The sequence below is a fragment of the Myiozetetes cayanensis genome, unplaced genomic scaffold (genome assembly GCF_022539395.1).
Source record: "Myiozetetes cayanensis isolate MyiCay16 unplaced genomic scaffold, myiCay2020 scf15, whole genome shotgun sequence".
Taxonomy (NCBI): Eukaryota; Metazoa; Chordata; class Aves; order Passeriformes; family Tyrannidae; genus Myiozetetes; species Myiozetetes cayanensis.
This window is the reverse complement of record NW_026087159.1, coordinates 2,200,009-2,272,097: the sequence shown is the minus strand read 5'-3', so window position 1 is coordinate 2,272,097 and position 72,089 is coordinate 2,200,009. Positions and strand designations below refer to the sequence as shown.

At 36.7% G+C, this 72,089-nt stretch overlaps 1 long non-coding RNA gene across 1 annotated transcript; it reads left to right on the top strand.

Moving 5' to 3' along the window:
- Positions 1-35,118: 35,118 nt before the first annotated feature.
- Positions 35,119-66,282, top strand: LOC126637425 (uncharacterized). The gene is made up of 4 exons (XR_007628322.1): positions 35,119-35,217; positions 47,910-48,018; positions 48,813-48,862; positions 66,157-66,282. It is a non-coding gene; the product is annotated as an uncharacterized LOC126637425 (long non-coding RNA).
- The last annotated feature ends 5,807 nt before the right edge of the window (positions 66,283-72,089 follow it).

Below are 72,089 nucleotides of genomic sequence, written 5' to 3'. Positions count from 1 at the left end.
ACTGAATAAATGCTTGGGGTTTGTCCCTAATACATTGTCCCTTCAACTGTTTCACCTGTTCCTTTGAAGAATTTAGATTTTTTTTTTTCCTGAAGATACTTTTATAACATTTGTTCAAAACGGTCTTAACTTTGTATCTGATGCTCTTAAGAGAATCTTTTTTTATTCCTTTTGGTTCTTACTCCTAGTGTCATAATTCCTGTAATTGTTATGAAAGTTATAACAAGTGGTTAAAAAAGGGAAAAATGTGTGAAAAGAAGGTTTCTGTTGTTGTGTGTCTGAATATTAAAGCAGTGTTTACTCAACAAGATTTTTTGAAAGTTATATTAGTGAATAGAAGGCTTATGACCTGTCCAATAAGGAGATGACAACTGTGTGTCTACTGCTGCATATACTTGTATTTTAGTCACTTCAGGATTAAACTGATGAACTGGTAATATGTGGAATTTGGTGTGACAAAACTCGTGATTGGTTTAATATTAATAAAAATGAAATTAAAACTAGAAATTAAAAGTTTTGCAACAATTTACCAACAATTATTCTTTGCAGCTAAAGTGTAACTTTGCTAATCAGTGGAGATGAAATAATGGGATAATAAAGGCATAGCACTGGGGTGTAAATGATTGATTAACAAAGGAAAAAAACCAAAATACAGACTTAAAAGGTATTTTTTAAATTGAATTCTAAGTTTGAGTGGAACAGTATTTGACAGAAGGATGTGGATGAATTTTTCCATTGATTTTAGGCAAGGGGGAGTCATAAGCCTAAATGCTTATACATAATGAATCCTATTTCTGTTTTAATGGCATTGTCACATCATTTTAGCAAATAAAATTATCCTGGTGCAAACTGGAAGTAGGCAGCAGTGAGTCATACATATTGATTCTACAAATTGGACTGGAATAGAACTGGTGAAAAGTAGGTTTACACTGGTAAATCAACTCTTCTATCTGCAGTATGCAGCTTCAGGCAGCATCTTTAGTGTTGTAGTAGACTTAGTAGCTCATGTTTGTGAGATGTAGTTTATCCAAAACTGGGTATTGTTTTGTCTCCTTGTCCTAAATCACTTATGCATAGCAGTTTATTCTGATTCTTTCAGCTCCTCTTACTTCTCACTGCATGTTAAGTATCCACAGCTCAAATACTCTTTCTCTCACTTTAAGAAATTGTGAGATACAGCATTTTGGTCAGGACTTGCATTCCCATGAGTATGGAATTGTGATTGAATAATTATTGATTTCTAAATTTCGAGTGACAAACCATTGTAATTTCTAATGCCCCTGCACATTTGCAGATCCATTCCTTAAAGATTCTTTTTTCGCTTCTAGTGTTTAAATGTCGAGAATATTCTGCTTTGGTATCCCTATTCATGTTGATTATACAGTACATGTAACCAAAACTGCAGGAGGAAGAATTGCTTTGTCCAGCAGTAGAAGTGGCCATCAGAATGAGCCGCCCAAAGTGAGGATTGTCTTTAAATCCATTCTGTGGAGCAGTGTAACTTTTTCATGTGCAGTATTTATTGTATTTCCATTCTGATGAACAAAACTGTGATTGCACAGTTGAATGACCTTGAAATAATAGAATCTGCACCCTTCCTCCCCTGGAACTGGCATATTTCTATCAAGCAATACCAGAAGCAAATAGATTGACCTTTTTTTTTTTTTTTATGTGCTCTGTAAATATAGAGTTTTCTGTTTCAACTTAATTTCTTCTACAACGTTTCAAAATATTTAAAACTTAGTTTTTACTTCACAGTCTGAAGTGAAATCATTTTATCAGATTTTTTGTTATAAATGGAAGCATAGACTGATCCAAATCTAGTTTTCAGGGTCCAGTTCTCCCATCTGCTACCAGTCCTGTGTTCCTGCCTGGTGCTGCACTGACACTTATGTCATCATGTGCTAAGAGGGCTCAGGAAAAAAATTATTTAAAAACCAATCCTATGGAAAAAAGATACCATTCTTGGGGATAATTCAGCTTCCTAAAATGGTTTATTAGGGCTTGTACAAATAGTAAGGCACAAGCAAAGGCTCTTCAATGCCTTAGAAAGGGCAAGGGAAATGTCAGTAGTAAGCCTGGATTAGTGACTCAAAAAGACTTCTAGACTTCAGTTCACCCCTGCAAAATATCTGTAAAATATCCAGAAACATCCACAACATGCTGACTGAGTTCATTTAGTCTATGACTTTGGAGTCCCTCTTGGTGGTCACTCAGGACAGGAGAGGTGCTGTACTGTGAGGAGCTCCTGGGCACCAAAGCCAGCTCAGGTCTGGTCATGGCTGCACTTGCAGAGTCACATCAGGCTTGTCCTCCACTGCTTCAGGTGAGCTTCCAGACCCCAGTTCTGAAAATTGGTGACTGAAAACTCACCAGCTGGGTGCTTGTCTGAATGAAATCTAGACTGTGAATGTACCAAAGTTACACTCCTTGTAGGTTACATGGCAAACCAGTCAAATCTTTTGGAAAGCAATATAAGCTGTGGCTGCCCCATCCCTGCAAGTGTCCAAGGCCAGGTTGGATGGGGCTTGGAGCAACCTGGTCTAGTGGAAGGTGTCCCTTTCCATGGCAGAGGGGCTGGAAATGGGTGAATTTTAAAGTCCCTTCCAACACAAACTGTTCTGTGGTTATACAACTTAAACACAAGGTAATTAAAACTCATTTCCAGAGCTATTGATATTGAAATAGCTTATTTAAAATACAGCTGTTTTTGTAAAATAAATAATTATGACCAGAAAACTGTAACCTGCTTGTGATGTAATATGTAATCCCTTGAATTTTCAAATCCCTTTTTTCATCTGAAAGTTGTGGTTTATGACACTTAGGTATTCTATTATATATTTAGAGACTTATGAAATAAAGTTTTAAGAAACTGAAGAAAACTTTTTAATAAGTTGTACCTGAAATGCAACCTATTTGCAGCTGTCTTTGCAAGCCTTTCTTGTAAAATATGAAAGCTAAATGCTATCTGTTCTGAAGGAACACTGAGCAAGACAAACTATTTGATGTGACACATTCATGCTTTGCTTGTCAGCCAAAACTGTTTTCACTATTATTCACTGCCCTCTGTATATTGAAGAACATATCTAAAGTAAGCTGAACGTTCTTGTGTTTTGTGATAGTGTGTTACTGGGAAAATAAAACAGCTACAATTATCTGCTCAACAAATGGAACTTGTCAGCTGGCAGGCTGACAGAGCTAATGCAGATGGCCAGCTCAGGAAAGCTGTCAGAAAGAAAGACTGAAGTAAAATATATATTCTTCATATTCTCTAGACTTTCTAAAATGATAATTTTTTTATGAAGTCAGTACAGAAGATTTTACTGCTTTTCCATAGCTCAGGTGTTTTTCCAACTTCTGAAGAATAAAAAGATCAGTTTTAGGGGCAGAGGTATTACCAACATAGTTGAGAGGTATCTTTTGATGTCACGTTGGTACTGTGGAGAGGATCTTTGCATGCAGGTGTTCCTCTACTTGGAATAAAAGAAGAGGGTTTATGTCTACTATATGTAGAAATTTTGGGTACATAGAGATTTTGTATAATCTAGGACAGGTAGGTGATTTCCTTCTTCGAAGGAAAGTCCTGTTTTCCTCTGCTTTGAGATAAATGTTGGTAACACCTCAGAGAAACAGTCTTTTATTGGAGAGTATTTTTATTTTTTGCTGCTCTGTCTGTTATTTTATTCTTTACAGGTAATAAAAAGTACTCCTTTGGATTTATTCATCCTCACGAGGTGTTATGTCTCCGTGCAGCATAGAGATGTAACAGATACTGCAAAATGTCAGACTAAAGTAAAAAGTACTCTTAACCTGGGAATTGTTGTACATATTGAGATAAAAATCATCACTTATTTATTAATGCATGGTTTCACTGCCATGCATGGTAATGGTATGAAGAGAAGATTTGTCTAAAAAATTTCAGTCCATCTGAGGTGTGTAGGACTTTCACAGGTAACTGTTAAACTATTTTAGTGTTGTGGCATTTGATCTCCAATTATTCTGTCTTTTGCTTGTTTGTTTTTTAATTTAATTGATAATATTCAGAGGGGGTTTTTGATCAGTTTTGTTCTGTTTTTTGGTTTTTCTTTTGTTTGTTTTTTTTTCCAATCTTTTTCCTGTTGTTTGCAAACAAAGGGAACGTACTATAACAATAAAAGAAAATAAATTGAAAGCAAATAGAAGGAAGCTCAGAAGTGCCAATCTCTATACTGAAACTGTGGAATGTACAGCCAGAAGCATGCAGTCAATCAGGATGGACTTTTCAAAGGACTCCTGTGTGAAAGTACAGTTGGTCAGATGTGTATTCTGTGGTGGCATCAGTCTCCTTGGGAGGATCACACCCTTCCATGGTCTGATCCAAGGAACTGCATCCTTTGATCTGGAATTACAAGAAGCCACCCATGTGCCTGTATAAACTTAGCTGATAGCACTGGCTCTTGTTATTTCCCTTTGCTCTGTGGCATTCTCTTAGTACAAAGCTAAACTGGAAGATTAATATTCACTTTTGTATCCTCTGTTGTTCCGTCTTAAAGAGAAAAGTGTTAAGAAACCCTTATTTATTTTTAATAGAAACCCTAAAGTTCCCTGTATCTTTCTGCAGTTCAAACCTCTCCACATCCCAGGCTGGTGTGAGGCAGGTTGTTCATCCCTCTTTGCTTAAATTCTTACAGTAGAAGTAGCTCGAGGCTGTGTCAAAGATTAACCTGCTCACGGGACTCAGGAGATATAGAGCTGGAAAGGGTGAAAAGCAGCTGGCTTTTTGGTGTGGGTTTTTTTAATGTCTCCATTATCTTTTATATTAAAGGCTTCTAGCACCTGCTGTCTTTAAAAGATCTTTTGATCTTAAATTCTAGGAACCTGGGGGCTTTAGGAACATAGGCTGCCAAAGTGCCACTTATGGGAACTCAAGGGAGTTTTACAAACAAATAAAAAAAGGCACAGGAGTGTAGTGCTCCATTACAACCTTGGTTTCTTTAAAATTTTAACATGTTTCCAAATATTTACATAAGAGTTATAAATATCCTTAAATTTCTTGTTATTTTTGTTAAGATGTCGCGTCCTGTATGTAAGAATAGCATATAATGTGCATTTACTGAATTTGCAATTCATTAGATCTTTTTCCTTTAAGTAAGTGGTTGCTGAATGCTAAACTTCAAGAAGAATTATAAAGTTATCAAAAGAGCCTTTCTGGATACACATTATGTATCTGTACATGTTCCTTCAGAGACCAGATGAATCATAGAATGGTTTGGGTTTGTAGAGAATTTAAAGGTCAATTAGTTCCAACCCCCTTGCCATGGGCAGGGGTACAAATACTTGTTTGCATGTACAAATATGTGTTTACTTTAAGGGACTGTGTGTATATGTATATATATATATATATATATACACATATATATATGTATATATATATGTAGCTACATAATCAAATGTATATCCCATATAAACAATTTATTTGTAGGTTGGTGAGTGTGTACATATATATATATATATGTATGTATATTTATATATACACACACATATACATTTCCACACTAGTTTTGAAGCATCTCCAATTTAACTGGGAGTAATGTTTTATCTCACATTGAAAAGCTGAGTCGAATTTGTTTCTAAGAGTAAAGCCTGAAGAATCTCTTTCAAACTATAGAGCAGAAATTGGATCAAAAGTGTTGTCTTCTGTACAGACCAGTTGTTTCTGGTTTCTAGTTTGTCAGGGCCTTCACACCACCCCCACACTCTCCAGCCTTTTTCTTCTGCTTAGTTCCACAAGGCTTTTGAGTGTTTTTAAAAAATAGCTTGGATTACTGTTGGAAGTTCCCCCCCTTATTCTGTGCCTTTATTATTTGTCTGTATTTTTCTTGCATTTTGATCATTTCGGTCATATAGTGCTGACAATGTAACTTTTCTCTGCTCACAATCAATTTGTGTTGAAATGTGGGTGTTAGAGATGTTTGACTTATGTTCTTCCAGATGTATGAGCAGAATTTTCAGTGTGCCATATGGGAAGAGAGAAACATGAGACATGAAGGTTTATTAACCTTTCAAAGAAAAATTCAAGTTGTTATTGAACATTTTGTCATCCAAGAAACCCTAACTACAACATTTTTTTGCAAGAAAGTCCACTATAGAAGAAATAATTCCAGGCAGTCATTTAAGTTTTATTTGTGTGATATAATAACCATGATTTTTGACCTCTGTGAGCTCCTGTGAAGCATTCTGGGTTTAGCATTGGTTTTGCTCCAGTTACTCCAACAGACATTAAAAAAAAAAAAAAAAATCAGAGAGAGAGAAGAACCCTATGAAGAGAGATTCTCATCAGTAGCACCAAACCCATACTTGTGTACATGCACAGCACTTTATTGTCACCCTGTAGGAAAGAGGGAAGACAAGAAAAAGCAAATTGATTTTGTGTATAAATACATTCATAGTTTGGTTGCTCCACCACAGTAGTTACTGCACAGTCACTGGTGCTTCAATGAGCCAAGCATTCAAATTGCACATATTGAATTTACTCCAGTGGATCTTATGTAGAATTGTAAAAGCAGAGCTCCACACCTCTTATATCGATTTCCCAGCATTATGATATTGTCAGGCCTTCTTTTACTGCCATCAACATCTTTTTAAGACTAGCTGTGTTGGGTAATTCTTAAGTCTATCATGGATTTACTCCAAAAAGAGAGATTTATTATTTCATTGTAGTCAACTGTTAAAGTCAAATCACTTATGCCCAGTGCCTGACTTTGAAAATGGTGTCCCAGCACTTACATTACCAAGCAGAAGGCTTTGATAAGATTGCTGAAAGCAAAAATTAATATCAAGACTTTGTCCCCCAGTGGTAAAACACACTGTACCTGGATTTTGATACCACATATTCCTGTCATCATTTTGTTATTTGATCCAGTTATTTCAGCAGAACAACAGACATGAAAAATACACCAAGGACTCCATAAATGGCTCTTGTACCACGGCCAGAATATCTTGGGAAAGATATATTTCATTTTGCTTTTGACTGTTTCATTTGTAAGTACAGAACTTGCCAAAAAATGGTCAGACCTTAAACAAAATGTAAAACGAGGCTTAGATGTGGCCAATTGGAAATGCATATTTAGCATCAAAACAAAGACAATGTGGAGAAATTAATATCCTTTGACAAAAACTGATAGTCTAGAGAAAGGCTGTTAATAGATGTTGCTGGTCATTGTAGCACCACACATAAACATTAAGATCACTACTAAGTATCAAAATGATTTTTGGTAATTAAATCATGAAAGATAATTTCTTGGAAAGTTGTTTATAAAGACAACAGGAAAACAGAGGACATTCTATATACAATTGACAGAGGTAATGTCTGCTTTTTGATTTTATTTATTTACTCTTTTCCTCCCCTCACTGCAACTCATGAGAAAATACAGTATATCCAGCAGCACAAATCCCAGTGAAAAATGTTGATATTGACTACATTCCAGAGCAGGCAAAGCATGCTGTAAATAATGGTCTTCCTTTTTCCCCACCTCTTTATTAGCTTCTCTCCAGTGCTGACTCTATCAGTGCACTTTTATATTGGTATCTATAAATTATCAGCACACACTATTGATCTGATAGTGAGGACAACAATGATGTATTTAAATCTCAGCTTTGATTTAGAAGTTTGTGCTGGATGATTTTACTGCCAGAATTCCCTTACTGGGAGGCTGAATTCAGTGAAGAACAGAGAGACTAGAAATCCTGTGCTTGGATTCTTCCCCTTTCTCCCTCTTTCCTCATAACTATTCCAGCAAATGTTTTCATAAATGAGATTCATCTTTAGTAGCAATTTTATGATTGATGTGAAAGCTCCCCAAGTGTTCTGCAGGAGCAGGGCTTCTGATACAGAGCACGGAGATGGAGATAAAGCAGGAGTGCCACTACCTCCAGATAGATTTTAGGATAAGGGCTTAACTCTAGCTTTCTCAACCTAAAGATACTTTCTGGGCAATGTTTGGATATTTCGGCTTGGTTTTGAATTATTTATTTATATACTGTGGCACTTACTGTCCTTTGGTTTTGCTTAATCCTTTGCTAATTGTTTGACTTGGAAGGGACTTTCTCTAAGGGTCCTGAGGTCAGTCTTTGTAAATGCTACTGGTTTCTGGCCATAGCTCATTAAATGAAGGTATTACAGAGGTTGTCAGACCTTGTCTTTGACTTTGACACCCAAGGAGAAAACATGCATAAAATGTCAAAAGAGTTATTTTTGACTTTGTGTGCACACACAACCTCTCATTGTTATGCTTCAGAAGAAAACTCAAAACACTTCAGTGGTTCAGACATATTATTTTGTCAAGTCCTTACTCTGTCTTGTTGACAGAATACATTTTCTCAAAAGCTGAAATCATTCTGTCAAGGAAACTTATTTTGTGCAATAATCCTGCTTGTTGACAAATGTTCAAAAGGGAAAAAAATGTTCAATTATTCTGGGAATGTTCTGCCTGGTATCTCCAGGTTTATTTATTTTGCCATGGGAAAGAATGGTTATTAGTTTGTAGGTGAACTATCCAGGCCTTGATGTAATGAAAGAAAAACGTATCTTCCTTATAGGTACGTGAATGTGCTTTAGGGGAAGCTTTTCTCAAAGAATGTTGTTCAATTTTAGGTCACATTCCAAATGACTGATCAGCAGGGGAGGACAGGCAGCATGTGCATCAAGGGAGTGCAGGAAGGATGAGCAGAAACCAGACATATCTGTCATTTGTGTCAAGCAACCCTGACAAAGAAATGAGGACACGTTTTCTAGTGGACTCATGCTAATAGTTGCATATACAAACAGAAAAGTATAAGAATGAGGAAAAATGTTTGCAGTGGGCTATTTCTACTTGTTTTCCCTCTACAGCCTCTAAATTAAATCAGTTCCAGTTTACAAAGGGTAATTCCTGGTCAGACCTTAAACAAAATGTAAAACAAAAATTGTTTTGGTTTGGTTTCTTTTTCAACTGAAGGAATCCTGAAATCACATCAGATTTCTCTGCTGAGTGACAGGAATTGTATGAACACCTCAATGTTAAAATTGAGGTGTACTGGACCCTCTGCAGGGATCCTCCATGAGATCTCAGTAAGGATATATATGCCAGGGCCCATGAAGAACATGTTTCTGTGCTTGTTTTTGTTTCTAGGTGGCATCACTGACAAATGTTCACTAATTAGAATGGATTAGAAATAGGCTTTTAGGTCTCCAGTGGCTTTTAATGGAATTTAAACTTTTGAGTTTTTTAAGGTACTTTGAAAAAAACCACACCACTTTTTTGGTCTTTGAAAGATGTCAGGGAAGAATTTTAAGCTGGTTTTTATGGTATTTTGTGCGCTTTAGTTCAAGTCTTCTGTTTAAAATTTAGTCTAACAAGTTGTTGTTATGTTTTAATAGTTAACCTTTATAAGCTCTCACTGCTTATAATGCTGTCCTCTCCACTATACATTAGCAAGGGACAGTGATGTCTGTGTGTTTGTGCTCCATATTTTATTCAGTTTCTACCAATAAACCTTAACTCAGTCCTAAAATCTAGTCCTACATCAACCTATTTTTTTTATTTTTAGATATGTTCAGGTTTCTTTTCTTCTCTAGACTCCCATAAGTAAAATAAACACAGCGATTTAGTTTTGGATAATGATCCTTGTCCATTAATTGATACCCACAAAGGTTTTCACCCTTTAATAGTGCAGACACTTTTTGAATGCATTTTGGCCTATTCTATTGTTCCCTCCTGTATTGTCTGCCACGTTAGTTTAAGTAGAAGAGTGGATTTTTTTTTTCCTTTTCATACCTTTCATTCATCCTATTGATTTACCAGTCCTTTGTAGTCTTACTGTCAATTGTCTTGATCTCTTTAATTCCTAATATACAGCATTTTTGTCATACATTAAAAAAGGTGTCAGTCTATCTGATTTTACATTCAAAGGAAATTCAGATTTTTGAAATAATAAGCAGTGTGTTAGAACGTCTGCTTCTTTGACACCTCTAGATCAAAAAGAAAAGCAATAGGGTTTTTAATAGATACTTTAGATGTAAATCATTTTGAAAGTGTAAGCAAAAGTAGAACAGTCCTGACTTTTCCTTTCAGACAGGCGGCCTTTCTATTTAATTGTTTCATCTCAAATCATGCTTTCACACCTGAACAGGTTCAGCAAAGTGTCTGACCAACATCATGAAGTTTCTACATCTCTGATGTTCTCACCTGCACCCGTGAAGTTGGAGAATGTATTTGTATAGAATTCATCAGGTATGAGACATTTTTGAATTCTTTGAGCTGGGGTGAGATTTTACCAAAACCAGAGTAATGAGGGCTACTGACTGGCAGTTACAGATTTTAAGCCTCAGGTAACTTCATTGCAGTCAGCCAGCAGATGCAATATATTTCTGGGGTGACTAAAGTACATTCCTGGGTGAGAGAAACTTCACCTGGAGTTTTCCAGTATCAACACATTTCTGTGTGCATTTGTGCTTTGGCATCTCTTTTCCAATTATGCCATTCTCAAAGCTGATAATATCTGGACTGAAGTTTGTTATTATACCTCTTTTAACTCAGCACTTTTTAGCCTTATTCATGTTTCTCTAATAAGATGAGCTGCTGATTTTTTGTGCTCTCGAGGTGCTCATAGTAGAGGAAAAGCCTTTATTGCCAGTGGCATTAAGTTATGTTGGTGTATCATTTAGAGTACCCTGGAAAATTGAAGTCTTCTATTTCTGGTTTGTTTTCCAAAGTAACAAAAGATTAAAACAAACTTAATAATTTAAAATAGTTGCTGTTAAATTTGTTTGGTCAATTGAGTGTCTACAGAGAAACAAAGACAACTTTTTAGAACGTCAGAGAAACATGAACATGCCTACATAGTCCTAAATTATCATAATAATTCATTCTAAAATATCATTCTAAGTCATCATAGTGTTTTGTAAATGTTATCAGTTTCCATTATTTTAAACACCTACAGAAATCTCCATCCTCTTTCACAAGGTCGTTAAAGCAGAGTTGTGGTTCTGTTGGAGTGCTGGGGAACCTGTAAATGGACATTTCTCAGCTTAATGGTCCTGAAGTTGCTGTAGCTCTAATGCATTGTGATCTATTCATTCTATTTTTTTCTGCCACTTCATTCTCCAGGAACTTGCCATTAGTATTTCATTCCATTTCTCTACTCAGTCTTATAAATTTGATATTACGTAGAATCTTTTTTTCCTGAGAGTTATTAAATCATAAGATCATCAGATTGAAAGAAACCTCCAGTCCAATATACTGCTCAGAGGAGGGTCAGCTAGCAATTACTCATCAGGAATTTTAAATATCAGGACATGATTTAAGGGTTTTGGTGGTTCTTGGGTTTTTTTGTAGTGTTTTTTGTTGTGTGTTTGTTTGTTTGTTTGTTTTTGGTTTTGTGTTTGATTGTTTTTTTAATTAAGTGAACTCTATGGAATACAATGGGTTCACTAAAAATACCAAACTGTTAGTGGTTATTTGCCATGTTGCATTATGAAATTTAGTTGCTGTACTGTTTTCACACCATATTTCTATTTTCTGAATGCAGTCTCATAAGCCAGCAAAGCAGAATTGGTTTGTAATATTATAAAAACAAATAATTCCTCAATTGTAATTGACTATTGCATCATTCAAAAAAGATATAAAGTAGTTGTCTATCCAAACTTTTTTTAACTTCAAAGTGCTTTCTATTCTGTGCTTTTTTACATTCTATATGAGACATTCAAGGCAAGATAGCTCTTATGAAATAAGGTGTTTGCTCAGACAATTTGTTAAACCCTCTTTTTCTCTTCAGACATAAACCACTTCTTTTTCTTTCATCATAAAAATACATGAAAATTGGGTTAAAGGTTTAACTTAAGACTAGTAGAGCAGGAAAATTACCTTCTTGGGATTGCATTTTTCTACCAAGCCACAGCAGGTCAGAGTTGCATATTAATAAGTTTCCACTTTTTCTTGACCTTGCAGTGGGTCCTGATTCTCATCATTAGCTGTGAATTTGCATGTTTTGCATAACTGAAGTCTTTATTATTGCTGTAATTAAGCACAAATGTGTATGAATTGTTTCTGTTGATATTTTGCTGATTAGTTGGCTGTAACTGTAGCTGCTGTGTTGGGTTTGAAGCAATGTTATGAAAAGATCAAGCTAAGTACCACAGAAGTGCTGATAATGATAGCAAGAGGAAGTCTTATTCTTTTTAGCATGTTGAAAGCTTTAAGTGGGAAGTGCAGCACCTCTCAAATCCTGTTTCGAGGGAATGTGGAGTGTACCAAGGATGTGTCTGATCTCTGATTTCTGTACCTCTGCTGGACCTCCAGTTGTCATGACATCTCTGTATTATACGCCACAGCTGTGGATTGATATATTCATCTGAGTTCTGGAGTTGGCAGATCTTTATTATCCCTTTCATCTCAGTAATATCATTAAAGTGGTAGGTTAGCTGTGAGAGGGAAATCTGAGGATGGATGCCATTGCCATAAATGCCAGGAAGGTCACAGAGAGCCCGGTACTCACCATACTCACAGGATGTGTTCACTCCTGTGGATTCATTTAGGCTCAATGTCTTTTGATTCATCAAGAAACTATGAAGAAAAGCTCTAGGTTGATGATGGTTTTTATCAGCTCTTCAATTGGTGTATTGCAGTTGGAAAAGTGCAGTAAATGTTCACAACAACAAGAGGTTGTTACCTGGAATTATCTGAGTCTGTAGAGGCTAAATGTGTTCTTTGCAAAGGGAGCTGTAGCACTTCAGGTCTCTTATTGCTTCCTCAGGTATAAATCTTGAGTTCTTTTCCTCTGTTCCTTACTGCATCTGAGCTGTGCCATCAGGCTGTTTAAGAGGGAGCTGAAGCCAAGCAGTTCATGTGCACAAGGGAGCTGGAGATTCACAGATAAACTAACCAAGGGATTCGATAATTTTTTTTTTCCTTAGCCAGACTCAGTTCAATCATGCAGACCACATGACTGTCTCCTTATCTTCTCCATAACTAATTAATGCTCATTACAATAGTTCTGAGAGAAGTCACGTGTTTAAAATAATACACCAAAGTCATAAATTTGAATTTCAGACGAAACATTTCTGGATTCAGACTAAGAACCATTTATGTGTACCATACTCTCAGAAAACTGATTTACATCATATACCTCATCAGGACCTCCTATGCCACTTGGAAAACTTGTAAACCTCAGCTGAACCATTTCTAGGTTAACTTAAAGGCATATTTCACTTTATGCTTAATTTTCTCATGCCTTGGTTCTAAATGCTCACCTCATCTATTTTATTGTATTTCTTCCATCATAAGAAAAATGCACATCATTTTCCATAATTTAAGTTCTGAATTTGTAAAACAAAATAAGGGGAAGATGATACAAACTCGTTTGAGATGAGAGGTGACCTGTGTCTTAAAGAACTGTTTTCCAAATTACCCAATATTTGGGCCACCACCTCGAAGCACAATAATTCTAAAGCATTTGAGTCAGCAGCTGGAGAGTTTAGAATATCCTTGCATTAAACAGTAAGCAATTTCCAACCATAACTATAGTGAACTGCTATTCAGCTGTAATATATGGAAAATAAGTAAAATAATTCACTTGTGTAATACCTGCATTGCATTTTAAAGTTTAACATCTCAGCAGTTTTTATGAGAAGGGAAGTATTACATGACAAATCGTATACCCTGTGGTAATTAGATGTGCTTAACTAGCATTAGATCAACTTTCTTCTTTAGAAGCTTCCTACTCCAAACTTATGTATTTAGTGATAAAAATTCAAGTCATCTTGTTCCAACCCTCCTGCCATGGGCAGAGACACCTTCCACTATTCCAGGTTGCTCCAAGCCTGGTCCAACCTGGCCTTGGCACTTCCAGGGATGGGGCAGCCACAGCTTCTCTGGGCAACCTGTGCCAGGGCCCCACCACAGTGAAGAAAAACTGAGGGTTGTAAATTGCAAAACTTCACTGAAAAAAATTAACCTGAAATACAACAGATTTTGGTAGAGAAAATAGGACTCATCAGTAGATTCTCAGAATTTATGGAACATTGTCAGATTTAATAGAGAATTAGATTTCTGTTGCAGAACTTTATATGATGGTAACAAAAAAGTATTTCACCAGGAAAATTCTGAAGATGCCGTTCCCTATATGTTGTAGATGACCATAAGTGATGCTGAACTTAAATGTTGAAGCAGATTATCCAGCCCTATGGCTCTTCTAATGACTTTAGTTCCTTCTTAACTCTCAGAGATGAAAATTTAAAGCCCATAAATAATCATCCTGTGAAGGTATTCTTCAAAAAGCTTCCTCGGCAATTTTCCTTTCCCAGTCTACCTATAGGTGTTGTAAAAAAAGTAAATAATTTAGGCATATTTATTCTGTGCACTTTGAAGGTTTCCAGAGAAATTTGTACAAAGGAAGACATGCTCAAAATAATTTAATGGTATCTGGATTTCCCTGATGCTGAACTGCTACAGATGTCATTCCAATGTGTGTGGAAAACAGGTTTCTTGACAGGTGTGCTTTTTTCTCTCACATAGCAAGGAAATGCACATTAGCAAATTAGACAATCTTTGTATGAGACATCAGACACAATTTGGGGGCTTCTGAGGATGATAAACTTCTTTTTGGTCTAACATCTGGATCTTGTTATTTCAATAGCTTTTCCTCAGTGGTGGAAACATCGTCTAATGTGCACCTTCTGTCATATTGATTGGTTTAAATGTTTTATTTGGGAGAAGAAAGGATAACCTTTTTACTATTATCTTTCTGCAGCTTGAATATGTAATAGTTTTACCTACATAGGAAGCAGAAGTGTTTTTAAATTCCAGGGAGCAGATGGTTTTCAAACTTTTAGGCAATGTACTTTTCCACTAATTTTAGGCCAAGTGCAAGTATTTTTGCCTCGTGGTGTAAAAAAACTTCAATTAAAAATAAAGAAATAGTCAAATGAAAAAAAAAAATTCCCCAAATAGTGGCCTGAAGTTGTGTCAGGAGAGGTTTAGGTTGGGTATTAGGAAAAGGTTCTTCCCCCAGAGGGTGTTTGGGCACTGAGCAGGCTCCCCAGGGCAGTGGGCACGGCCCCAAGGCTGCCAGAGCTCAAGGAGTGTTTGGACAACACTCTCAGGGATGAGGTGGGTTTGTTGGAATCTCCTGTGCAGGGCCAGGAGTTGGATTTTAATGATACTTGTGGGTCTCTTCCAACCCAGGATATTCTATGATTCTATGGAATATATAGTATATCATATGGCTACTTCAGTGTTAGTTTTGCTGAAAGGTCATTCCTTTTTTTTAGCAAGTTTAAGTTTAATTCACAGAAACCCAGAATATGCTGAATTGGAAGGGAGCCACAAGGATCATTCAGTCCAACCCTTAGCCCTGCAGAGGACCATCCCCAAGAGTCACCATGTTCCTGAGAATATGATCCAAATGCTTCTTGAATTCTTCGAATTTAAAGCTCTATTCTCACAGTTACTCTGGGTTCCCTTTGAACTTTGTGTCTCATACACTTTTCTAATTTCTTTCTTTTTTTTTTTTTTTTTTTCTGAAGGAATTCTGTATCACCTGCTGCTATCTGGTTGGTTAAAGATACAATATTCTATATGATTAGAACTTATGCTCCAAGTACTGATAAGAGAAAATTGACCTAATTCTTGCCAATATTGTAGCAAACATAAATTATGTTTGGAATTATCAGAAAAAAAGAACTGGCTGGATGATTGCTTGGATGCTTTAGAAAGGCCATCAGGTTTAAATGCCAAGTAACAGTGTGTTCATGAGTCACTAAAATTTTTTAAAGCAACTTCTGAGAGGACGTAATTTCAGATACAGACTTTCTGAAGGAAATAAACCAATGAATGATGTATTACTGAAATTATATTATAGTCCTGTTGGTTTACTGATTGATTTAACACTTCTGGAAGGTTCCAATGTGCTTAACAGAATCACGAGCTCTATCTCTGGCATCCATTTAACTTCTGTCACCATTGCAGTGTTGGCACTGTAGCACTGGCATACAAAGCCATAATTTCACAGTGGTAGCTGGAGAATGAAACAACTGAAAATGCCTTCACCATTTAAAGCAGAAGGGATGTTTTAGGGTGAGGGTGGTGGGTTCATTAGTATTTATTTGATTTATTTGAATTGGAAAGAGACCGCTCACTAAATCAGGCTGACAGCAGGATCTCCCTCCCCTCCCAAACAAGCAAGGCAGCTTCTGCAGAAGGGGAGGAGTGTCACTGCTTGTTGCTTAGTCAGAAACATTGGAATGGGTTTATAATAATAGTCTTTTAAAAACAGAACTATTTTTTAAAATAGCATTTAAAATAAATGGAGTAGCTGAGACACAAAGCTGAAAATGAGGCCATGATCGCCGTCTCTTCAGATGCTGTAGGTATGTTGCTTCATTTTATGCCTATAGAGCAGCTAATCCTGTGTTGAATCTTTTTTAAAGATACTACTGTTTTTATAAAACATAGAAATGCAATTTTCACAACTGGCCAAAATCTTGTGATATTTAGGATGACAGCAAGTGTAAGTTCAGATTTCAACATAGTATCCCAACACGTTTAATACGTCACTTGAGGAATCCCAAGGACTCCTTATACCTAACATTTTAAATATTATTACAAGGTACTGAATTAAGCTGTTGCAGAGAACACCTAAACTCAAGTGTTAATAGATATTACATCTAGCAAAGATGTATGCAGATTTACTATTTAGATAGAAGGGCTTTCCAAGTGAGAATATAATTTAGTCTGTAGTAGCTACATGAATGGTTATTTCCTAGTCTCTAATTTTTAAACATCTTCCAGTAAAAGACATTTGATAGTTAAATATTAATAGTAGCATATAAGAAGGAAGATGATAAGGCAGATGATATGGGAAAGTGACATGGAAGAACAGCATGTAATTAAGTCTAAGAATGTTATGATCAGACTGATGCTGCCTGCAGTATTCTTACTATGTGACTTTTATTTAATTTTAATTATTTATTTTTCATTTAGATGAAAGATCACAATAAGAAATTGTGTTTTCCAGTTTGTATTTTCCAGGGTTTGTATTGCTGATATTTTATAAGTCGTGTCAAACCTGATAGGTGATATTTTGATGAAAAATGTAAGCCTGAAAAGATGACTTCAGCAGTAAAAATAAATTTAGAAAATATTACATTTGTAATAGCAGCTCACATTTAATTTTGTAAGTTGAAACAAAAGAAATAAGAGAAAAAAAATTCCGCTAAGTTGCAAGACAGATAAAAATTCTCCTTTATTAAAGGAAAAAGTAATTCTAAGTTCGTTTTTCCAAAACTAACCCTGATTTTAAAAATATCTTTAAAAGAAATATTTGTTTATGTAAGATGCAAAGACTGATGGCCGTGAGCAGCTCAGTGATAGATTATGCAGCCAGAAGGGAGCATTGTTGTCAGCCAGTCTGACTTCATGAATTAATTTTTGTTTGTATTGGTGCAGATCTCCTAGAAAAAAAAAGAAACCAACACATCTTTGAGATGATTAGTGTTGAAAAATTTTCTGTTTGCCCCTATGCTGGCACTGTCACAATATTGAACCTGCTTTCTGACTGGTTTTAATTTATCTTCCAGCCATTTAATCCCATATTTCTGTCTGGTAGACTGAGCCGATTGCCAAATTTTTCATCTAAGGAGCAAGAGTTGATCTTAAAGGCTTGACCTTAGGCTTTTTGATAAATAAAGGGTAGTGATCTACTACACCCTCCTCTGCATATTGGCCTGGCATTTAACTGTTCTCATGGAATTCATCTGAACCCTCTTGAAGTTTGGGGTTTAGTGGTTGGTCAGAACATATTCAGAACAGCTGTGCTTACTTAATTTTTTTTCTCTGTTATCTCTGAGTATTAGACCTTTTGTATCCTGCTGAAATCTCACCTCCTGATTCCAGGGCTGATTATCCCTGGAACTGGATCAACTTTTTCAGGGGCTGTGGCTTTGTAGGACAATTTCAATTGTGGTATAATTATTACTCTTTTGATCCCAAAGTTGTGACTATATTTGGCTTTATCAAAGAAAACATTACATGACTGTATGTACCTTCCTGGGCTGTCCTGATTGCTTTGGTTTCAGGGACTGTCCACTTCAGAGCTCAAAGCCTTTTGATCCTTGTGGCTCTGTGACATTTAGCAAAGAACAGATTAGATGTTTGGTTTTTGTTTTCCAATTAACCAGATAAAATTGAGGCAATGTAAGGCCAAGAATGAATCCTTTTGGGCTGTTGCTAGAAAGACATATTGGTGAGAATTCTACTTCTACAGCTATGATTGAAAACCCTCCAATTAGTTACTTTATTCAATTTAGCTTGAGCCTTCTTTATTTTGTATTATTCTTTCTCTTTGTTTGAAGTATGAAGGATTAATTTTCATAAAATTTATAATCCACTGGGTTGTATATCAGCTGTTCCATAATTCTGTTTGGGATTAGATCTTATTAGATGTGGATCTCCCGAGCATGATGTCTCCCTAAAATCCATCTTGTACCAACAGATCTGCTGTGATCCAACAGAATGTGAGTTCATGTAAACAGTTATCCATAGACCGTGTTTCATGTACCTGTAGCTATTTTTAGTATTTTAACAACCTCACTTTAGCATCTTTCTCTGTTGAAGTTAATTGGAACTGGCAGATAATCATCACAGGTGAGACAGTCAGAGAGGAACACCTTAATTCAGGAAAGAACTGGTTTATATATTGTCTGTACCACAATGTTTGATGCAATTGCTGGTGAACTGAATGATAAATATGTTTTCAGTTTCTTTTTGGTTTTTTTTTTTGATTGGATTTGCTATAATCAGATATCATCTGTGAAATTTTTGAATTATACCTTTCTATCTTATTTCTACCAGATCTTTACAGGTACACAGCTTAGAGTAAAATTAGAATACCTCAGCAATATTCAATTCTCAGTAATTTTGTATTGGGTTTTTTGACCATTTCTTTTCCCTTTGCTAAGGCTTTCTTAAAATATATTCAGGAAATTTCTTCTACTTTCACTAAACAAGTTTGAGACTATTTGCAGTTCACTTTTGGTACAAAGTGTTTCCTTTGATCAGAACCACTCAGCAATTTGAGTTTAATAATCTGAATGTACCTTTCACATTGTGCTGCATTCATTGTGCCAGAGTCCAATGGGAGTCGATGGCTTTCCTAATGGGTCCTTAGTTCTGGGATTTAGGCACAACCTTTCCTCTTCCTTTGGCTTCTTCCCTGTGGAACTTTGTTCCCAGCTGAATTCACAGGACGTGCTGCTGATATTGTTGCTGTTGTTGTTGAACTGATACCCTGAATGTCAAAACATCACCACAGTTCATTATCAGAGGCCAAAGAACCCATTTCGTACAGGAGGATAAGGCAAATAAATTACAGCTCTTACAGGGCACTGTGGCTGCTTGTCAAGAGAGGTTAATGTTAAATTGAATTGTAATGAAGTGCTTTGATTTTTGAATGGTTAAACTTTTCATTTTGATTTAAAAAGTCAAAGTTTTACAGAAGTTACGAATGGTCCTTTATCTGTTCAGGGCAACGTGCTTTGGCATTTGCTGTTAAATAGCAATGTTGAAAATATCTTGGTATAACACCTTGATTAACATAATCAACCTGAAAAAAAATTCTGATTTTGAAAATAAATTGAGAGACTCTTTTTATGACTAGGTTCTTACTTAACTAGCTTATATGTTCAGTATGATATTTAGAATAATACATTTGTATTTATTAGTAAAATATAGAAGGCAGTTCTAGCTCTGAAGTGGTATAGTTTTAATTATATGTGACACAGGGCCCCTTTGAAGCTTTTCCATTGATTTATTTTTTGAAGCTGATATCAATCCAGATTATGTGCTACAAACATATTCCAAAAGGAAATCATGCTGCTTGTCTTTGCATTGGAGCTCAGAGAGGACACTAAACCTGTGATTTCTTCTTTGAAATGGTGTTATTACAACCTTTAAGATGACAAAAAGCAAAACCAACAACAACAACAACAACAAACCACAACAAAATAAAAAGTTAAATTATATGCAACAACTGGGCACTTAAATATGGACTATTGCTGCAGGCTGATGTATGGACTGTTAGGAGTCAGTGAACAAACTGAAACACTGTTCAAGTAAAATCTTAATGGTCCTGACCCTTCCCCCTACTCAGTTCTCATATTAGACATTTGCTTTACCAGAAAAAACACCAGGATACTTTCTAGGGAGTTTATTCGATTTCTTGAACTGACCTGAGTGGTGGCAAAGTAAGTTTTAATATTTAATAGTTGCAAGAAGTGCACAACTGGGGAAAAAAATAAAATATGTATTTGATGATTGAAGCTTCTGTAAAGCTTCTTGCGGAGTATATTTATGGTTGGTTGCTATAATAGAATTTTAAATCTACTAGGAATAAGACCACTGTTGTGGATAGGAGAGAGTTTCCAATGGGAAACAAAAAACTTTGCAGAGATTTCTTACTTGCTGCAGCTGGCTTGCAGCCAAAAGATTTTACTTTTCATTGAAATGGAAATTTATGGCCTCCTTCAGCTTGTGTTTAAGAAACATGCAAAGGGAGAAGCTGATTATCAGACTGGGGATGAAGTGCTGGAGGATTCCTCAATCACAGTTGGTGTTTCTGTTGGCTTAGGAATCAGAGAAGCACTTATCAAATTGCCACTTAGAGCAAATGTGCCACAGCAATGAGGGGCAGCAGCTTGGGCCTCCCCTGACACCTCTTGTTCCCCAGGCAAGCTGCAGCCTTGGGGAGATGGAGCTCTCCCAGCCAGGAGGGACAGCATCATAACCACACTCTGGGACGTGGAAAGCTCCCAGCTCTTTCCCTCTTATACAAAAATATCTTACTGGAATTAAGGGTGTGCTGGTGATTGTGCTGCTAGTACATGAGAAAGCACATAATTCATCTCTGAAAACTCCTTGATGATGCCAAGTGGCTGCAAAATGGAACAGTTTTCTTGTATTCTTACACAAGAAGAACTTCATTTCTAAGCACCACTGAAATTTAGCTCCTTCTAAATACCTTGCAATTATCACATGACATTGCAGCACACACAAAATACTGGAAATATTTCTTGTTTACTTTTTAATACTGCAGAAGTGATCACTTCTACAGACAAATACATTGTTTTGGGGAAACTTAGGGTTTTGTGTATGCACTGATCAGAATGTTTCCCTTTCAATGTGTTTTAAAGCCTGAGAAGGATCTCTTTTTTAAAATTATCTTGCAAGAATTCTTCCACGACCTTACCCAAATAGAATGTGGCTATAATGAAGAATTGTATGACAAAGAGGTAGTGACAACTGATATGTGATGTGTCTCATAATTTACAATGAGGTTTCTGCATTAAGACAGGGCATTCTTTCAGCCAAACTCTCCCACACCTGGCTACAAGCCAGTGAGCCTTCCTGGCCATCACCACTCACAGAAACACTCATGTACTGACTCATCAACTCATCATCTGCCCTATCAACCCCACACCTGTGCACATTTCACCAGGACAGGCTCTGGAGAATGTGCTGGACAGGCAGGGACTTCCTGGTGCCTGAGCTTTGAACACTGACAGTGACAGAGCCAGTCCCAAGAGGCCACTTTCCTCCATTCTGGCTTCAAGTGACAACTCCCAGACTCTTAAATTGGTGTGAAATTACTGGGAGTCAGTTGTGTTTTCATTCCTAACTCTGGCTTAGTAAACAAGCTAAGTCAGAGTTATGCTTTAGTTGCTGTATATTAAAGCATTGAGTTTGGCCATTTACTGTATAAACTTCCTCATGTAGTGTGGGAAAAAGATCAGCAAAGAGAAATAATGATTTTAGACTTGCACAACTGTTTGAACAAACCTAAGCAGTTCTGATGACACTAGCATTTAACATCAGTCCTTTCCAACTGCATTTCACGTGTAAATATTTTCCCATCGGAAGGACCATATGATTCTCCAGGAAAAATACCAGTTTCCTGAGGTTTTGCTCATTTAAATTCAGAATCAGATGGCATCAGGCAGAAAACAAGTCATTCCCCTTATCCTGTTCTTATTCTGACATTTCAGAAAAGGAACTTTCTTCTAGGGTGTAGCCCTATATGAACTTAAATAAGAAGCACAGCCTAAGGTAACATCCACTTTTCACATTACATAAAGCAGAAATCTGCTTGTGGAAGATGCTATTGCTGTTGAAGGCTCATATTTAAAATGCTAGTGTTTTGAAGGTTTCATAACCTTAAAAAGCAAGCTGTAAATAAGCTTTCCAGCCCCCATCCCTACAAAACTCTAGGTCAGGCTTTAACCAAGTTGGGATGTGACTTTTAACATGAAAATTGGATGAAATTATAGAACCTTAAAATCAAACCCTCATAATTAATAATAAAAATTATTTATCAAATTTTCCTATACAGTCAGTTAACTGGCTACAAAATAAGCTGATTTCTTTGCAATACCAAAAGTACAGTCACAAATAAATAATTGTCAGAGATAAGAGAAGGTTGAAAAAAAGAAGGCTCAAAAATGTGTTGAGGAGAGGTAGAAGGATGAAAATTTTTTTTTTCAATAAGGAAACAAAGGGAAAACATACATTATTGTCTCCTAGAAAGGAAAATAATCAATGGTTTGTTTGCTTTCCTACACATGCACTGCAATAAGTTTTCTACTATGTCATCTATTGTCATGATGGATATCCCACAAGTGATGGATATATGGGAGGGAGGTTGGTGGTGTTTGGTCTCTGAGTGACCTCAATGAGAGGAATTATTTCATCACAGAGCTCTAGCAAGCAGCCTTCTGTCTGAAAGATATTCTCTGAATATTCATAACAGTTTCCTGATTTAAAACCTTCTCAAAGTAAGTAATTTCTATAGAATTTTTAAAATACTATAAGCATGAAATCAATTTAACAATTTAGGATGGCAGAAAGCAAATATTTAAAATATCGAGTAACAGCTTTCTGGGGATGCTAAAAATGTTTTTATTAAAACTAGCAAGCAATGGTATCAACTAGATACAAACCCTGTCCGAGACTGTCTGAGTAAAGTGGGGAAGGCAGATGTTGAGGGGTCTTTGCATTAAGTGGTTGTTCAATCAAGGAACAACCTGCTTTCAGCTGAAGTCTCCTGTGTGACTTATATACCTTAGTTGCTCATACACCAGGGTTCCCAATGTGTGAAACGAGGATGATAGCAATTCTATTTTAAATCCTACTCCGGCAGTATTCCCAGTGAATACTTGCTCATGTCAGTCATTTCCATGATAATCACAGGGGATGTAAGGGATATCTTTTTATTTCATCTAGAAAACAAAATCCTGAAGTGAATGCCTGCAGATGAAACTCTATGATCCTTGTACCAGTGCTATATTTAAGGTTATAGAACTGCATGTCTTGAGAGCTTTGAGGGATATATGTGAGATTTTTCCTAATTCAGTAGAGGTATTGGGAGAGTTGTCGTACAGAATTTTGTCATAATTTGCTTCATTTGATTATGATAATTCAAAATGAATGTGTAATTACAATGTAACATTTTGACTTTATCAATTTTGCCTACATTCAGGTTTGACATTTCATTTCAAACATATAATATATGCTGCAATTAGTTTATCTTGGTAACTTAAGGGAACAGAAATGGCAAAAACTATCAGCCTTCTAAATTCCCTAATGTCTACATTTTGGTTCTGCATCTGAAACACACCTTCATGAGAACAAGTACACATGTCTTGTCCTCCTTTCCATACTTTAATCGTAAAGTTTAGTGATTCCTGACTACTAACGATCTCCAAATTAATTTTCTGTGCAGGACAGTATAATTTCCACGGGCATCTTAGAAGTATCAGGAATGTTTATTTCTTGTTTGAGGTCATAGATTTTATTCTTGTCTACTGAGAGCTGCTGAGTGCTGTTACAAATCATATATATGATGTTTCTTTAAATAAACAAATGTAAATCATGTACTAAAATCCCATTAAGTGCAAGAGAAACATGCACTGGGTGTTATTTCTCAAGATGCTGCATTCTGTGGATATGTATTATGCAGAGAACTTTGACACTAGACTTTGATCTACATTAAGCAGGATCCTGAATGGCTGCAAATGTTGCTCTGAGACATTCTCATACAAAATATATCCTGTGTTTGGCTGTAAGACAAAATGAATATACAGGCTGAACTGCATACTTCAACTCTTGTTGCCAGTTCTGCATTCAGAGGTTCTCATTTGCCTTCTGTGGTTGTTGTTTGCTCACTGAAAGCAGCATTGATAGAGAAACGTTATTTAAGAAAAAGTATGCTGTACAAGGGGTGACCCTCTGTAGCTTGTCCTAGCTTAACTCAGATTTTTGTTGGAATATATATGTGGCCCAATTTTTGTGCTGTGCATTTTGAAGGACACGTTCAAGGTCTACAATATCACCCAGACAGAACACATAATTCCACAGGTCAAATTTAGAAATCAATAATCTTCAGCTGTTGCATACAGTCTATAGGTACCTTCAGTTTACTGTTATGCATTTGTTTGTAATGTTGGCACACTAACAAGCCCTCTCTCATGGTGTTCTGTAGTCTAGATGCTCATCTATACTTTTGCTTGATCTGATACCCATTCCTGAGGCAAATGAAGCAGAATAAACTTCAGATAAAAGATGCCTCTCAGTCTCATTATGAAATAGCTGAGAGTTTAGAATGATATGAGAGGCTGCACTGGTTCAGTTCTTTCCTCTGCTTGAAGAGAGAGGAGCATCCTCTCTGTGCCTGATCCAACCACAAAGCTGGAGGGTGTCTTGGCATTCTGTATTGATCTACTTGTGTGGAACTGCTGCATAACTCATAGGATAAGAAAAAAAAAGGTGGGAATGGTCATGCTGTGGTTTGAGGATAGCAGGTAGAGGATGTATTTAACTTCCAACTCTGAGAATTCTGGTGTTCTGTGTTCACAGAGGACATTTCAATGTTTCCCCATGCTTTTATCTCAGTTGGTAAATGGACAGATATGGTTGCTCAATTTTTATTACAGGAAAGGTTTCTGTGGATTGTCAGCCTCAAATCTCAGGGCTTCTCAGTGCTGGAATTGCAGCTTGTCATGCTGGTGAAAGGAGGATGTCTCTCAGGAAGCCAAGGAAGGTTGGTAATGATCAACCACACACTCCTCCATATTCAGGACTGTTATTCATGTGTCAGTTCTTCATTTCACTGCATCACCCTCTGCCTCTGATATCTGCAATTCTTTAAGTAATTTTAAGTTTTTCCCTCTACTTCTACAGTACTTTGTCCTATAACTAAAGCAGAAGCACAGCCTTCAGTTCAGGAATATTAATTGCAAAGCAAACCTCACTTTTTCAATGCTTTGTTACAAGAAAAAGACAACACTGATGGTTTAATATCACACTCCCTTTCGCAGTGTCTTTCTTCGCATGACGCTAGAAGACAAAAATTAGTCCACTAAAAATAAGAAGCTACTTTGGAAGTTAAAAAAATCAAAAAGGAAATGGTCAAATGTTAACAATACTTCTCATCTGTTTGTTGTTTATCTCTTGAAATTATGGATAGCTAAATTAAACAGGCTGTAAATATAAACAAAAGTCCAGTCATTTAGTGGACACCCTACTGTTCTGACAAGGCCACCAGCATTCAGGGTTCCAGACAATATCATATTTCTTCTTACTTCTATTAAAAAAAAAAAGTTAATTTTAATAATGACATGTTCATTTTCAGAGTAAGGGAACCTGTCCATCTTTTGGATGGTGTTTATAAGAGTCATGTGCAAGCACCTCAAAAGACGCCTGTACTGTCCAAGGAGCTAAACTTGCTGCCACTCTTCCTAAATAATTCCCCATATATCTGGGAATGTTTGTCCATCAGCTCCTGAAGGAAAAACTTGTTATCACCAGTTGGTCAAACGTGACCTTGGCTGTATCAACACTGAATCCTGATGCATTAGGAAATGTGTGTTTTGGTCAGCTGTGATCTCTTACCTTCCTGTGTCTGATAGAGTGCATCCATCCTTCTGTTCAGTATTTCCTCAAAACCTGAAATTTATGCTTTAAGTAAGAGATGTAATTAGTCCTCATACCTAGTTACAGTCAAAACCAAAGAATGCATCAAACCCTCTCTCATTAGTATTCACACAAAGTGAATTGCTCCTTTCAGTTCTCGCTCATCATTATTTAACTGTTAATCCAGAAGTTTATGGGCTCACGTTACAATGTTGATTATTTTTTTGGTGGGTGTCCAAGGGGTCATTTTGAAAGAGGCTTGTTTCAGAAGGGTTGCAAAGGATGTAGTTTTGCAGGAGCATTTAATGTGTTTTGCTTCCAGTCTTTCCCTGGCTGGGCAACAGGCCAGGAACTGTCTGAGGTTTGCTTTGTAAGTACTGAATCACTAATGCAAAGGCACTGGAAGTACAGAGCCATCATCCCCATCTGTCCAATATTACTGCACATGGAACTGACCCCATTGAACATATTGAATTAATTCCACTGCAGCGTTGCCCATCAAATTACTTGACTCTTTACATCACCCTTCTTTTGCTCCCTAATGCAAAACATCCATTTTATTTGACAAGCCCTTCTTTGGCTTTGGCCTAAACAGAGAATGGGGATGATCTTGGCTCACTTCACTCTAAATAATCGTTCTTTAATTACACTAGAGGTGGTATCATCTGCAGTAATTACTGAAAAGATGTCAGCTCTCAGATAATGGAGTAAAACATTAATGGAACTGAGCTGGCCCAGACATTGGCTCACAGAAAGCAGCCACTTGTTATGCAGTGGCTTGGCATCATTCTTAGCCCCACGTCAGTCCTAGTTAAGGTCTCAACTGAGTACCTGACTTAGGACCTTTCAGAAGTTCCATATATCACAATGCTTATGTGTTGTTGTTTGTTTGCTTGCTTGTTTTTAAAAATGAGTCTTGCTTTTTTCTTCAGAAAACAAAGTAATTTATGGCTTAAGATGGATTTTTACAGCTGTCTACCTGAGTTAAATCTCTCAAACTTCCTCATAAGTACCCAAATATTTTTATAGAGGCCCATTTTATCTTGAAATGGACAGATCATACTGATACATGCAGAACTTTTTCAAGTTGATTAGCAGCAGCAGTAAAATCTTGACCTGAAAAGACTGTTCTTCTCTAGCAGATATTACTGGATTATGCACTTGCAGGTCTGGAGGCTGGAGGGCTCTGCTGGTAGATTTATTAGCAGTAGACTTTCAGTCAATTCAGAGCATTCACATAAAGTATCTAAAAGCTACTGTGCTTTGAGGTGTAGAGTTGTGACTTTCTAAATGGATATCTTTGATTATACATCTTTTGGCCTTGCTGAAGCTGTGTGATCCTTTGAACCTAAAGACCCAGTGAAATTATAACATATAATATTCCATGGCTTATATGTGTTTAATAGTGTATAGTCTTCAGTCCCCTTTTCTAGCAGTTATTTTAGCTACTTAAGGGTCTAACTTTCATATTCAAGAAAATAGACTCCAAATCTGTCAATCTGTAGCTGACAGTAATATTAGTGAAGCAACAACTGTCATTTGCTATTAAGTTAGATAGAAAATCTAATATCATTCCAATTAAAAATAACCCAGATGAAAACTTCAGAAAGGACTTCTGCATCTCCTCACATATGTTACTTTTCAAATGAAAAAAAGTAACATATGTGGAGAGCACTTTGATCCATATGGTATACTCCCCTTGATATTTTTCCTATTAAAAAACTCTATACTGATAAGTCAACCTTTTGATTTATATAGTGGCTTTTTCCTCAGTATAGAATATTGAAGGCTGTTTTTCTTCCCTTTCCTACCTCTTGTTCTTCTTCCTGGATTTATCGCTATTTTCAGTGTCAGGAGTAAGTTTCAAACTGTAAGTTTCAAGTAAGGAGGAGGTGTCACAAGTGTTAGTTTGCCCTTTCTTGTCCACAGTTTGCAGTGAAACCCCCAGTTGCAGTTGTCCCACATGAGACCTGAAATGAGTTTTCTTCCCCGTGAAGCACAGGAACAGTCTGTAATGCACAGAATTCAACACATGTTTAAATGGTACAGTGTTCATTCAGTGGCTACCAAGTCTTATTTCCTGAGATTGTCTTTTCAGTTCATTTTTCTTCTGGAAATTAGCCTTTTTTCTGGACCTTATTAAATGCAAAGTCTCAAAGGTTTCTTGTTGTTCAAACCCCAATTTAATTCCAGTTCAGACTTGGTTGTGCAGTGTTTGTTTGTGGTTTTTTAGTGATTTTTAACAAAACATTTTATCAAGTTTAATTTTTTTTATTTATTGATTGATTGGATTAGCAGTTCATACATTATGTAAATGTTGGTCGACAGGAAAATTCATTTATTAAAGAGTGTTGGAGTGAGGTATCTGATTTTGCAGAAATTAATGAATGAGTTATTTCTTCCTACATGACTCTTTAGTGCAATCAACAGGATTTCACCTGCATTTTTTCACCTGGAATTCACACAGCAGGATTTTACACTTTAGGTGTTTGTAGTTCCATCTCTTTGTTTTTGGCTTTTACTTTTCCCCCTCTGTGTGTAAGATCCAGCAGCATACAGAGCTGTGTCTTTTCTCTGCTAAGTTTGATGTTCCTTGTGTTCCCATCACCAGACTGTGACGAGTTTTGGGACTAGAAGCAAAAAGAAATGGGAATGTCTGGTGTGCCTGTGTTTCCCCAGCCCTTTGGCTGGAAGAGTGGTTCATCCGTGTGCAGCTTTCTGTCAAACTGATACCAGGAAGAGTTAATCAAACACTCCAAAAATCTGTTTTACTGGAGGTCTCAGAAGTGTGAGAAAAAGGTTTCAAGAACTCTTCAGTGTCCTTTAATGTCCTGGGTACATTTTCTGCTGCAGAAGTGAATCCTGTCTGGATAAGATTGTCTGATATTCTTAGAAAATTCAGAAGCTTTTCCTAAATTTTTGACGATATTACAACATACATTTATAAACAAAGTTCCTCTTTGCTTTCAGTGGAGAGTTCTGCTTATAAATCAATGTCAGGGTGTAGCCTGTGGGTTTTGTAAGGAAAGTTCATGAGACAACCCTTAGAAAATAAAAAGGCAGATGCATTAATGAAAGAACTTAAATGAATGATGTAGACATTTTTCTCCCTCTTCTCTATCCCTGAAGGTGGCTACTGGCATAGTACTTGTAATTATTTTTATTTTTGTATCTGGTCTGCAGACATAGCACAATTCTGCTTCTCTTGTCTAGGAGTATTTCCACAATGAATGCGGTGATCCTGTCACACATTATATATAAGCATTTTTATTAGAAAGATGCATTTTTATTATACCACAGTGATTATCATCATTATTATAGTCCACTTAAATCTGTGCAGGATGCAACAGCTCAGCCACTGAGCCATGTGAAGGACACAAGAAGCACACTTTAATGATAAGTGTTCCACACACTGCAGTGTAAAAGTATTTCTTTTAGTATAAAACATTTTGTGGCTCTGAGAACCCTATTTTCATGAGTTTATGTGGAGTGAGGGACATGATGAATATTTACCTATTAAAAAAATATATAACTATATGAAAAAATATATCTGAACTTGGCTGAAGTGAAAAAGAATTCAAATTATCAGACCATGTCTAAGTGACTTTTTTTAATATATCATTTTAAGTTAGCTCTTAGTAAGACATGATATAGGCAGTATGTTAATGATTGTGCTTTATTTTGTTAAAAGAATTGCTTTATATAAAGAACCTACTTAGTTGCTGGTAATTTTTTGCTAAACATTTTAATTGTTTCTAAGCTTTCTGTACATTATACTTGTAATTTTAGAGTACTCATTTAAAATCTTTAATGAACACTATCATAAACAAGTTAATATAAACTGCTATTAAATTCTGTTGTGATGGGGATGAATTTATGTGCTATGAAAAACTGTATAGAAATAGTAGTTATAGTAAATATAATTTACACGAATGGAGCGAAAGGTGCATAATCCCAGCAGACAACCTAGAATAAAGACTCAAATTTAAAAGGAGCAGTGTTTTAAAAAATACTTTTTTAAAATTTTCAATATTTCTCTAGAAACAGCTTTAGCTGAACATGAGAACAGCAACATTCATCTAGTATTTAGGAAACTAAACCTTCATAGGAATTTTTCCAATATAAAATTAATCCAAAAACCTAACTTAGTGGGACAAAAATAATGGGTCTATTTGGATTTTGATATTCTATGATATGATGTTGAGCTTAAAGCTCATAAGCTGCTAAAAAACACAAGCCATATGTATCATGTTTTAAGATTAGTTAAAGAAAATGCTAGAAATTCTTTTGTATTTATAGCTGAAACTATCTACTGCTGTTCAGTGGGGTATAACCTTTAACATGGTGTCAGTGTTACCTTCCTGCAATGTCAAAGATATGGCAAATGCCAAAAGAAACATTTTTTTCTATAGTAATTTGCAAGTTTTTCACATTATCATTCGAATTGAAGGACAATCTTTGGAGATGAAACACTGCAACGTGACATTGCATTAATTCGTGAAAAGATATGAAAAAGAGTATGAAAAAGACCTTGGATGAAGAACTATTGAAAGGATTGTGATTTTGACATTGACATCTGTGCCATCTGGATTCCTTTTTTTCTTTTTTCTTTTAAGTATCTAGACTTAGAAAACAAACTTACTGAGTATATGCTTCTGCCTGGAAATCCCTAGCTGGTGCAGGAGAAAGATCACAAAGGAAAAATGTGATGGAAGACGAAAATAGTCTCTGTGTCCATGTAGTTTGTTTATAAGGGTATTTTGAATTAGCTGTCCAACTCTTGTGGCTGTCCTGGAAAAAAAAAGCAAGTGATAGGATGCAGATTAAGGTCTTTTAGTGTAATTTTTTTCTTTTTAGATAAGACTAAGGTATAGTTTGTGGCTCTCTGCTGGAATGGCTAGTGGATACAGTTTTGCTGTACAGTAAGGCAGTAATTAAGCCTCACCAATGAGGTGAATGACATAAAGAATAACCCATCAGATCTCCTGTAAAGACACCTTCTGATTTCAAAGCATTAAGTTATAACAGAGCTTTTAATGTTATTCATTGTATTGGTTTTGTGATTTTTTGTTTGTTTGTTGGGTTGTTTTTTATTATTATTTTGCTCTGTTTTGTTTCAGCACAGGCTATAAAATGGGTGGGTTGTGTTCTGGCTTTTTAGTTTTGAAAAGCTATTGTCAAAATCTTGTTCAAAACAGAGACACAGCTACAAATGAGTTTAGTCCCATTGTAATTTGGTTTAATTTGCAGAATTGTTGCATTGTTTTACATGGATTATTTTGAGCAGCAGTTTGCTGGGAAGGGATGCCTCTCTGGAACTGTAGGTGTGAGGAGTCAGGAGCTTGTGGAGGAATTTCTGTAGAATCCCACTTTGTGCCTGGCTCCATTTTTGCCTTGCTCTGTCCAGGTATATTACAACCTAAATTCATAAATAGTAAATGAATCCATAAAAATGATAAATATTTTTCTGTGTCCTCACTGTTAGTCAGATTATCCATGACAGTCATCTAGTCCTCTTGCAGGTGATAAGAGTTTAGTGCTCTTTGTGTTTTCTGTAGTTCATAAATAATACATCAGACCTTTTGCTTTCCATGTTTAACTGATCTCCCTAAAGGCTCTATTGGCTGCACAGATCTGAAGTGTTTCCTGAAGCTTCAGACTGGAGATTTTTTGAAGAATAAAATCTTGTCTATCCAGCAGTTTGGTAGCTCCATCTGACAGGAAACCAGTTTTCATTCTGCATTATGAAGAACCCTTCAAACTGTTCCAGCTAGAATCTCTAGCTGATATGGCAAACCTCAAACCTTTAATGGAGTGAAGGAAAATGGAATTAGCTAAACAATTGAGCTAAACAAGCCCATTACAAACAATTTATGAAGGGTGTAGAGATTTGCACTGTTTCTTGATTCTGGGGAGAACAAGATTAAATATATCTTGCTATGTTTGTGTGAAAGGTGAACTGCAGCCTTCTGGAGAGCATAAAACTAGATACAGTAGGGATTTGCCTATAAAGAAAATACAGATAATCCTGCAGAAAAGAAGTATTTGATGTCCTCCTGCATTTTTGGTAATGCAGACTTGAGCAATATGTTGATAGTGGAATATTGTCCCTTTTTGTGATCTTGAAAGAAAAGATAAATATCCTCTTTAATTCTCTTTGCCATGTTGCTTCTGGCTGACTCTGTGAACTCAGAATGTTTGAATAGGTGGAAATATATCAAAAAATCTGTAAGACATCTACCTCTTGTTAACTCCAGATACCTCTTTCTTTTATAATAAAAAAGCAGTATAAAGTCTATCTGGATGTTTGGAGGTTTGCAGTACTGTTGTAGAAAATGTTATTGATTCATCACTCTTTTTTTCTTAATAACTGGAAATCAAGATGGAGATACATATGATTAACTAAGAGAGATTAGGTATGAAAGAAAATAATCTCCTGAAGAAGAATGCGATATTCACTTCAAAATGTCTGTATTGAGTGTGATTCCAGGACAAGGAACAGTGCAGGTTTCTGGCTTGGCATGTGACCAGTGCTGTAGTTGAAAGTAGAGGAGTTTGCTTGTCAGGTATTTCTGTTCACCTCCCACTTTTGGTCCCCCCTTTGGAAACTGTTGGCCAACTACTGATCTTCCATTAAAGATGATATTATGTGCTCTTGTTAAATAGTTTGTCTGTGGAGAGACAGCTGAGTGGGATTCCAGGCTTTCACAGTCCTCTTGAGAAGTTCAGCCCCACAGGCAGGGCCCTCAGTAGAGGTTAGCTTTCCAGGATATTTGGGAACTTAAATTGTAATGAAGTCTCTCCTGAATGCACTTACACAGGATTAATTATTGTCCCAAACAAAGGGTACAAATTATGCAATTTCCATTCAGGAAAAAGCTATTAACAAAAGCAGTGTTTCTCACTCAGATTTAATGGGAAATTTTGCGTGTTTCTATACTATTTTTGGGATAATGTTTTGGACTCCTGTCATGTCTGTCTTTCCAGGAGACAGGCAGGACTTTTGCCTGAGGCTGCTTTTCCGACAACTGCCCTTGTTCTTGGTGCCTTCTTATCCTCACACTCTACTGAAACCTGGTGTGCTGTGTACCTCAGTGTAGGAGTCTCAGGAGTCCCAGGACATTCAGGTAGACACAGCTTCTTCCTCTATAAGCCTTTAATGTGTTCAACTCAGAGTCAACTGAGTGAGAAGAATTCATTGGTGCCATGTTGCTATTCATAACAGCAGGAAGTATGCTCATGGATCACTCAGAGTTACTCTGCCATGACATGACAGCCTGGCCCAGCTGAACAAAACCAAGGAGATTTAATTCCAGCTGCCCTTCTTTCAGCCAGTCACTTAAGATGTTAGAAGAAAAAGTGACTGTGACATAGCTTCAACAGTGTTGTGTAGCTCACAGGCCCCCCTCAAAGGAAAATATAAATCTATAGTTTTCTTTGTCTTCTCTGTTTTAAACTAAACTTCTCAAAGTAATGACGGTTTTTTACATTATTAGTTTTGATGGCATAATTTGCCAAGATCTGCAAGCACAATGAACACATCATTAAAAGAATAAAAATCCAGATTTTAAACACACTGTGTTAGATTCTGTGTTCTGCTGTTCCCATAGTTTCATTTATAACAATATTAGGCTCACATATTACTATCAGGGCTAGATGTGGGTTTCCTCTTTTTGTTAATGTTTTCCATTTAAAAGTATATTTGCCCATATATTTACAAAACCTCAACATATACAGAAGGAAACTGTGTAATGTGCTTTGGTTCTGAACAAACAGCAACAACAGGAACTTTGGTTGATCAATTAAGGGAGGAAGGAAGAAACTGAGGAGGAAATCAAGGTAATTTTATAAATAAATCCCACTTCATAATTTTTTCTCAAAATTCACCTAATGGGTTTCTTTTTAATGTTGCTTTATGATTGCATCTTAGTGAACAGCATCAGACATATCATACAACTGTTGGAAAATCAGGCTATGAAGGATTTTAGAAACTTCATTTGTACTAATAGGTAAGATAAGCCAGGCTCTCTTGTCTGGCCCTGAGATGAAATGGTACTTCATGGCTTACTTCCAGATGGCCAAACTCTCTTCCTCTAGAAACAGAATTGCCTGACCAATATTACCAACTGTGAATTATTTTTAGCCCTTACAATCCCCTAAACCATGCTTAGACATTTCGTGCCAGTGTCTTAGTTGGCCTTGGCCAAACTGTGTTAGGGTTTGCTGACAATTAAAAGCCTGGATGATTGCCTGTCAGTTCTCCAACCTGAGATGGAGATCTCAGGGATTCCAGAGCCCATCTGTTTCCATGTCCTTACCACCAAAACATAGCCTCTAATTAGACTATCTTTTTTTTTTTTTTGTTCTTCACTTTAGAGACACTAACTGATTACATCCAATTTAAGATGACCTGCACTACCCTTTCTTTGCCACTTGCAAACACTTTCATTGATATTTCTTCCATTATTTATGTATTTATGCATTTATTTATTTATTTATCTCTATATTAGATTTTATATATGCAACATTTTATTTATATTATTATCATCATCATCATAATAGTTATTATTACCACTGGTGTTATTGTGCTGGAGTCCAAGTTTATCAGAAATGAACCATCTCTTTGCAGCAGAGTGTAGTGTGCTGGAGTTCTTTGCCTTTTTATGTGCTGGACTTCATTCCTGTCCAGCAGCCACATGACATGACATGAACTGTTAGCTACAGAAATCAAAAAGAAGTGACACAAATTGCCCTGATTCCTAAATCCTCTAAGTCCTCTTACCACAAAACTATAAATATGTTTGTTTTTTTTTTCCTCAGGACCATTCCTAAACCATGATTACTCTCCATGCAAGCATGTCCATGGAGCAGTAAGGGACAGTGGGGTTAGCAGATCCCCAGATGAGTGTCAAGGCCATTCAGTGATGTCTCTGATTTGGGTTCCTTGGGAGGATGATAGAACTCTCAAATGGTTTGGGTTGAAGGGCACCCCGTGTATCTCCTGTCTTACTTATCACAGGGAGTACACTTTAATCTTTTTTTTTTTTTTCTGAAAATGTATTTGCAGACACACCGTATCTCTCAGGAATTTATGAGACTGGAGTGAGTCCTTCAGAGAAAGGAGCTGTTGGCCACTGTTCCTGTTAGGAATAGGGCTTGTGAATTGCATGAACTTTGGTTTGATTAACCTGCACCTTGGACCTGTAGAACTGGAGCCTGCTGATGTTCTTCCTCTCGAAAGGTACCAGCTTGGAGGTGTAGCACTGCCAGGGGAATGTAGCAGTCTTATCTCCTTGACTTTTGCTCCTGTAGAACTCTTCTGGGGGCAGAGGTCCTGTAAGACAATATTTTAAATAATTAAATTTGCCTTATAATAAGTTCTACATCTTAAGATGTGGAGAGTTTTGAGGTTTTCCCAGATGGTAACTAGAGCTGTGTAATGAACCCAATTTAGGGGCAAAAGAAAAATGCCTGTGTATTTCTATCAGCCTTTGCAAATTACTTCTTTGTTGCAGTAAGTTTAATTGCAAAAGCCATTTTATAATAATGTTCAATCAAATTGTGTTGGGGGGGATGTTCTGAAAAATAGAGTAATTCAGTAATTATTTTACATTATGTGAAATATGGCATCTTTCTAACTTTAAGGTGTTTAATGACCACTTTGTTAAGCTCAGCAAGAAAGTGGCTGAGTTTGTTTGTTGGGTTTTTTTTTGTTTTTGTTTTTTTTTTTTGTAAGTGAGACTTTGGAAGGGAATGTAAAGGTTTTATATATCCTATTAAACTGGCAGATACCACATTATTGATTATATATGCACAGTTAGCTTTTCTTATCCAGTTATGTATTATGGCTGGATTAAATTTCTCTGAAATACTTTATGGTGTATCCTGGTGTTTAAAACATTATTGCATTTCTGAATACCCCTTGTAATAGTGTCTGGTACAGAATTTTATTCTATGAAATGGATTTGCCATAACAGATGCACTTAGGTATTTTTCTTTTGTGTTCTTTAACAATCCATGCACAACTCAGAGTAGGCACCTCTACTTTTTTATTTTGTTAGGCTTTTTATTTTATTTTATCATTAATGCACTGTGAGCTGTAAACAGATGAAAATATTGTGCAACAGAGAGAGAAAATGGGGAGAGTGCTCTTTTTTATATGTAGTTCTCTGAGTTTTCCTTAATGCTTGATCTCACCCTTTATTATTAGAAATCTATACATAAACATACCTGTATATGTGGGGTTATTTAAATGAAAAGTATCATGTGTAGTGATTAGGATTAGGTTTTAACATAAAATCTATGTGGATAGATGAAAAAGGAAACTGCCTATTATTAGTGATAACACGTTTACGATTTCTAAGGGTTTTATGTTATCTCTGGAAGGCAAAGCTGGATTGTACCTTTAATGAGGGGGCAAATAATTAACTGGGATTTCTGTGACAAATAGAAATTACTTATTTTCATGACCTCTTCGTGTATCTACTCAAATATTACTCAAGGCAAAGGCTGATGGAATTTCTGATAGCATGTACTGAACTGACATCAATAGATGTCAGTGTGACTAATATGTGCAGCTGATCTGTTGCAATCCATGGATCTGTTCTGTTACCAAGACATGAGTAAAATAATCACCTCCATTTTATATCTTGCAAAGGAATGATGGCAACAGCACCTTCAAATGTGTGTCAGAGAGTTATTTAAAGTGTTTGCTGAGATGGTGCAATGCAATATGTTTTATCTGGTGACTTAAAAGGTGAACTGGAACCAGAAAATTCGGTATTCCTGGGCTGAAATACTATTTAAATTGATATTAATTCATAAGAACTGTAAATAGTAGAGAAGGAAAAAAACTATGAACCGAAGAAAGGTGGAAAAAAGGGTTTTAGTCTTATCAGTGTTTCAGAGAAAAAAAAAAACCAAAACAGATGAGCTGGATGGCAGAGCTTTAAAGAAAAAGTATGAGCCCAGATAGTTTTTGAGTGATCAGAGAAAATGCCAAAACCTTTTTTTTTACATCATCTGCATAACAATGAAAACTGAAGTAAGGTTGTTGGAAAATAACACCCCTGGGATGCATGTAAATACACAAAAGCTTAGAACTCAAAACAGAGCCTTAGGGAATTAAAAAATGCAGAAGGAAGATAATAAAAATGGAATTATTTATGGTCTCTAATTGAGAGCATTGACAGGAGGACTAGAAAAATCCTAACACACTCTATAAAGATTGTATTTTGTTGAAAGTTTTCCAAGAGATTCAGCCTTGAAAAAAAAATCTTGCCTGAGAGGACGTAGAAAACGTGTAGCAAAGGTGACCATGTTGATAAATACTTGCAAACAGAGTGGGAATTCCTTGAAATCACTTAACTATCTTTTTTAGTAATAACAAGAGATAGTAGAAAACTATGAGACAAATTTTGATTAAGTTTACCTCTTAGCATAATACATTTGATATGTAGAAAAAGACAAGTTTTCAGGCCATGACTGAACTAACACTGACTACTTTTTGCTTCTCTCCAAGTGGCCCTTTAGCTGCTCTGCCCACTTATCTTTTCACATACCATGCAAGATTTACTTTACCCTGTCTGAAAATCATAAGGGTCTCCTCAATATTTAGAAGATTCTAAAAATGGGTTTGTCAATTTATTTTTGATGCAGCAAACAGTCCATTTCTTTTTTTTTTTCCTTTTTTTTTTTTTTTTTTTTAAGTATGTGAGTGTTTATATTTTTAGATTTTTGTTCAATTTGAAATAACTCATTAAAAAGAGTCAAGTCAGGTTGGGTAACAATCTTGATCCTAAAATGTGCTGATCCATTTACCCTGATTCCATGAATATACAATGACTGAGTTCTAAGAAAGATCAATTTTACTGTGTTTTATCCCCTAGCCATGTTCAGGGCTGATCAGTCCTTCCCCATTCTGACGTGGCCTTGATATATCCAACAAGCTTAATGCTCTGGGCTGGTTTTTCTTCTAAATTACACCATAATTCCAACAGGAAGTCCTTGATAATAAAGATTTCCAGCTGGAAGGCCCAATAACTAATTTAATTTAGATTAATATAAGTACTAACCTGCCATGGTGCTGCTCCAAGATCCTGCCCTGTGAAATAATTACAATATGCTGTAAAAAGGAGGCTTTTAGCAGTGTTTTTTACCAGAGAAGAGAACAGAGCACCTCACTGCTCATACCAAGATGGGTCAGTGTAGAAAGCAAGGTCTAAAAATTGGCAGGTCTCTCTCACCCATATCTTTTATTTTAGTTTCTGAGAATATACCAACAGGCTTTAAAACAAGAGAATAATAGAACTGTATCAGAAGGCAGTATTTGCTCTCCCTCGACGTGGATTAATTTTTTATCCTGATCCACCTCACTTCAACTTGATTGACCTAGAAAGTAAAAGCATTTGTTATAACTCTTGAAGTTCGAACACACAGAGAAAATTACCATCTTTAGGACTTTCTTTGCCAGACTTAATTGACAGACTTAATAACTGTGTTCCTAATAACTGCACAACCTCTTGGCATGTGTGGTTTATAACTGGGTAATCATAATAAAATGAAATTGGAAAATATCTGGAAACTAGGGTCTAAGACTTCTCTCAAATTGAGCTTTCCTAAAGAGTCTGAGGGAATGGAATGAGCAGGCAGTGTGTGACTGAGGGTGTTTCAAACAAAAAAGTAGATAAACCTCAGGCTGTTGAGTGGGACCAGATCCCACAGGAGTGAACGGAGCCTGTGTCTGAACCAAGGAAAAGGAGAAATGAAACCTGGTGAGGGTCCATGAAACATACCAGGCTGTAGTCCTGGATATTCCTAAGTGTGATGAAAAAGCAGTGAGGTCACCATGAGACCACAAGACAAGAGCAGCTTTCTTTTTCAGAACATCATACAGGATTTTATAAACCTTAAAAAATGGAGAGATCAATCTCAGTCGTGCAATCCATGAGTTTCAAAGCCCCACTGGAGTAGTTCTGCAGCTCTTTCAAACTTTAAATCACAGAAACAGTGAAACCAATGCCTAATTTTTGTTTTTAAAAAGTGCAAAAGGAGAAGTTCCCAAATTCAAAAGTAGTACATGCTGGGGGAACAATCCATACTTACGGAGTTTTGCAAAAAATATTAATGAGTAGAAGAATGTCAAGAAATTGCTCCTGAAAATAAAATAGCGCAGTCTACAGAAGAATTTGCTATTATTTCTACTTGTCTTTTTCAGTTCCTAAGCAGCAGAATAGGATAAGTAAAGCAAGGTTCAGGTATGTAATAGTGTGTCAGGACTCCAAGTATTAACTGCAGGAAGAAGTATAAGGCAGAGATAATTTAATACATTTGAATACATTTCTAATCTTTAATTGAAATTAAGAACTGTAGAAGTAAAGTAGTAGATAAACTTTTTTTTTAAAAAAAGAGAATTTTATGTGGAAATTGAAAAGGGACAGTATAATTTGGAGAAACAGCAGTATTGGCTTGATGGGTTTTTTTGAGCTTATGAGATAGGGAAAAGTTGTGGAAATCAGCCTTGTTCTATGAGAACATTTTATAATCTCATATCTGTCTCTCGCTTACGCTGCTGAAGAGATCAATAGATGTTCCCTGCTGAGGATGTTATCTTTGGTACCAACTTTTTAATTAACTCTTGTCCTGAGCTCAAAGAGCAATGTTTCACAGTAAAAACTCTTGATGTACAAAGCAGATCTGACATTTATCAATTATGCTCCGTGGTATCCAGAGCAGTGATCAAACAATCAGGAGCTGTAGTACTGCAAGTTCTCCAGTGATGGCAAAATAACACAGATCCCCACATCAAATGCATTTGCATCACTCTGGACTCTTTTTGAACATGTTGGCCAATCGCTTTGTGAAGAATACTCTGCTGACACTAAAGAGAAATTGTCAATACTGAGATCACATTGTGCATATTAAACGGGATAGAAAAGGTAATAAGTTTAGTACAGTTTTATTTAAGTTGCTGTCTTGATCAAAAGTCAGTGAAAAAAACCAAGCCACTTTCAGTTCTTTGCTGCTATGACTGTTCATCGAGAGTTTGCTTTGCTCTTCTTTGGGCATCAGGGAGGCATTTTCCAGATGAAGCTTTCTTTGGGCATTTGTGTCCCAGCCCACAGGTCTATACATTTGGCTTCCTCTTTTGCTTTTATCAGAAGTGAATCAGGTGCAGTACCCGAATCTGTATGACATTTTTTCCTTAGGGAGAGCACTCATCCAGATTGGCAATCTTGTGAAAGTGTTTCCTCTTTTCTGCCATCTCTGAACAATAGAGCTGTTCTGTGCTGCAAGAAGGAGACCCAACACCATCCACCGCTCACACCAAGATCCTCCAATATTTATCTGAACATCTCTTATCTGCTTGGTAATTCTTATGCTTATTAGTAATTCTTGGATGTTTTCCAGAGATGGCACAGAATTTATATATTCTGTAAAAACAAAACAAGGCTTTCTAAAATTTCAAATTAAACTGTATTACTTCCTATTCTTTTACTATCTGTGTTATGTTATTCTTTGATTGCAGTAGTGGTCACTGAATATTTCATTTGACTGATTCACTTGAGCACTGTTGATGCATCATGACAACAGTCAAAAGAATGTTTAAAAAAATACAAACAGCAAGGACAGCTGCTTCTTAATATTGGGCGTGTTTTTATTTGTGTGAGGGGTTTTTGAAGTATATCTAGAAATAATTTCTATGCCTCTATTTTGAGTTCTCCCGTATTGAAAAACTGTTGAGCTTTCAAGAGCCACTATGTTTTAGGAAGACCTCCTAAAGACATCTTAATTCCCAAATCCCCTTGAGATCCTGTGTGCTTTTCAGCAACAAAGCTGCTGCCTCTGTTATTACTGTTTATTTTTGTTGAAGGAGACACTAACACCAAGAAACAACGGCGATCTCTCCCAGCAGTCTGGTTCTATTAAGGACAGCTCTCTACAAAACAGAGGATATAATTTTTTGCTTGTGGTGCTCTGATGGCTTTTTTCATCTCTGCTGGTGACAGATTAGCTTTGCAGCACATCCATAGGTCACCAACTACCCTTTTTGTATTTGTGCTGGTCAGTGCTGTGAAGAAATATTTTAAACTGAAATAGCACTTCCTTTTGTTGTCTTGTATTTTGGAGACCCAGAACTCCGTAGCAGAGGTGCCATAGGTCATGCTAAAGATACACCAGCAATGCAGCATGCAAGAGCTTCTATAGTAGCACCCATCTCTCATTATTCCTGCTGTCAGCTGGTCCCAGCTGTCCATGACATTTATAAAATCCTTTTCATAAAAAATTTAAGGTTAAAAAGTGTTAAGAAAAAGTGCACTGCTATGGTTTACTAATGAAAGAAGGAAAGGGTATTTTATTATCAAATTTACAAAGGGAAGCACTTTTTTTCATCTTAGCTGGATGTTTTCTCCAGAAAATGCAAAAAGCCCTTATCTTTTATATTTCATTTTCATCAGATTTACCTGAAATAATTAAATACTTTAATAAAACTTACCATTGAAGCATCAAAGTTGTATTTTAAAACAAGATAAGAGTTTTAGATTCTTTACAGGCTGTCTAAGACGCTTTTTGCAAAAACACCATAAAAACCCCTGTATTTCCAGGGAACGAGATGGGATATGTTGACAGAAATTGCAAAAATGAAATAGTGGTGCCGAATCTACTTCCAACAAATGGACAGATTCATCCACTCTTTCTTCAAAAGGTCAGTGTTACAGAAGTGGTGAAGGACAGTGAGGTCCTTTGTTGTGATTCATGGAATGTGTGCTGTTCCAGGAGTCAGACCAACCCAAAACAACAACAGTGAAGCAGAATTGCTGCATCTCTGGACTTGTACAGAAATTTGACTCTTATTTCTTCATGTCACTTTGAAATGGAGTTATTTATTTTTATGCTAGTAATCAGGAGAGAAACACCCACCATCACTTTCATTATTGGAACTGAATTTATAAGTGTAAACTTCTGATAATGAAACAGACTGCGAATTATAAGCATTGTATAAGAAATATATTTTAACTGGGGAAAATTTTTCTACACAAGCAGACTCATTCCAAGAAGGAACAGCCCTGAAAATAAATTTTTGGAGTGCACAGGGCACAAAGTTAGAATCAAGGAGGTGGATTCTGCTTCTTTTTCCAAGTATGTTGATTTGGTTTCTTCCCCTTTGTTTCCCCCTCCAGCCTAACCACCAACAGTGGCTGTTGGAGAGGACCTATCCCTTCTTATGTGTATGAAATGTATAGTTAGTCTTTGGCTTAGACAAAAAATATAGCAGCACTGCAACAAAATGGTTTCAAATTAGTTAAAAGCACGTGCTAAAACTAAAATGTCATCCTTTAGACTCAAGCAGCTGGTTTCAGTTGAAAATGATGTACTTTGTTTCTGCACAAGATCCATTTAAAAGGCCATACCCAATGTTCTCACCAGTTGTCAGGGCTTTGGAATGATCCTTTCATTTCTATAAGAATGGGAATGCTAAGCCTTTGTTATTGAGAATTTTTTGTGTGTATGTGTTTAATATCCGTCTCACGAGCTGTAGCACAGAAATCTCCAGGGTGAACTTCATTTCTCTTTCGGAGTCCTGATTGGGGCAAGCAAGGAATTCCTGTCTCTTGTCTTCATCCTGCCTGTCTCAATAACCGAGTCAGAACCAGGAAAAGAATTACAGTTGATAAAAATCCCTTCATAAATGAAGTGCTTAAAATTGAAAAAAAAAAAAAAAAAAAAGCCATGTCTGAGCTAATTTATTCCTCATCTCAAATATATTCTAGCCCTCATTACTTTTGAAGTAAACTGAGAACTTTTGCCAAATATGTTTTGATAGCAATGAATAAAGACCTCTTTGGGAGATGGATACTGCTTATCTCCAGGTATGTTCAGACTGAATAAGCATTCAAGTGTGTCTTGTGTCCTTGCCAAAATACCTTTCCATTGCAGCTTGCCAAAAAAGTCCCAGAGAACAGCCCTTTATCTTTTTGAGGACCAAAAAATGAGTCCATTATGGGCTAGACTTACTTATCAGCACTACAATTCAAGATTTCTTGGCCCATACTTCATTCAGGATAGAATCTACTCTTGCCAAAAATTGTTAACAGCTTTCTTGGGGTGTTGAGAGCTGCTCATGCACCTCATGAATTCTGTCCTGCTCTCTGAAAGAAGAATCATCTTACAGAAATATGAAGATTCCTTTGCTGAGAGTAACGTGGAAAAGGATTTTAAAAGCAGTATATGTTTTATTCCTGTTATACAACAAAGAGAAGAAAATATGGATTATCAATACACCCAAGACATCACACACTGAAAGTTAAATTAGCAGCACAGAAAAATGGCTTTTGTAAAACCTGCAAACTTTGATATAAATGGGAGAGGCAGTTCATGGAGCTCGCACAGACTGACCATGCTTTGGAAGACATTCTTTTTTCCTGGTAGATTTTCCAGTTCTGGGAGGCACACAATTAAGTATTTATTTTAAAGTGAGGAATGTAACGATAATATTTATGAATATAAGAAAAAAAAGATGTTCTCTGTCTTTCTTTGTAAATTTCAGAGCTTTTTGAAAACTTCTATCTTCAGTGTGAGCCTAGTTTGCCAAGATTATATTTTTCCAGTTCTCTTTTTCTGTTATCCAGAAAAAAAATTCCTAAGTGGAAGTCATCTTCTGGACACATTTTTTTCTTCTGAGCACACTGTAAGTTCCTGTATGACCTTTATTTTGGTTTTAAAATTAAAACTTTGCCTGCCATTCTGCCCTTAAATTTCTTACCATTATGGAAGTGATAAATGCACTGAAGTAGGACAACTTCTTGGAAAAAAAAAAAAAAGGCAGTTTCTGTTAATGTTCAGAATCTACTGTAGTTTCTTTATAGCTGGATTTCTTCTGAGAAGCAAGTAGTTTGGATCCCGAAGGCCATTTATGTCCTGGTACTATGATTTCAAGTGATTCCCAAGTGTGTAAGTAGAAGAGTTAGACATATGGAAATGATATTGTGGGTCCCTTCCAATTTCTTCAACAATTCTTTAGCCATCTCTAATGAGTATCTCCAATTTTAATCTCTTCCAAAAGTTAGTTTATTGAAAATCACTGGCATAACTAAAACCATTCTGTGATGTTTCGATCACCCTGTGCAAGCTGTACAGTATCCTGAAGAAATCCCTGTGGGATAACACTGAGGATGAGCTGTGCAAAACTGCTTTTCTTCCCTGAATTTTCCACTGGCCTTCTGAGTACTCTGGATTGCCTGGATAGGAAAGCAATTGAAATTCAACAGTGATTGCAAGCTATCTGCAAAGCGTTTTAATATTTACTTCAAAGCAGACAACAGTGAGTTCCAGAAAATATTTTAGTAGTGCAGTATCTGTTCAGATGAAATGACAGAGAACTTTGTCTGAATAAGGATACATGTGAACCTTTTCAAAAAAAAGGAATCCAAATCTGTCCCTGCATTGCCTTGGATTGTAGGGATGTTATGACCAAGAACTATTTTTTTTTCTACCCTTTTTTTTTTTTTTTCATTCTAGTCAAGGTGTTTTCTTTCCAAGACTTATCAAGTTATTAAGGTTTCAGACTGACTCATTACTTTTGTTTCCAAGCCATTGTTTCCACTCCATTTTTATTTTTCAGCAATCTTCTGATTCGGTTGAGTAATTATTTCTGTGGTTCCATCAGGAACTTCAGTGATACTCAGCAATTTCTTCTAGAGAGTTTTGAAAGTGTTCTGTTGAGAAAGAACTGTGAGATGCAAAAGATTCTTTGGGCCACAGCAAACACATTTTAAATAACGTGTTCACACTTAGTACCTGAATAAGAAAATATCTTCTCAGCAAGCTTTTTTCTACAGGTTTTCTTTTCTGACCTGCAGACCAAATACTCTGGCTGTGATACAGCATGTGGTAGGTATTCTAGTGTTCCTTCTTAAATATTTAAATCATTCTGTGTCTTTAAAGATTTTTTTTTTAGTGAAATAATCATTCAGACTTTGGGACAAAAAAAGTGGTTGATGTGATTTGTGCTTATAAATGCTCCCCACCTGTCTCATCCCTCAGGTAACAGAAAGGTTACACATCCTGAAGAATTCAGAAATTTCCTTACCAGTAGTCCTCAAATACTGACAATACTTTTGAAAATGTTTGCTGAAATGACATTTCTTTTTCCTGGACCACATGGGAATGCTTTTCATGCTCAATTAACCCAGAAATCTCAAGAAATTTGTCACCATTTTTTCTGGAAATCCTGCCTTGGGCAGTCCACTGGGGGTAAAGCTCAGATAGATGTCTTAAAACCTCTTTAAAATAACTCCAGTTCTGTTTAGTTATGATTATTTAGTTATTATTATTTCAACTTCTTTGTCTTGTTTCAGTATCAACTTAAGTCGGGGCAATATATTCATTAACTTTGGGATGATGACCTAACCCTAAAAGTGGAAGTAGATTGTACTATGTGACTACTAAATTGCTACTAAACACTGGCTTTTATAGTCTCAGATTATGAGATCAGTCATCAAAGTAAATGCAAGTACAAATGTAAACACAGCATAATAACTAATATTTCACTGCCAGGAAAAATAGAGATAGTTGCAGCAAATTAATTCTTCAGTCTTTGACTTACACTCTTTTGTAATTATTTGGGCCACTGCTGAAATGCACCCATGCAGCACAGTAGTTTTAGGCAGGAAGCGAAGAAGAAAACTTTTTCCGATTGAAGCTGCAGGGCCAATTTTGATAGTAATTATCTGAGGCTGGGTCAGCTCACTGGATGTTATTATCTCCTGCCAAACTAAAAAATGAAACTTATGAAAAATGAAACCTGTAATGATCCCAAGTGGTCAGAACCTACTAATGGAAGTCATCCAGAAACACAGATATTCCTACTGCAAAAGATATCATTTGGTGGCATTTCTTCTGATCTGCTGTGAAGGGAAGAATTCTAGTTAAAAATTCATTAATACTTTGTGAATCTGATTTTCTAGCACTGTTGACTCTCATCCTATTAGAAATGCTGAATTCATCCCATAACCATGTGGGCTGCTGGTGTCAGATGGGACAGGGGAAAGAAGTGTTGTGGGCACCTGGTCTCTGAGTGATGCCATTGCACACATAGGTCCTGTAGTTCTTCCAAAGGTCTTTTGTTTGTGGAAGCAGTCCTACTATTGAGTGTAGTCCCTCTATTAAATATCCTTTAAAATTACTTACAAGCTTAATGGATGAGACTTTAAAATGCTTTTCACTATCATACCTTCTGAGAAGTCATGTTCACACTCTTCATTCTCACATTGGTCTCTTCAGGAATTCCATCATTTTTCTTGACACGTGGTGTTCTACCTGAGATTTATCAACCAGTAGAAAAAAAAAAGAATTTTGCTCCATATTATTTCTAGACGTATTGCTTATGCCCAAGTCTGGCTTGTTACCTTTTTAAACCAGCCACACATAATATAAAATCCAGTTTCTATTCTAGAAGAAGATCTCATAAAATTGATTCAGAAAAGCTCCAGAATTTTGCTCTGTGTGATGTGACTATCAAGATATAGAGGATGTGTTTCAACATAAAGCAGAAATGTCTGCAAACACTGATACCTAAGAATAAGAGGAAGCCTTTGTTCGTTGAATCCTCAGAGGTCTTGCCACACCTTGACTTATATCTCATATCGAGCTGTCTTTCATGTGTCTGATTTAGACACTGCAGTAGATCAGAGCTGGGGAAGGTACATCCAGCTTTCATCACCAGCTTGTCAATATAAGGAGAAGTGACATGACAAGAACACGTCCCAGCATGTTTGTTAGGGATCCCTCACCCATGAAGTTTATAATCCTTTCAAACACAGAAACTCTGTGATTTTAAAGCAGCTTTGAGGGGTTCATAGAAACTAAATGCAGAAAATATGGAGTGAGTGGAAGATAAAGTAAGTTCCATATCACTTAGTGATTTCCTTTAATCGCAGGAGAATGTTTTAAAGGAGAAGTAAACTCTTTTCTGTTCTTATTAAATAAAGCAATACATGAACTTGCTGTGTTTTCAGCCATTTTGACCAATTGTGTGACCAGTTTAGCTGTAAACTTTTTTATTTGAGCGAGTGTACCCCTAGATTACTTAAGGAGGATTGGCAATAGTACTACCTTTCAAACCTATACTTCTGGTTGAATTCGTGATTTACATTAAAAACAGTTTTTAAAACAGATTACTGGTTTTCATACTGCAGTTCACCAAGACAGACAATTCAATTAATTTAAAATCACTGTCAGTTTCTGCAATCAGCACTACAGAAGATCACATGATATCTTAGTAGATATTTCTATATAGTTGTAATAATGTCATTATGTGTTTAATATATAAATATCTCCCAAGAATATTTTTAAAATATTTACACTTTTAAAATATTCATGAAAGCAGTGAACTTGTCACATCCATGTCAAAATCCAACTACATTTATTTAATTTAAATATATGTTTCATTTGGCACAGAGAACTTTGGTGAGGGAAAATGGTGAGCAGAGTTTTTAGATGAATTTCCCCTATCACAGTCACAGTGCTCACACTGGTCTTTGGATCTTATTTCTCATTGCAACTCTGGGAAGTTGCTCCAGCAGATCCCTCCATGTCCCTGTGCTGCAACAATGAATACAGTGACTCTTTCAAGTGACCACTTGAAGGGGCAGAGTTAAGGTTGCTTTGTTTTTCTTTTCCCTGACAATACAACTTCCACCTTTTCAGACCTGAAAAATTCAGATCTGAAGTGCAGTAATTCTTCACTCCCTGTTTTTGAGATGTTTGAGTGACAGTGAACTTTGCTTTTTAGAAGCTCAGAACACTGTCAATAACCTTAACTATGTGTGTGATGGGTTTTATCATCGAATGATAAGAAAACCTTTCCCTGCACTAGTTCTCCTATCTCTCTGTCACTGTTACAATAACTTGTTTTCCATGATTGCCTCTAAGGTGCTGGTTTTGACTTTGCTGATCACTGCCACAGGAGCATGGCCAACAAATATCCAGGAATGGCAGCGGATTAAGGCAGAGCTTCCAAGAACAACAGTGAATTAATCAGGTGATTTATCATCTGCCACCAACCACCTTTTCCTATGGTGTTCTATAGTATTCAGGTGAGCCTTCAGCCCAGTTAGGAAATATTCTCAAGACAGGTTTATTTATTGAAAGTGTATGTGTGCAAGTTTCTTAAATAATGTGGTGGGCTGGAGCTGCACTAACATAATCTTATCAGCATTCAGTATCACTGGCTTTAGAGAAAAAAACAAAAAGCAAATGCATGAAAATGAGATGAGATAAAAATTCAATCAGAAGAATAAAATATTTTTTGCAATTGTTTTATTCATTTTCTTTCTCACACAATTCCGTTACCTAAAATATCCTGTCTTAAGCATCCACTTTTTGGCATATGTTCCAAAATGTATAAACCTGGCACACATGAGTGGAGGATTTTTAAATTACTAGTGAGGAACTGATATACTTTCACTTTAATCTGAATTGGAAATAGCTCAAATAAAGAATAACAATGTTGTCTGCAGAGATACTGATGTAAATAGATATTTCAGAGCACAATCTTTTATTTTTATTCTTTATTCATAACTGGTAAGGAACTGTAAATAACTTCATAGTGGATGTTGATGATTAGAATCAAAAGGGAAAAAATTGGAAGTTATAGGAAATTGGAAAAGTTCTTACAAAGTTCTGTATTTACCCATTTCTTTCCTCTTTTCTTCTTTACATGAAAAGAATTGGAGTTAAAATTTTAGTTAAAATGTTTTTGCTTTCCTAAGTTGGGACGTTTTTCCTTGTTTTTTAACTCTCATTTTATCACTCCTCTTTTTATGAAAATAAAAGATGGGGACATCCAGCAAGCTTTGCTCTAAGTGTCTAGCTCAGCCCCTTTGGTAAGTCATTTTCTATATGTACTTTTTGCCTTTTCCACATGTTTGATATATGTTTTGCTACATGTTCTCTCTCCAGATTTTTTGAGAAGAGACCTAACAAAAGATGTCAAAATGAATAAGCCCAGTGTGCTATACAAATACCCAGACATTTGCTCACTGGCTCACATAACTTCAGCTTTGTAAATCTGGAGACCTGCAGCTTTTTGTGGGGAGGGACTGTCATTTTTAGAGAAGAACATCTTAATTATACTGTATCTGTTATGTTTTTGTTATTCATTAACTAGAGCCCACTACAAGCTGATATTTATCAGTTATGGATATCAGATATATATATCAACTATATAATAGTTTTGGAATAATTTATGGTTCCTCTTACAGCCTGTTTTCTATCAGCAGACTATGAAAAACTTACATGTTCTATTTAAGCTTCACAAGATTCCTCTGAGGTTGATAAAACATAGGTCACTGTCTTTCCTAAATACAAATAAATAAGAAGGTACATAGCCTGTATATTCTGAATAACAGCTTCTACTTTTTCTTCACTAAGAGCTCAGAGTTCCTCAGTCAGAGTTAGGATTCCTGCTGAGGAGCAGCATGTGTCTGTATATTAGCTGCCTGAACTCCTTTCAAAACTCAGTGTGCTTACGTTATTTAGAGACCTTGATATTATTTTTATGAGTGTACACATATTATTTTGGTCTTATCACACTGCTTGTTTTGGCACACTTGGACATCTAGCAAAGATACAGGACGGAGACCTAATTGTTAATTATAAGCTTAAACTCTCATTGCAATAAACAGAGGGGGATATGTGCACAGAAAATAATTCAGGCTACAGTTCAGCTCCAGAGTAATGGAATTGCTTTAAAAATTCCACTATATGAACTTTTTGCAAGTACAGAGCTACTTCTTTTGTAGTTTGAGCCATAAGCATCAGATTTTGTGTGCAATTATAAAGTTTAGTAATATACACTGCTATGTTAATTTAGAATTTCTATAGTGGCTGTATCCCAAACTTGAACACCCATGGTTTGGGGATATTTTCAGCTGTGAACTGTATCTGTGAAGACTTATGTACCTTCCTTTAAAATAACTGGAAGCCTTAGAGCCTTCTCAGATCTCATACTTACCTTAAAATTCATGCTGATATTTTTACAGTATTTATATTTTGCATGTATGTTGTGGAAATAGGAAACATAACAGTGATGACCTACAAAGATGCAAAATGTGTCCAAAAGGATCAAATTTTGTCCAAATTTGCCAAATTAATCTTTTGGGTATGAGTGAAATTGTCCTCAAACTACTTATAAGTGTGGGGTTTGCTATTAATTTTTGAGTGATGCTTGACTTGGTTATCTTGCTGTGAATAGAAGAAAATAAAAAATTTAAACTTTAAAATCTCAATATGAAGAATGCCAAAAGGAGACAAATTCATATTCTGCATGCAGAGAATGATCATGTTCGTCCTCAGAAAGATCTGCATTTTGTATCCTCAGCTCTTTTCAACTGTAATATGCATAACTCTTCTCTCTAGTTCAGTTGAGCTCAGTGTACAGTACAAAAGAATCCAGAGGAAAAAATAGCTTTATGCCAGCTTCTCAGATCTCCAGTTGGAATTCATTTCAATGACTGTTGTGGGATAAAGAAAAAATTATTATAATCTACATATTGCATAGGCTGTTCTGATATTAGAGTTTAAAAATATTCAGAACATTTTTTTTTTGCCACTGTAGAATTTCTCTGTTACTTTCCACTTGCTTAAATTTAGCAGAGACAAAAAGCGATGGCTTGCTGAATTTAAAGTACAGCAACATTTCTAGAAGGGCATAAGGAGCTCCCAAAATAATGGAGAAGTGATCTTAAGTCCTTTATGTTTAATACATTGATTTTATGTGTACTCAACAAAAAGGAATGATCCGAAGAGCTGTAATAAGTCCTGTATTTGTTATCACAATTGTAGTAGTATTTATGGTTAAATACATAATGGCCATATCTCATTTTGCACCAACACACTTTCATCTAAAAAGAAAATCCCAAATGTGCTGGGCAAAGGATCCCCCCTGCCAATAAAGTGAGTCACGCTTCAAGGTCTCAGTGTGTGCATCACCCTGAGTATTATAAAAGCCTATGAAACCATCAACAAGTTATGCTTTAACATCATTCCTCAAAGTTGCATCCTTACTTCTGAAACTGAGTTCTCAGGGATTCCAGTCAGTACCCCAGTGATGTGACATCCCTGGAAATATCATGTACTGGGAACTGATGGATGACAACTGCAGGCACCACAGATATTTGATGAATATATTACAGGTCCAAAATACTGCTGTTTTACATGTGCAATGCAAAGTTACTTTAGCTGAAAGTTCCTTATTAATTCAGGATTCATAAAATTTTTAAACTAAAGTATAAATTAGCCTTAAACAATATGGAAAATGCACTGTAGATTAGGAAGCAGTACCAATTATTTGCTCTTTCAATAATTAAAACCAAAGCCTGACCCAAGAATAACATAATGTTAATTCTCCAGTAATCTGGCAATTTAAGAGAAATAATTTCTTTCTAGATTCAAAGGAAACTCCTGCAAATTAATAGAGAATAATTTCACTTTGTGTTTGTAGATAATCTTTGCTGAATTCACTCTTGTAAAATGTCCATTTCACATGTGGGACTTTCATGCCCTTTCCCAATTCTGTGGTGTAGACTGCTCCTGATTTTCAAAAAGCTGTGCTAGAATAATCTTTTAATATCAATTGTAAGTGCCATTAGACTAAATAAGCTGCCTCCCATGAGTGCTGTAAGTTTTAAAGGGGAAATGAATCTCTTTTCAGCTTTATACAAATAATTTAGCCAAAACAATGACATTGCAAATAGAATTTCAGAGAAAACCACTTACATTGGTGGGTCTCAGTGTCTCCTGGGTCAGAAATCCTGGTAATAATTTAATCTGTAGAAGAATAGGAATTGAGGTATAGGAATAGGAAGTGAGGTATTTCTGAAGAACTGGGCTGACTTACAGGAGTATATATATTTTTATAAATCTTACAAAATAAAGATGTAAATAAAATTCCTTTTATTACAGTCAAAGACATATGAGAATATAATTTATGATTTGTCTTTATTAGCATTTTTCAGGCTAAAAGGGCTGAGCTGCTCAGTCACTGCCATTGCAGCAGGACTGCAGTTGGCCTGGAGTGTCTCAGAGTTGAACCATCAATTATCTGCCTTAAGAGAGGGAAAACAAACATTACAGATAAAACCAGCTTTTAAACTTCACTTTTTCTGTGGCTGTCACCTTGTCTAACAAGACCACAGAATTGTAGAATATCCCACCAGAAACATCAAAGTCCAACTCCTAGCCCTTCACAGATGTTTCAGAAAAACAATGTACACAAGCCAGTAAAGGAGAGAGGTGGCCATACTCAATAAACAAGTCTGCTGCATGCTTATATACATCTATATGTGGAAGTTAAGCAGGCTTCTTGACACTTTTTAATATAGTATTTTAATTTAGGGAACTGGATTTATGATGTTTTTTGTAATACATCATCTGTGATACTTTCATCTGAAGCTAATTAATTTCTAAACTTTTATTCACAAGCAAATCTAGCTAATAAAAACCCTGTCAAAATAGCCTTACAGTAATCTGTTTTTAAACATTCTACCAGACAGACAAACCTAAAATGTGCACTGTTAAATTAAATGCATTCAACCTTCAGTCTGTGCATAGGATTACAATCATACAGAGTTAGAGTATTTAATTCAGTGGTTTGTCCCAGAAATTAATATGAGATAGAGGAGTGTATTTCATGTCAATCAAAATTATTTGAAGATTCCACACCTTTTTATGATTTCAAATAAGTCTGCTTTTTTCAGTGTTGTTAGAAGGTAAGGCTTATTTTTTAATTTTTATGAATTCTGAAGGCTTATACAACTCCCTGTGTATTTCCACTGTTTAGCCTATAATAGTGGGGGTTTTTTTCACTTCATAAATATCTAGGTTTGTAATTTTCTACTATTACACTTTTTGGGAATTATTAATTAATCAATTAATTAAAATTACTTATTAAAAGTATCCAGGACTCCAACAATGTCAATGAGACTCCACAGGTTTGGGATCTGCCTCTTTATATACCGACGTACCTTTAAAAATAACAGTACATTTACACGGTACCAGAGCAGAAAATTAGGCTCCTACCTCTAGTCTGCTATGTTATTTTTTATTCCTTTCTAGTATTCCTTGCCCTGGCTGCCGTAGAGTGTAGCTTTGGGGGATGTAGAGTTTCTATATATCTTTTGAAGAAATGAGAACGAATTTCAGATGCAACGTGTTACTACCTGTTCAACATGATTTCTGAGAGGCAAAAAGCCTGACTGTGCTTTACAACTTTGATTTGTGAATCAATTATTTTTATCTAGCTTGAAGTAGTTTCATCAGCTTCAACTTCACGCAGTATGGTGCTATGTAAAACTAAAAACCTTGGTTGTTGGCACCTAGTAAGTGTTGACTAAGTTCCATATTTCTGTGCTATTTGAAGTATTCCAATTTTTATATTTTTAACATATTATAAAAGGGCAAGAAAGTACATGATGGAAATTTTGGGGCTCATTAGTTCATCTTTGACATAATTCAGAAGACTTAAAGTCCAATTTAGCCAGACTTTGAGGTAAAAAAGGGTATAAGTCGTGAAATACAAAGAAGTGCATTAGTTTTAATTTGTCTGTAGCTGTAATGGAGTTGGTATGCTCCCAGCTCTCTGTCCATTCATCAATACAGAACCTCCACAAACCAGCATCTCCCCTCATTTTTCTTCCACGGAAGTGCTACAGCTCCATTTTGAGCAAAATATAATTGATTGCATTTGGACAAGCCTTCTTGTAAGATTAGTCACATTTTTAATCAAAATGTCATGGGGGCACAGAGGTAACATGTGCAAGGGAGTTCTTTGTGTGCGAGGGATTCATTGCTCGGGAGCAGCTGCAGATGCACAGCCTTGTGCTGTACCTTCCTGCCCTGCAGTTAGTGAAAAACTTAGGTATAAACAGAAGTTCTCTTGATGAAAATGATGACTGGATCTGTCAAAGATTCAGAAACCTGAAAATGCAGTTTGGTGCCCAACCCCTAATTGCTCGGCCCTACAGGGGAAAGCCTAATATCCTGTATATTAAGGCCTAAGATATCTGTAGTGCATGGGGAGGGTCAGCACATGTCTAAGCAAATTAAGTCCAATCCCTTTGATTCCAGTCACTGGACACTTTATCCCTGAAAGGAGAGATTAGAATTCAGCAGATTTTATATTCTGTTCCTCTGGGGAGGAATTGGAGTTTGAATCAAGAATGTACACAAAGCTTTGCAAACTTCAAAGGAATGTGATGAAAACGCTGGATAGTGTTACATCTTAAGTATGTAACCTCCTATGCATAAGGTTAATTCCACTGTGAAGAGGATAATGTATGTTCAGGAGCTGTCACTGGATTGGATTCCACTGGGCTGGAAATGGTACCAAATGTAAGGTAGAATCTGTTATTAAATTCCCTGTGCCAATATGCCTCTGGTGCAAAGAAAAAGCTCAAATGACCAGAGTTTGGCTAGTCCACAACTATTAAATGGATAAAAGATCGACAGCCACAAATTATGGAACAAATATTTTATTGTTTCATATTTAGGGTTTGAGAATTTTGAGACTTTTCATGCTTGCATGTGAATTTATCTTTGTCACAGGGTGGGAATTCCAAGGTCTCTGTGCTGGGATGTGCACTGTGTTTCCACTGATTAGTTAATTATTCACTTGGGCCTCCTCCAGCTGAGTACCCTGATAGGAAGGAATATAAACAAAATAGTCTCCACCAGGTGTCAGCCCCTTGGAATAATGAATAGGAAAATAAATTAAGGTGTTGTTACTGGTGTGTTTTTTTTCAAAAGAAGACAGAGAGAAATATCTCTAACAATTACATGTTAAAATGGTATTTAAATAGGCTGGATGTGTGGAGGACTTTGCAATTTAAAATGATTATCTAAAAATAATGAAACTTGCTTTTTTTTCATTCTTCTGTGAAATGGAATAATCAGCACTCTCCTGAAAAAAACGTATTATTTTCTCATGTCTGTTCATTACTGCATTTGAAGTTATGATTCATATATTATGGTGATTCATAGCTCAGCCTTATGAGGCAGAGGCTTATTTTTATAGTTTTACCTTAAATTAGGATGACTAATAAGTGATTTTGAGGTACAGTGATCTCAGTGGTTCTGCGGCTACTTGTTGGAATTTAATGTGTTTATATATGACTTACTCTGACACTTTGCAGTAGACTTTCCAGGGAGTAGGTGACTGCTGGGTGTTAACCATGATATATTAGAATCTTTATACTCATGAATTATTAGGACTCAACTGAAATGTACTTTACTGCTCAGTTGAGAAACATCTTTGCATCTGACATCTGTTATGCAGCAACAGGGGTTTCTCTCATACCTCCACTGTGTGCTATATCATCTCCGAGGCCTTGGGCAATGCTTTGGCATGTGCAGAGCTCCTCACTTGCTGTTGGGACATCAGATGGCACCAGAGCAGTTTGTCACGTAATTTCCAGGAGGGAGGAAGCTCTATGGAGCTATATCTGCAACGTGAATGCAAATAGGATTAACTCTAAAGACTGGAAGATTGAATTAAACTGGAATTCAAGATGAGTGTTATGAAAATATGTGTATTTTCTCCTTTTTCCTGCTGAGTTTTTGAGAATTTAATGTTCAGTATCTTTAGTCAAAAGAAAATCTGAATGGATTTGGATATTTTCCTCCTTTCTGCCTTTGGGATAATCATGATGGAACAAGGTTATGTGTATATTCTCTAGATTTTTGCAAAGAAGAGATGTTTTCCAGACCAGACTGATAGATCATATAATGCATTCATATGAAGAATTCTAATTAGGGGTAAGAAAATGTTTTCTTTTTTTCTCACCCATATTATGCTATAGAAATATTTATTACTCTTGGGGTCCAGTTCCATTCACTCCTCTAAAAGAAAAAAAAACCAACAATAAAAATCCCTCCCAAAAACATCAGGTAGGAACCTAAGGCATCTCTGAAATTTACCTTAATGCTTGAGATCTTACTGAAGACTCCTTAACTTCTGAGTATTTATATTAGAGTAGTTGAGGAAAATTTGTCAGCATCATGATTAAATATATTTCTTTGATTTAAAAAATTTTTGCAGAGCTTGTTTTGTATTGTGAAATATTGAATAGTTAGTGAAACTGATATTTAGCTGATAAATACCTTAAAAATTTCAAACTGAAAATTCACCTAAATCTATGGCGCTGTTCCTTGTAGAGCTTTTATATTTCTCTTTGTGAACAGGTAATTGCTGCTATTGCCCCTCTCCTCTTGGTAAAGTGGATATTATGAGCTTCAGTGCAATCAATATCTAGAAACAGAGTAAAACTGCAAGGTTAGGGGATTTCTCTTTGTCTTCTGCAACTAATTCTTCTTAAACTGTTCAAGTATATGAATGGCTGACATTTTGCTCTAGACTTAGTATCTGTATTTTAAGAAATGTAACAGATACAAAAAGCTCCTGGAACATGAGGTCATGGGCTGTCATTTCCCTTAAAGGGCAGCAGTGTGTTTGCTTTATGAGGGTAGTTTTTATCATGGGACTTTGAGCCTTTCCTGCTCCTCCAAGGCTGTGCTTTCCCTGCAGTGTGTGTGAGGGTCTGCAGGTGATGGGTGGTGCCAAGGCAAGCAGTTTCACACTGAGATTTGACACCCATTTGCTTCATTACTTCCAGAAAGACTGTGTGACGTTGCTTTTCCAAAAGCATCCTGGTTTCTTTGCTGTATTTGGGTCGATGTTGAAGGACCCTGAATCCATGATCAGTGAGGCTGAGGGGAGTGTTGGGAGAGGAGGAGATACTTGTTTCAGATCTGCCTGGCACACCTGCAGAGTGGCTCAGCACAATTCTTCTTCCTGCACAGTGGAAGACACTTTGGTAACATGAACTTCATAGATTATTACTGTGATTTTATGACTGTATTTAAGCCCACTCAAGCTTTCTTTTGGGTTGAGGTTCTGAATAATTTCCTTATCAAAATCATGGGTGTATATCAGTAATAAACCTTTCCTGTGTTTATATACTTCATGTGTCTGCATCACCAGAGCACTGCATTTCTCTGGATATTGAGGAACACAGTGGCCTGGAGCCAGCCAGGTGTGGGGTTTGAGCCAACAGGAGATGGGTGCTTTTTCCATCTCCACGCTCCCGTGTCCCTTTCCTCACCCACTCTCACTGGGCACACATATAATCTTAGGGGTGAGCAATTTAAAACCACTCCAAGATGCAGCTGAGTGAGCCCTATTTGAAAGACTCACAACCTATTAATCTGGCTGGTTTCAGAAAACAAGCCTCTGTTACTAATATCTTACTAATACTGATCTTTACTAATCTGAGCTCAGTAGTGCTCTAATGAAGCACTGTGGTTTTCTTGATGCACACTGGTTCACTTGGCAATTTACTGGAGCACAGCAGAGCAAGCAAAAGGTAGTTTATATGCTTATGGAACAAGTGTAGTGTAGTATGAGCTTTGTAAACATATCTGAAAATCCTACTCAATCATCAACAAGGAAATTTTTACCCATGCTTGACTCAGATGTGACTATTTCCCATAAAATGGGCAGAATGGTTTGGTAAAGAGGAAAATTCCCTTTGTGAGTGTTCTGAGTGCTCTGTATTGTTTGTACCTCATACCGCTTTTACAGAGGCTGGGATTTTGGGGTGACTGTAAAATCATTAATGGAGTCAAACTCTGTCTTTGGAATGAAGAATTAACCTGAGCACTGCTGGCACTTGCAAACCCATTGCTTACCCAGGAGTAAGGTAAACAGTGCTTTCCTCTAACAGTGGAATTGCTCCAAGAATGCTTTTTCAAGCTTTTGTTTATTGTATTCACCTCTGGATCATGAATAAAACAAACAGTAAAAGATGCAACACTGTTCTCAAAATAAGGTCAAATAACATAGAGAGAAATCCAGCACTCTGCAGGAGGCCAACACGAGTCATACACCCCAATTAAGCCATCAAAGTAGATTTAAGTGGAATTTATTTGGTGTATAAGATTTGAACTATGAGTCTCACCTTTAGAGAGGCAGTCTACAAAGAACAAATGCTGGACTTGAACTTGTCCCCAAATAAATCAATGCTATCCTGCTGATACCACAGGAAAAAATGACTTCTAGAGTCAAGTCACTTGACTCTTGTTTGTAAATACCCATTTCTAAACCTTTGGAAAAGTACTGCAGCAGGGAAAATGAGGAGAACACATCCCCATCTTGGCCTTATGGCTTTTGTGAATTACTTATTTTGGGCTCTGGGTGGCTTGTTTGTTGCCCTTGCCATCTGTAGATTTAGTGATTTATGTTTCCTCTACAGAACGTTACCCAAGACTGAATATTGAGAACAGCAGCACAAGGTATGAGGAAATGGGTAGGCACAGGAAATGAAGATCTGCATGTCAGCCTTGATACAGAACGATATAGAACAAAGTCTTTGCTCTATCGTTTGATTATCTGTCTCTTCTAGTCCATGTTTGGGCACTTCTAGTATGCGGTAGAGACCGTGATATCATTACATTTTCATCTGCCAGTATATACAGAATTGGTAGGCCCTGTGTAAACAAATATTCTCAATACACTGTCTGTATTAAAAATCTCTGATCCATCTTGAAGACTTGCTTAGGGAACATTTACGGTTTTGTGTATTCTGACTTTATATATTGGCTTAACTTGACACTGAGATTTTGAATTTGTGATAACTTGCTCATTGTTGTTTCTTTTATATATATATATACATATATATATAAAATATTAAAGTTATACCTTAAGTGAACCTTTTTTCTTCTCCTTCAAATTAACAAAAAAAAATTACTACTCCCCTCACTTGTTTAAGATGTTGAACTTAATAGAAGATGGGGAAAATGCCTACCTGAGCTCAGGTTCTTGGCTAAGCATGTTTAATTGACATTTGGTGGAATGTCTCTAAATGGAAGTAACATGAAAATTAGTCTAATTTAGAAGTTCTGAGATTTCTGTGGAGGTGATGAACAGTGATATAAATCCTGATTTGCCTTTGTTAATTTATAATTGTGGAAGTGTTGTCCTTTAGTGCAGCTGGGAATGAGGATACTTTTATCTTCATCCCATATTCAAACAAAAACCAGACATTTTTTTTCTCATGGAACTTGCTTGATTGAAATAAGCACATATGATTCAGTATAGCATTTAAATATCTCATTATGTCCCTTTATATTATTATATTTTTCTTTTTTTTTTTTAAGTGCTGCAAGAAATTTAGCCCTTAAAATGTGGGGGTTTGCTCAAATGTGGTTTCAAAACATCAGCCTTTTGTGGACAGAGCTCATCATGGAAGCAACTGTCAAAGAGGAACATGCAGTTTGTTACTGCAGGGAACCAATAAATAAGAATTCAAGCTTGTCAACATTTAGCTGTAGGAAATTTGAAGACATTCAAACCTTAATGTCACAAACATTCATAGAGTGCTGAGAGCTGTCGAAATGTCTTTAATGACACCACTTAATGGGAGCAGATAAATGTAGAATGGGACCCAAGGCCTATACCTGAGGAGTGTCATAAACAACTCTGTCAATACAGGGAAAAATATAGATCACTGAAATCATATTGGGAGTGGAAAGAATATGCCAGCAGAATTAAAATGTCACGAGTGTAGCCCAGTGATCTGGGAAGGTGCCAGAAGTTTCAGGGAGCTGTAGGGAATTCCGCCAGTTAATGCCAACTGTAGGTATGAAAAATTCAGGTTAAATAAGAACTTCATAAAACAAAGGACTTTGGATCATTCTTGATGGGTCTTATCAAGATTTTGGGTGAAATCTTTGGAAATACCCTTTTCACAATAAGTATTCTTAAGTTCCGTAGTTTCTCTAAAGTAGCACAAAGTGGTAGAGGTTGGAGAAAAATTCACACACATTATCTTCTGTCTTGGGAAGGTTGTGATCTTCTCTTTTCCATTGCAAGAAAAGCTTTCCAGCCCATGTTATCTTTTCGATGTAAGGGCACAGAATACATCACACTGAAGAGAGACCACAGGAATGTCCTGTAGGAGTTTCCTAACCTAAACTTATCTTAAGTTGCATTAAAAATAATCTGGAATTCTGAATTTAAACTCTGTGATTGTTATGTGTAAATACTGTGCAAATAATCTACTGATGTAGGTTAACTTTTAGAAATTAACTCCTCGAGGAGGTGCTTGTCATTAAGCCTCAGTGAGCAGGTACCATCTAAAAAATGCCCTTTAATCAGAAGTAACCTGTAATTATAAGCAGGAATAAGTATGTTTGCACTAATGAGCCAGAGACATTTAAGGACATTTGTGCTAAAAGGAACACAACATTATGAAATATTATGTCACGACTGCAAAAGACAACAAACCTCCTAAAATACTTTTCTTTAAAGAAAACTGTGACACTGTGATGTTTTTTTGCCAGTCTTCTTTGTTGCAAGACAAATTGTTGCTTGCAATCTGTGTTACAGTAAGAGCAAAACTGCATATTTCTGGCTAGGAAATGAAATTAAAAGTTGGATAAACGCAAGCAGCTTCCCTCTTCTGTCTGTCCTTCCCCTATTCTGGGGAAAACATTAATCAAAGATGAAGTGCAGGCTGCTCAACTAACTATTTAAGGTATAATTAATGTTAAGCTTGTGATTAAGTCATTGATACAAACAACTTGCTTAAAGAAATGTACTGATTAGAAATGGACTGCTGAATGCAACTCCAAATATCAACCAGTCAAGCGTTTGTGTAGCTGCAGCAGATTTCAGTGGTCTTTCACCAGTTCTGAGTTAGTCTGCAGAGAATTGGGTTTTAAAAACGTATTCTGCTTTATCCAATTAATGAACTGATGCCTAAAAATGTACCTATAAAAGGAAACAAATATCTGTGAAAAATATGACAATGAAGTGTCAAAGGTATTTTTGGTGAAGATCCATATATTTCTTTCTCTAAATATAAAGCTAAGAATTTGAAATTAAATTTGAAAATAAGTCAATGGATGTTACATAAATTGAAAAAAGTTAATTTTAAATGTATTTTCTGTTAATCACAAACTGAATTTGTCATAAAGATTGTGAAAGGGAAATGAAGAGATATCACTCAAAGTGAATACATTGCAACAGCAGGTGAGTAACGTTACACACCTGCAATCATGAATTTTATAGGAAGTGTCTCTCAATAAAATCTGAATACCTTTTTGCTTACTACCCTAATAAAGGCATTCAGGGAAAGCTCCAGAGAATAAGAAAGAAGTTGTCGTAAATAATTTGGCCCCAGGGTTTTCGGTCCAATTGACTTCATTAGGTTTATGTCTCAGGACCCTAAAGAAGCCAAGCACGTTCTGAATGGGGGTGTACTGTACCCAAATGTATATTTGCCTATATGTTTGTCTGTTTGCCAACATTATTTTCCTATTATTTATTTAATATTGTATGAATATTGGTAACATGCAGATAGTTAACATATTGCTGATCCATGTTTCCCTGGGTATCTCACCCTAGCACCGCAGGAGTCCTTGTCCCTCTCTATATTGCACACGTTTCATGCCCCACTAATTCCATTGAGAGTTATGTGGGAGTTGGGAAGGAAAACACAGCTGGAGGAAGAGCACCTGAAACAAATATTTACCAACAAAAAGACAAACTGGCCTCCTTCTAAGACAGCATTTCTCAGATCCATGTATTTTAAAGGGCAGAATCGTCACTGTATAGAAAACAATTAATATACAGAGCCTTTCTTATGCAGTGCCTAATACCAAAGTGTGCTCAGCATTATTAGTAAATCATAGTGTTTTATGATAAGCTCATGGCTATTCATCTGCCTTTTTTATAGTGCAGCTTTTGCAAAGCTGCCCAAGTTAATTCTGCTATAGAAGGCCTGTGTGAAAATAGAAGCATTTCATTAAGAATACATTAAAAAGAAACTAAAGTGATGAAAATATGCCAGTAATGAATCTCCACAATTAATGGCCCAAATTAATGAAGGTTTCTCAATCCAGGAATGAAAAAAGAGCTTCTGGAATACTTGTTCACAGATATCAAGCTTTCAACACCAGAAAAGAGAGGATTAATTTGTGGCCTTTTCAATGGATTAATGTTATTTGGCACAATTTGTAAAGTTCTTTCTTCTCTCTCATCCTTAGGTATATCATCAGACCTGTATGCTCAGAGCTATGGGAGGAAGCAGTGAGTAAAAGGAATAATGCATACATTATCCCTGCTTCTGGTGAAGCATCCTGTGCATCTGCACATTCAGTTAGTTTTGGAAATGGGAGAAAGTGCTTGGGTAGCAATATTTTTTCAGCTGTTTTTTACGTGGAGGTTTAATATGCACAGCCTGTCTTCAGTACACCTGTATGCAGGAGGCTGAAATGGATCTTTTAGGGAAATGCATTTATTTTGCATTATCCTCGAATAAGCTTTACCATGTGAATACATTTGAGGTTCTTTTGAAGTAGGAAGACAAATACAGGACAGGTGTATTTAAAGGAATTCCACATCTGACATAGACTGATAGACGATAAGGATAATCTTGCTGATAATATAATGTTCTATTAACAGTAATTATTAATAACAGTTTATTTAGGCTTTCTTTAAATCTTGGAGAGACATTTAAAGAAACTATATGTATTTCACACTCTCCTGCATACTACTGTAACTTATGGACAGCTGGCAAAGATGCACTGTTTGGTCATCCAAGTCTGTCTGTCTCTTCTTGTCTAATTTACCTTCTGATGATAAGGGTATTTAAGGATATTTATGTTTATTAGAATTGATCCAGAGGTGAATATGCCTAGCACTGGAGTTATATGCTCTTACCAGGGCATTCAGTGTTGGTGTAACATTTACCATCCATAGTTAGAGACAGTCAAAAGTTGAGTTTTCTGCAGTAGAGAGATGCTAACATCAAATTCTACCTTTCAAAACGTTGTGGGGAAAGCAAAATCTTCCAGAGCTTCCCATTTACTTGTAGTTATCAGCAACAAGAAGCAGGAATTTCAGAGTAAGAGCTGACACTTTAATCTACAGAGTTTTATGGAAGGTCAGGAGTGTATGAAGCTGCAGGTGGCCAATGTTAGAAAAATTCAGAGCACCCTCAGTGCCAGGACTGGAATAGTACCAGGACTTGGATGAGACTTCTACCCAGGCAGCTTTGTCTTTCATTGTTATGGATAGCACAGAACTAGAGGACACTGTCTCTGCTTTCTACGGTCCAGATGAGATAGAACAGCACTTGGGCTCATTCCCCATTGCCCAGTGTTTCTGTAAAATCAGTGTATTAAGCTTGATGTTCTTGCCAGATTCCGATAACCACTGTTCTTTCCTTCCAATTTTGGTTGCTGTGTAGTTATTCTCATTATCAGCTTTTGCCTAGTGCTACTGAACATGCTGTTCTGGTGACTGGTTCTCAGGAACCTGTCCCTGAACAAATTTTTAGGGAAAAAACTTGGTATTGTGTGAGCAAAGCTGCACATTTCAGCTGAGCCTGCTGAAAGGGGAAATTCACCTCCTGCCACCCCTTCCTTAGTGCTGGCTTTGGGGCTTGTTGGACCATTTTTCAGCCAATTCTGTTTCCTATACCCAGCAGAAAGATTTTAATTTTTTATTTGCTTGGTTATTTCTTCTGGTGTAGAAGGAAGGCTTTAAGGTATGTAGAACTGGATCAGAACACCAGGCCATAGTATCCAAATGCTTATCAGGGTAAAGCTAGGTGAAAGCTCCTGAGATATTAACCCTGCTAGAGTTAGTAACTTCTGTCTGTGTCTTTTTAGTTTTCCTGTAGGATTTTGGGTTTGTGGGGGATTTGTTGTTGTGGTTTTGTTGGTTTTTTTGTTTGGTTTTATTTTATCAGGTCTTTCCTGCTGCATTTCCATTCTCTTTGTGCCAGAGTCACAACTCCCAAATGTTGCTTCCTGCCCTCCTTTTCAAGGAAACTCAGGCCAATATTATGTCTGTGTTTTCCTTACTGCTTCTCTCAGGGCATAAGTACCTACATATATTTTTTTTTCCTCTGGGCCCACTCCTAGCTCCTGGGCATATAACCAGCTTCTCAGTACTTCTGTCACTTCCAGTGGGGAGCTCCAGGCATAGCCCAGCTTCTGGAAGGGATCAATCTGGCAAGTTGCCCTGACAGACAACGTGACTGCCAGCGGAATGAGGACACAAGTCCCCCACCCTCAGCTTCTGAAGCCCTTTAGCCTTTCTCAAAGGAGAGCAGTAGTAGGGCAGCCAGGAGCATTAATATTGTACTTTTCTCAGTCCCTGTTCCTCAGGAGGGATAATTACAGCAAGCCCAACCAGAGCATCGTGCCATGTAATGTACCCACAGAGCTGTATCCACAGGGCTCTGTGGCTGGAGAAGGGCCTGATTCCCTGCCAGGGGAGTCCTGCTGGACTGTGGGATCAGGCAAAGCTAAATGTAGCTGCCTTGGAGCAGTTACTACTGCATTCTCTTTGTTAGAGTATTTCTAGACACTGAGTCATTTTGTATTTGTCTCTGCTTAGAAATATGTGATTTGTCCCCCAAAGTGTGTATCTGTGTGTGTACCTATAAAACATACATAGTAAAATATGATGGATATGTACTTATTAGATTACATTGTAAAGATTCAAGTGATATATTAAACATTTTAAGTACAAATAATTAATAACATTTGAATAATTAAAAAATCCAAAAGAGCTTTTTTCTCTCCTTTGCCATTCATTAGAATGAACTGATTCGGTGCCATTTTTTTTCGTCATTTAGTACAGTCTCTACCGTGAAAATGTATTTTGAGACATTTTCATTTATTTTGATGCACAAGGAAAGACTAATCAGCTAATGTTAGAAGACTAACAACATTCAAATGCAACAACAGATGGCATTAGGAATATTGCTTGAATAGGAAATTTAGGATGAGACTCAGAACTCCACATGTATTTCAGCCTAGGTTGCACCACATACCTCTTGATGTACAGCTGCTTTTGTCTGCAGATCACACATATTTAGGCACTTGCAAAACTAAAAGTGGTGAATTGAAAACCAAAATTAATATTGATTTAAACATCCAAACCTGATCTTGCTTACCAGAGTGTGAAATGTTTACACTGAACTGTACTAATTGTGTTACTATAAGAACTGGCAATTGCCCCTTCATTATTAATGTCAACTTACGTGTATCCTGACTATACAGAAACATGACAATTTGGAATGCAATTCTCTGTACAAAGCATCAAGGTCAAGAAAATATTTCCTTTTTATGTGGTTTACAGAACAGCATCTAAAATGCTCTGAACATATACAAGAACAAGGGAAGGAAATAAAGTATTCTTTGTTGTGGTTAAAACAGAAAGAACCCCTGGGGTTTCTCTTTTTGAGAAGACTTGCCACTGCTAATTTTTGCAATAGGGAGTTGATATTTGGCAAAGACAGTTATTTGTCTTTTTTCCTTGTTTCCTTAAACTCTTTATATTTTTAGACTTTTGAAAATATTCGTTATTAGATGCCCTCTGCAAACTTCATAGTGTGTGGCCATTAAATCCTAAATTGTGTGCTCCAACCCCCACCTGCTGCAAGCCCTGGAAATGTACTTGGATTTATGGATATGTACAGTATCTGGGCGTGTTGTACCATTCTGCAAGATGCATCAATCAAGCTGCCCACATTCCAGAACTGCATGAGCTCTGTAGTAATTCACACTTCATTGCATGGGAATTAAAATGGATATATAGAAATATCTCAGCTTTGGACAGTGACTGTCAAGTTTGACCAATGCAGCTTGAATTGAAATGAATTGTAAAGGAACAGAAATGTCTCACAGAGTATGTCATAGATTGGAATGAGTTATTAAAGTTTGTATACCTGATACAGGCTAGTAACTCATCTTTTTAAAACAGTGTGAGTTGCTTCAGTACTCAGTGTCTTTGCAAGTCAAACTGCTGATTTTTAAGACAGGTGTACGTACTGAAATTGGAGGCTCTTCTATAAGGAAAACTTGGTGCAAGGATATTTATATGAATTACAAGAATTTTGGGTGCCTGAGGACTAAATTACTACAAATACAACGTGCAATCAAAATGACTAATACTAAAAAAACTGAAAGGTGCTTTGAACATTAAACCCCTTACTACTATTATTGACAGTAATTAAGTTATGCACTTCTGTTCTTAAAGCATTAACTAAGATCAACTCAACTGATAAATGAGTCTCTTGCTGAAAGCACACATTTTCTTTTACAGTGGTGCTGAAACACGGGATGTCATTTATCTGGTTCTACAATTATACTGACATCATCACTCCGGTTTCTGGATGTTTTCCAAGCATATATTATATATTCCTGTGAATCAGAAGCTTTATGACAGTGGAATGATTAAGAGGTGAAAGCTGACATTTTAGACAGCATTTGAATTGATTACAAAGGTATGTCCATTTTATAATGAAGAAAAATTGTCAAAATGTTTAAAAATGTTTGAAGTTCATTGAGAATTCTTGTGAGCAATATCTGGAACTTTTTAAATTTTTCAGAACTTCATGTTCTGAGTGTCATAATTTTACTACTATGTTTTTATAGGTGTTAGTACACTGATTTATATATGCTTTAAAAAACATTTTTAAAATTTTCTGAGATACTTCATGAGTTCTTATGTAAAAATGCATCATAGGAAATATAATATGCCATAACACAATAGTATACATATTGCAGTAGTTAGCTTTCTATTTAACTTGTATCTTAGAAGTCATTATGACACTTCATCAGCTTAGCTTGAAATTAAATGTGGTGTGCTAATGCTTTTATTTTGGTTAGGTTTGTGTCTGTCCAGCCACTCTGAATATACCAGAAAAAACAGCTTTTTCAGGAGGAATAGTAACATTATATTTTTACTCATGTATATTCACTCATATACATCCACAGGTACACAACCCTGTGTTAAGCTGGCTCTGCTAGAAGGCCTGTTGTCAGTATGATTCCTGAGGAAAGAAATTCCAGAAATCACCTCTGTAAGTAAGTGGTCTTTCATATATTATTTCCTTTATATATTCATTTTCTAAGCATTTGCTATTTGTTTGCTAGCACAAATATGCCTAATTCTACATGCATATATTTCATATAAATTATACACACACATCAAATTGCCATTGGAACTTTATATTCTATCACTGTTTATATGTTTTAATATTTTTCTTTGCGTAAGAAGTGGCTTGTTGACCAAAATGAAGTTTATCAGGCAAATGCTAAATTTAAGAAATATTATCAGTCTGTGGTTTTCTCTAACCACTAAACAATCCAGCTCCACTTTTCTAAGTAATAATTCTGTGGATCTACATACCAGTAACAAACATTTACATCAGAACAACTCCAAAAATTACCTGTTACTGCTCTGAGCCCAACAAAACCTGAGCAAGTTCAACAAAGGGCAGCTGCAATACAGAACACTTGAAAGATGTTTGAAAGATATTCCCTTCTTGCTGCTCTGAATGGATGGCTGTAATGAAATACTTTGACCTTTAATTCAGAGTGTACCTACTTGTCTTGGTATGGAATGACTTGATACTTAAAAAAAAAAAAACCCAAACCTGAAATTAGGGCATAAAATTTAAAAATAAAATTTTCTGTAGCTATTTTATGTCTTGAAAGTATAGCTGAAAATACTAAATGTACTTTTCCTCATTTTCAAAGAAAATATGAATATTTCAATGTTTCCCAATGTTCTTAAATTCTTAATTTCAGACAGATCCCAAATGAAACCAAAGATGGGTTTCAGTCTGGCATGTCAGTGTCTGATCAGTGCTTATTAAGCCTGTTGGCTGACCTCTAACTGTCACACTTGGACCTCACTACAGTTTTGAGAGCAAAGTTTGAAAAATGATTTCTGAATTTGAAAAACTTGTTCTTGACCCCATTTCCCAAAGTTAGCAATGAAGACATTTTGGAGCTATTAATTGCCTTTACCACTAGATTGTCACTGTCCCCTCAGTGTGTTCTGATGGAAGGGTGGAAGGCCAGAGCGTGAGAAGATTTGCAGTGATATTTCATGGAGCTGAAGTGGCTTCCTCTGAAACAGGTCTTTCCTTTTTTATACCACTGTACAGTCAGGCCCTGAGCAGGGATGGATTATGCTGCCAGGTATTTTATCCTGTTACAGTCTTTGCTGCAACCTTACTTGTCTGATATGAGTGATTTTCACCATATCTTCTGTTTTCTGGAGAGAGCATATGGACAGAAACACACTGATTTGCCTAATGTAATTTTTTTTCCACCTACTTCCTCCCCTACCCCCCTCCTTTTTTTCACTGAATAATATAAAGGAGAAAAATTATAGATCCAAGGAAAACTTGGAAAGAGCTGTGTAGGATAAAGATAAGAAGTTCTTTTTTACTCCTTTATTAACATTTTAAATTCAGGTCCTAATGTCTCATCAGAGGAGATCTTGATAGTAACTTGTATATCCAGCTAGAAATAGTAGCATTGTAGAATCATGGAATGGGTTTGAAAGGGGGTTGAATGGGTTGAAAGGGACCTTAAAGGTCATCCAGTTCCACCCCCTGCCATGGGCAGGAATACCTTCCACTACCTCAGGTTGCTCCAAGCTCTGTCCAACCTGCCTTTGGATACTTCCAGCGGTGGGGCAGCCACAGCTTCTCTGGGCAACCTGTGCCAGGGCCTCATCACCCTCACAGGGAAGAATTGATTCCTAACATCTAATCTAAACCTACTCTGTGCCAGTTTGAAGCCATTCCCCCTTATCTTGTCACTACATGCCTGTGTAAATAGTCCCTCCCCATCTTTCTTGTCAGCTCCCTTCAGGTACTGGAAGGCCACAATTACATCACCCCAAAGCTTTCTCCTCTCCAGGCTGAACAATCTCAATTCTTTCAGCTTTTCCTTACAGCAGAGCTGCTCCATCCCTCTGATTAACTGATTATGGAGTCCAGAGGAGGTCACTGGACTCGCTCCGACAGCTCCATGTCCTTCCTCTGCTGGGACCCTGGAACTGGAGGCAGCTCTGGAGGTGGGATCTCACCTGAGTAGAGCAGAGCAGAGTTCCCCCACTCCCCTGCTGCCCAGGCTGTGGGATCAGCCCAGCACACAGGGGTGTTCAGGGTCAGGGCATGTCCAGCCTCTCACCCATCAGCACCCCAAGTCCTTCTGGGCAGGGCTGCCCTCAGCCAGTTTAAAATGTTCTTACCAAAAACAGCATTGTGAAATCCTCTTCCTCCTTTGTTCTTCTGCCTTAGGAATTCTGCTTTATTGTGATGTCTCACTGTGGGATTATTCAGATGACAACAGCTCTGGTACACACAGGCACACTTTAACTGGTGAAGGGGATTTTTCAAAAGAGCTTACATCTCAGCTGAATTTTGCCATCTCATTCTCTGAGGCATATTATCTCTTAAAAGCACATAATACATCTGCCCGAATGCAGGTTCTTTACAAGGGCTTTATTTTAATTGTTGTCTCATTCTCAGTTGGCCAAACACAGCCCTGCATAATAAAATCAGTACTGCACAAGTGCAGCTTCACTGACCAGAGATGTCATTCTTGAAGGCTCTGTTCACTTCAATGGGGAGTTTCTGCTCAAAAGCAAAAATCCTGGGGCAGAAAAAACCCCCAAAACAACGAGAGGAAAAGATCTTTACTTTTAATTACCTTGAAAACAGGCTTCTCAAAGCTTCAGTTTTCCCAACAGTCAACCCACGAAGCAGTTGACAAGTACAGCACAGACAAAAAAAAGGTTCTGTGCCTGAAACAATTACCAGGCAGAGCAGAGCAAAGGCCCAGTGCAAACACAGGTAGTGGGTTGCAGCAGCGTTCCCTTGAATCCACACCAAAGCCACTCTCAGTTACAACAGTAATATATAGATTTTTGACAAGGAAGTGATTTTTGATGGAGGTGGCAGTATCAGATAGCTTTGCTGCTCTTTTATCAGTGTAGCAGTGGAGATGTCTTTTGTCAAGAGAAAAGGGAAAAATGCCAAGGGAAATAAAATCAACCAGGCAAAATTTTACATTCAGGCTGATGAGCTGTGTGCCCTTGTTTGGAAAATTTAAGGCACTACAAGCTCAAAAGCCTTTTTGCCAATATAGTTTTAAATGGTAATGCAAAGGCTTTTGTGAGATTGCTCACAATTTACTCTAATAAAACCAGTTCCAGTGTGAGTTTAACAAGTGCTTGTGCTGTGTGTTACGTAGCAATACTGTAGAGACACCTTCTTAAGTTTCTGATGGCAGAAATCTCATAGCTGTGGCTCTGTGGGTTTGCTTGGCTTTTGGAGGTTTTGAACAGAGATTTGACAGAGAATGTGAGGGAAAGGATACTCAAGATGTTAATCCTGGGGGAACCTCTGGTTACAGGCACTTTAGGAAAAGAGATTTGGGAAAAGTTCAGATGTAGATTTATATCTAATCTTTCAAACTTTTCCATCTTATTAAATGACTTTAAAATGTAATTAAATCTTAATATCTATGAATCAGATGCTTTCCCTGGACATTTCAGAACCATACTATAAATAAGAATTTTATGCAATCATTTTCTCCATTCAGTAATGTGCTAGGAATGGAAAAATCTTAGTTGAAATAAACAGAACTAGGTTGAACTTGCCCTATTCCTGTTCCCAGCCATCTGGATTAATTTCTCTCATCTGATAATGAGTTCCCATCATCATTTATTCCTCTAGTAGATTTTTGGACCTGTTCTCAACCCTGCAATCTCTAATATTGCCTGAAGAGTTTACAAAGATAGCCTGGAAGGTAGTTGCAAAGGCATTCTCATTACTTTAATGAGTTTCTGACCACTGGTCCAGGCTATCAGCCCTATATTTAATTAAAGTAGCACAAGCTGTGTATCCACCAAATGTCTAGGCAAAGGTCAACAATCCGTTCCAGACTTCAGCACTCCTGTAATTGTTGTTAGGACTGGAAGGAGGCTCTAAAAAAAGACAGAAACTCAGCTCAACTCAGGGCTTTTAGAGATGCTGTGGTCCTGTTTCTTTTTCTCTGTTAACCTTGAACTGGCTCAGACAGGCAACTGCTTCCTGTCATCATTTTTGGGGAGATACTTGGCTACTCAGCTCTCTGAACCAGTCAGTGGCCCATCCACATGCTGTTTGATGGAAGAGCTGGCACAGGAATGGTGTTTTATGAATAAGGGTGAAGGAAAAGGAAAAAACCAAGTAATCTGATTATTTTAAGCTTCTGTAGAGCAGCATCTTTCCAGCCTCCACTTGTACATGCGCAAGTAGAATTTAGGGTTTTTAAAAAATCTTCATGAGGATGTTTTACTGCCTTCTATTTCCTCAGACTTTCCTCCTGTTACCTCCTGAGGCAAATCCGTCACAGGGGGAACAGATATCCCACCCAGTCTGCTCTCAAGTAAAAGGAATGAAAGTAAGTAGGCTTTCTTCTTCAATGCTCAGAGTACTTTCTTCCTGATCAGCAAACAAGAACCACTTTGGCCACAGGAAGATGGGGAAGCAGCGTTACCTAGACTATAGAAGCTATCTAAGGAACAGGATTCCTCTAAAAGCATTATTTTCAATATTTAAAATTAATTGGGTAGGTATTGAGTGATCAAGACCATTTTAGAAAAGGCTGTGGTTCTGTCCTGATATCTGAGGCTGTAGAAGAGACATAATTAAGATCTACCATCATAAAGGCAGGCATGGATTTTATTACAAGCATTACTTTCTGAGGACTTGAATGACTTTGACCTCGAAATGTTAATCTTGCTGAACTCCAGAGCAAATATCAAATGTCAGGAAATTCCAAATAGATGTGTGGACTTTGAGTACTTAAATTAGTCTACCTTTAAACAGAAAGGGGTTTACAACTTATTAGCAGAGCTGTCCCTCAACTCTAATATGGACAGAAATGGTTATCCAAGATTCTGTGGTGGGCTGAGAGAAGGGTAATAACCTTTAATTTTAATGTGTGAACTGCTGGCCCAGCTGCCCTGGGCAGCACAGAAACAGTTACCTGTCTTTGAATTGATGCATTTCTCCAGAACACTTTGGCACCTCTAGTCTGTGTCACCTATCCCCCTTATTTATCCCTTTCTCCTCTCATGTAAGGGTTCTTTTCCTAAGATGTGGCCACAGCTGCCAACAGGGTTGACAGAGGAAATCCCAGCAAAAAGATTTAAGATTTAATAGAAGACAACTAAACTTTTTAAAT